This window comes from Salmo salar, chromosome 15, assembly GCF_965601325.2.
Source record: "Salmo salar chromosome 15, fSalSal1, whole genome shotgun sequence".
Classification (NCBI taxonomy): domain Eukaryota; kingdom Metazoa; phylum Chordata; class Actinopteri; order Salmoniformes; family Salmonidae; genus Salmo; species Salmo salar.
This window is the reverse complement of record NC_138305.1, coordinates 95564955-95637043: the sequence shown is the minus strand read 5'-3', so window position 1 is coordinate 95637043 and position 72089 is coordinate 95564955. Positions and strand designations below refer to the sequence as shown.

General features: G+C 41.0%; 3 protein-coding genes across 3 annotated transcripts; 1 reads left to right on the top strand and 2 right to left on the bottom strand.

The window, feature by feature from the left end:
• Positions 1 to 11411: 11411 nt before the first annotated feature.
• LOC106572638 (uncharacterized) lies at positions 11412 to 55070 on the bottom strand. Its single transcript, XM_082962183.1, has 17 exons — positions 54772 to 55070; positions 53262 to 53387; positions 52732 to 52806; positions 51653 to 51826; positions 51063 to 51226; positions 50543 to 50734; positions 49628 to 50171; positions 49158 to 49323; positions 34104 to 34215; positions 32494 to 32584; positions 30645 to 30731; positions 24160 to 24312; positions 18582 to 18711; positions 18442 to 18474; positions 17941 to 18038; positions 17506 to 17589; positions 11412 to 14198 (listed from the first exon to the last, which is right to left on the bottom strand). Exons 1-17 carry the CDS (start codon positions 54844 to 54846, stop codon positions 14097 to 14099), a joined length of 2406 nt encoding a protein of 801 aa, XP_082818309.1. The 5' UTR covers positions 54847 to 55070; the 3' UTR covers positions 11412 to 14096.
• A 3015-nt stretch (positions 55071 to 58085) lies between these two features.
• On the top strand, positions 58086 to 64494 carry tnr5 (Tumor necrosis factor receptor superfamily member 5). The gene is given in 9 exon segments (NM_001141236.1): positions 58086 to 58227; positions 58758 to 58836; positions 59003 to 59128; positions 59228 to 59374; positions 59581 to 59674; positions 62961 to 63019; positions 63422 to 63520; positions 63605 to 63636; positions 63745 to 64494. Coding segments are annotated over 9 exon segments (1065 nt in total). The 5' UTR covers positions 58086 to 58167; the 3' UTR covers positions 64114 to 64494.
• Positions 64495 to 68447: 3953 nt separating this feature from the next.
• LOC106572647 (iroquois-class homeodomain protein irx-1-B) lies at positions 68448 to 69981 on the bottom strand. The gene is made up of 2 exons (XM_014147013.3): positions 69758 to 69981; positions 68448 to 69524 (listed from the first exon to the last, which is right to left on the bottom strand). The coding sequence occupies exons 1-2, from the start codon at positions 69962 to 69964 to the stop codon at positions 68751 to 68753; spliced, it is 981 nt and encodes a 326-aa protein (XP_014002488.1). The 5' UTR covers positions 69965 to 69981; the 3' UTR covers positions 68448 to 68750.
• Positions 69982 to 72089: the final 2108 nt, after the last annotated feature.

The window sequence follows — 72089 nt, the reverse complement described above, 5'->3', positions numbered from 1 at the left end:
CAACCTTGCAGTGCCCTACACAGTAACTGTATGCTATCGTTTTGAAGGAATCTCCAATTGCAAGGTATCTGTAGTAATATGGAAGATAATGTTATTATTAGTCTTTTACATCACCAGGTCATTGTGGATTACTAAAGTATAATATCTCATAACAAATCATGATAACATTAGATAGATGCATGTGCACACATACAGTATGTGCATGTGTAGCATGTGAGAACAGCAGGATCATATCTAGGATTTACATTTACATTTAAGTCATTTAGCAGACGCTCTTATCCAGAGCGACTTACAAATTGGTGCATTCACCTTATGATATCCAGTGGAACAACCACTTTACAATAGTGCATCTAAATCTTTTAAGGGGGGGGGGGGGGGGGGTTAGAAGGATTACTTTATCCTATCCTAGGTATTCCTTAAAGAGGTGGGGTTTCAGGTGTCTCCGGAAGGTGGTGATTGACTGCGCTGTCCTGGCGTCGTGAGGGAGCTTGTTCCACCATTGGGGTGCCAGAGCAGCGAACAGTTTTCACTGGGCTGAGCGGGAACTGTGCTTCCTCAGAGGTAGGGGGGCCAGCAGGCCAGAGGTGGATGAACGCAGTGCCCTTGTTTGGGTGTAGGGCCTGATCAGAGCCTGAAGATATGGAGGTGCCGTTCCCTTCACAGCTCCGTAGGCAATCACCATGGTCTTGTAGCGGATGCGAGCTTCAACTGGAAGCCAGTGGAGAGAGCGGAGGAGCGGGGTGACGTGAGAGAACTTGGGAAGGTTGAACACCAGACGGGCTGCGGCGTTCTGGATGAGTTGTAGGGGTTTAATGGCACAGGCAGGGAGCCCAGCCAACAGCGAGTTGCAGTAATCCAGACGGGAGATGACAAGTGCCTGGATTAGGACCTGCGCCGCTTCCTGTGTGAGGCAGGGTCGTACTCTGCGAATGTTGTAGAGCATGAACCTACAGGATCGGGTCACCGCCTTGATGTTAGTGGAGAACGACAGGGTCTTGTCCAGGATCACGCCAAGGTTCTTAGCACTCTGGGAGGAGGACACAAGGGAGTTGTCAACCGTGATGGCGAGATCATGGAACGGGCAGTCCTTCCCCGGAAGGAAGAGCAGCTCCGTCTTGCCGAGGTTCAGCTTGAGGTGGTGATCCGTCATCCACACTGATATGTCTGACAGACATGCAGAGATGCGATTCGCCGCCTGGTTATCAGAAGGGGGAAAGGAGAAGATTAATTGTGTGTCGTCTGCATAGCAATGATAGGAGAGACCATGTGAGGATATGACAGAGCCAAGTGACTTGGTGTATAGCGAGAATAGGAGAGGGCCTAGAACAGAGCCCTGGGGGACACCAGTGGTGAGAGCGCATGGTGCGGAGACAGATTCTCGCCACGCCACCTGGTAGGAGCGACCTGTCAGGTAGGAGCTAGAAACATAAGCATTTTGCTGTACCTGTAATGACATCTGCAAAATATGTGTACACAACCAATAAAATTTGATTTGATTTACAGTGTATGTAAAGATATGGGTTGGGATTGTGGTTCATGAACTTTAGTTAGCTATATGTCTAATCAAAACTGAACGCTTTTTTCGCTAGCATTACATAGCTGATTCAAATAATCAAAGCTTGATGATGAGTTGGTTATTTGAACCAGTTGTGTGGTGCTAAGGCAAAAACTAAAAAGTGGACCCTGGAGGGCCCCAGGGCCGAGTTTGGGAAAACTTGCACTATCCTTCTGACCCTCTGCAGCCAGATACCGTCTACAATTTAACTCCACACTAGGGTGGCTTGTTTGGCGTCTGCTGTGAAGGAATACCACAACAAGTCAACTACTTGATAGATGAAGGCATGTCAGCCAGCAAAGGCAGCAGCGCAGTCATCAACTACGTGCACCATTTCTTCACCAACTACGGAGTTTGGGAAACATGGGTGGACCTGAATTGTGATAACTGCAGTGGCCAAAACAACAAAAAGTTTGCGATGTGGTATTGTGCCTGGCAGACCATGCACAAGCTCCACCACAGTCTGGACCTCCACTTTCTGATTGCTGGCCATACCAAGTTTGCCCCGGACTGGTGCTTCGGACTCATCAAGTAATGCTTCAGAAAGACCAGAGTGAACACTTTGTCAGAAATTGCTGGCGTGGGGTCAACATCCCACAGCTGGTTGGACTGGTGGACGGTACAGTGCTGGTGGAAAGTTGTGACTGGCAACAACACCTGACTCGGTACTTCAGGCTGCTAGCACAGATCAATCAGTACCAGCACTTCAGGTAATTATCATTGCATTGTCTGAGCTTATTCTTATTATTTGAACTTGGCGGTATCATATTGTTGTCACCAAGGAATGTTCGGACTCAGTCGGGACCAAGTTTCAGCTGCTGCCTAACTCTGACGTCCTTCCTCCCAGAGATGGTCTGCCTGTACAAATACCACCTGGACTGGACACAGCTCGACAAACATATATTTTTGTGAAGATCAGGGAGTTTTGCAATGAAGAGGCCATGGACATCACATGCCCTGCACCAAAGTCGGGGGCATGACAGAAACAGGCTTTCAGAATATACATCCCCTTATTGATGCATGATGCAGACGACCTAGTCCATCACTATAGTAAGACTGCTGAACAGCTAATCAACGGCTGTCTACCTTCACCCTTGGACTATCTGCACTGATAATGCACACTCACATGACTCTCCTAACACTCTCTCTCTCACACACACGCACATGCACACACACAGACACATCATATTGCTGCTACTATTTATTATATTCATCCTGCTGCTCAGCTACTTTACCCCTGATCAGTGGTAACCTGTCATTCAGGGCAGGTGGAGCAGAGCCCGATCTGTTTTGAGCCCCACCTGTTTAAATTAAAAAAATACAATTAAAAAAGTATATATTTTTGCATGTTATTTTGGCATTAATACGCGTCACATATCAGTTTGCAAACAATGTCAAAATATATATATTTTAGTTAATAAAGCCGCATACAAACGTGGTCTCTTTCTTGCTTTCTTGAGTAAGGCAGCTCCAAAATGCAGGTGCTTTCTGTAGGAGTGGGGCAGCCAGCGGAAAAAACGGAGCTTAGGGGTTGGTAATGTTCTCTAGCTACGCCATGATTGGCTTAGTGTTCTGTCACTCTTGGGGACACTACGTCACCGCGAAATCTACGGGGAGATCTCGAAAATTCAAGCCCCTTGGGTGCTGCCATAGATTTACATTAGAAGTGCCCCTCCAAGAAGGCCACAGATAAGGTCATTGGCCACAGATAAAATTACATCAAATCACATTATATCTACCGTAACTTTGATTGGACTGATCATGTCAACATCATACTTTCAAAATGTTAGTAGCAAGCTAGCAGTCATCATCATGAATCAAGTCGACAATCTACTGGCAAATCCTTTTCAAATGAAGAGAAATTATAGATAAAAACGTATCGGTGCTCATCGGCCATTGGACATAAACATTACACAACAAGTTGGAAATCGCAAATTCAACAATTAGTGTTTTGGAAGGAATCAGTGGCTAACTGCAAGCATTGAAAGGCAATCACTAGCCTGCTATTGAGGGGAGTGGGTGTGTGGTCCAAGTCTGGGTTTAAGGGTCTATTTTCTAAGCTTAAAAGGATAAACATTCACATGCAACACCATGGGCCAGAAAAGGTTGAATAAATTGGCCATGCTGTCAAGCCAGCATGACTTCAGCCTCGTTCAAAACAACTAGAAACTCGGAACTGGGAAATGTCAGACTTCAGTGAGTTCAAGACAACTGGGAACTCAGATTGGGAAAATATTTTTTGAACAGTCATCCAACTCGTAATTCCAAGTCGGGAACTCTGGGCTCTTTCTAGAGCTCCGACCTGAAGCTCACTGATGTCATGATTCAACCTTGTTTTTTTCTGAGTCCCTGTTGTCTTGAAGGCACCATAGATCCTGAGAATGCAAGACTTTGATGACAAAGTTTGATGACAAAATTTGCCGACAAGAAGGACCACCACTCCATCTTCCTGTTCAAGTGAGCACAGCACAGTCCAAAAATGCATTGTATGCTGCTGCATAAATGATGTAATATGCAGGAGATATGTATACTGTAGCTAAGAAAGTAATCCTAAGTATGTTGTGTAGTAAGCTGTTAGTAGCCCATGTGCCTAACCCTGATAATTTGGTCGTTAGCCTACTGTTCTGACTTGGTGTTTTAGAGAAATGTAATGATTGAATATTGTAAGAGCTTTCATTGTCTGCCTCCTTTATTTATCCTACGGTTCTGACTTGGTGTACAGGGAGAATACTGTAAGAACAGCCCATGTTCTTGATTCAGTCGATGTACATTTCAAAAGTGCTGAACAAATAGTTATATTCACTACGTCCATCCTATCGCGCTCATTAATATCTTAATCAAAATTACGGATCTGCTCGTCATCCCCTTATGCCATAGTTTGTACATCTCAATTGTCAGTAGAAATCATATTTGTGTAAGCAAGTCGGCCACGTCAACAATGTTTTTTTTAAAAGGCAGTAAATGAGGCTGAATGAAATGTTTTGCTGCCAGACAACACTCTGCTGATAGGCAGGTGTAGCGGTGGTAAGGATTAACTCTATGGTGCTGAAAAGAAAGCTCTGTTGGGACAGCTTTATGTAGGCTCTAACAGTTTGTGGGCAGCGTTTGTCGCCATTATAGTGCAATTAACGTATTTTTTTGTGTTCTGTTGTGGCTTTGCTATACAGTAGTTTACCCTGTACATGTAGTATAAATGTTTAGAACAAGTGAAACTTCTTTTGTTGCTAGCAAACCTTTTGTGATTAAATATTATTGTGGTAAAATCGTTTTCTACCGAGTGGTGCAATGTTAGGCTAGCTAGCTACAGTACATGCTAGCAGGCTGTCTGTAACGTAGCTTCCCTCGTGCTGGCACTTGCTCACTTTACCTTTCCTCACGTTAGGTGTGCACTGTGTGCAGCATTAAGAAGCTCACCATTCATTGTATTACATTTATTTCATCCAATCCAGTTATGTAGGTCTACAGTTGTATGGCTATGTCTATTGCATACATATGTGGCTAGTTTGTCATTGTTTATAGTATTGCCGGTGATCTTTTGTAATGCGAATTGTTCGACACAAAAACATATATTTTTATAATTTAGAGCTTTTATAGCATCTAGAACATAATTACTTTGGAGTAATCGTATTATTTCTAAGAAATATGTGGATCCCTTGAATGTACAGTATCTGAGTCTGTTTTGATTCTACTGAGAAGAGGTGTGCACTGTGTGCATCATTGAGAAGCTCACCATTCATTGTATTGTATTGCATTTATTTCATCCAATCCAGATAAATGAAATACCAGAAACCAGCAACAAGTGTCCAGAGTCCTGTTCGTTACCAATATACCAGAACACAACACAGAAAAGTAGCCAGACAGGCTACATAAGCTGCATGTAAGCATTTCACTGTACCGTTTACACCTGCTGTATCCTTTGCATGTGACAAATAAGCTTATCTTTGATTTGATTTGGTTTGATATAGTGTGTGTTTACCAGAGACAATAATGTGAAGACCAACATGCCCTCCACCAAAGTCAGGTTAAGATATAGGCCTAAGATTAGATAAGATTTATTTTAACCTGGAGTTATTCCTTATTGTTGGCAACTACTTTCACCACTTTCAATCTCACTCAGTTTAGCACAAGGCCATAGACAGACTGTCACGTCCTGACCATAGTAAGTTGTTATTTTCTATGGTAGAGTAGGTCAGGGCATGACAGGGGGTGTTTGTCTATGTTTTGTATTTCTATGTTCAGTTTCTAGTTTTGTATTTCTATGTTGGTTTTGTTTGGTATGATCTCCAATTAGAGGCAGCCGGTTGTCGTTGTCTCTAATTGGAGGTCATATTTAAATTGATGTTTGTCCCACCTGTTTTTGTGGGTGATTAATTTTTGAGTAGTGTGTTTTCCTCTCTGCATCACGGTTTGTTGTTTTTGTGTATTCAAGTATTTAGTGTATTGCATTTAGTTTCACTGTAAATAAAATATGTGGAACTACGAACACGCTGCATTTTGGTCCGATCCTTTGAACAGCCGTGACACAGACAGGTGTCCCCATGTGAATCCTTAAAGAGATGGGTGGGGCTAAGACTTAAGAGGGTGTGAATGATATTGTATGGGTGTAGACAAAGAAGTTAAAACTTTGAAAGGCTTTTTCTCAAAATTGGGTATACAAGATTATCAATTTTTAATCCAGCATTGCTTTCCCATATATTTCTCCAACTGTAGTGTATGATATACCATTACGCAGCTATGAGTCAATACTTTTATACAATGTAAAAAAAACAAAATCACTTAAATTTGACATAGGCCCCCAAATAGAAATTGCGAAATTTTGGTTGGACCTTGTGTGCAAGTGACCAATAAAGTGATCTTAATTTTAAGTGCCTTTCATAACATGCATCTATTTCACAGAGGTCTATATAATCAAACTTTAGCTCATACTTCCTTCCATGTGTGTTGTTAACAAAACATTTAAAGTAGTCTACAGTACATGCACTCAAGAACTCTACAGTGAAACTACTACATGCACTATTTGGACAGTGAAGCTAAAATGTTAAATTTGTCTCTATACTCCAGCATTTTGGATTTGAGATCAAATGTTTTATATGAGGCAAAGGTATTGAATGTCACCTTTTATTTAAGGTTGTTTTCATACATATCTGTTTTACCATTTATAAATATAAGCACTTTATGGTTTTAGTCCTTAATATGTGAACAAGTCATAAGTATTTGGACAAATTCACTTAGTGTCTTCGGAAAGTATTCAAACCCCTGGAATTTTTCCACATTTTGTTACATTACAGCCTTATTCTAAAATTGATTAAATGTTTTTTTCATCAGCAACCTACACACAATACCCCATAATGACAAAGCGAAAATAGGTTTTTAGAAATAACTTATTTACAAAAGAATTAAAATGCTTTGCTATGAGACTCGAAATTGAGCTCAGGTGCATCCTGTTTCCATTGATCATCCTTGAGATGTTTCTACAACTTAATTGGAGTCCACCTATGGTAAATTCAATTGATTGGACATCATTTGAAAAGGCACACACATGCATAAGGTCCCACAGTTGACAGTGCATGTCAGAGCAAAAACCAAGCCATGAGGTCGAAGGAATTGTCCGTAGAGCTCCAAGACAGGATTATGTCGAGGCACAGAGCTCGGGAAGGGTACCAAAACATTTCTGCACCATTGAAGGTTCCCAAGAACACAATGGCCTCCATCATTCTTAAATGAAAGAAGTTAGAAACCACTAAGACTCCTTCTAGAGCTGGCCGCCTGGCCAAACTGAGCAATCGGGGGAGAAGGGCCTTGGTCAGGGAGGTGACCAAGAACAGTCACTCTGACAGAGCTCTTGAGTTCCTCTGTGGAGATGGGAGAACCTTCCAGAAAGACAATCATCTCTCCAGCACTCCAGCAATCAGGCCTGGATTGGTAGAGTGGCTAGGCGGAAACCACTGCTCAGTAAAAGGAACATGACAGCCCGCTTGGAGTTTGCCAAAAGGCACCTAACGACTCTCAGCTCCAGAGCGCTCAGGACCTCAGACTGGGGCGAAGGTTCACCTTCCAACAGGACGACCCTAAGTACACAGCCAAGAAAACACAGGAGTGGCTTCGGGAAAAGTTTCTGAATGGCCCAGCCAGAGCCCGGACTTGAAAATAGCTGTGCAGCGACGCTCCCCATCCAACCTGACAGAGCTTGACAGGATCTCCAAAGAGGAATGGGAGAAACTCCCCAAATACAGGTGTGCCAAGCTTGTAGCGCCATACCCAAAAAGACTAGAGGCTGTAATCGCTGCCAAAGTTGCTTCAACAAAGTACTAAGTAAAGGGTCTAAATACTTATGTAAAAGTAATATTTCAGTTTTTTATGTTTTACAAATTTGCAAAAATGTCTAAATACCTGTTTTTGCTTTGTCATTATGGGGTATTGTGTGTAGATTGATGAGGGAATTTTTTTTTTGTAATCAATTTTAGAATAAGGCTGTAGCGTAACAAAATGTGGACAAGGTCAAGGGGTCTGAATACTTTCCAAATGCATCAAGTATTCCAAAGTTTAGTATTTGGTTCCATCCCTTGTACGCAATGACTACCTCAAGCTTGTGACTCAACAAACTGAAAATGCATCCAATGAGTTTGTATTGGTTGTATTTTGTGTTATGGTTTGCCCATCTTAATGCTCAAATCTGAAGTTCTGGAGCATAGAGCCAAATATTTTTGTTTATCTTCACTGTCCAAATGTAACAACGCCTCTCGAGGAGGGGGGTGTAGGAAATCAGGAGCAGGGGAGCAGGTAGGTTCCAGGGTAATCAATGTTTATTCAGGCGGTCCCGAAAACACAACACAATAGGAAAACCGCACTAACGTCGTTTCCACCCACAGGGAAGGAATTACGCACACGGAGGAGAAACCTCGACTCCGCAAACTACTGAGCAAAATGCCCACGGTAAACACATACCATAATAAACAAACCAAATACCGTGGTGCAGGCACGCACCACTTACAAGCACAATACAGCAATAATCACGCACACAGCCTAACCTGCAGCGGGGAAATATAAACCCACCGAAATCAGCTAAACTTAACACAGGAGTGAAAAACCAGACAGAACTAAACGAAAAGGAAAATGGGATCGGTGGCAGCTAGTAGGCCGGCGACGACGACCGCCGAGCACCGCCCGAACAGGGAGAGGAGCCACCTTCGGTGGAAGTCGTGACACCAAATACATATGGAGGGGAGTGTCGGTAATGAGCAAAAGTTATTATTGTCCTAATTCAAAGGATTCATAGTTTCCATAGGAAACGGAAATACTATTGATTGGGTGTTGCTCACAGGAGTGGAACCAGACTAGTCTGGAATACTAAAGAGTATAATTTCCTTGTCTAAATAAAAGTTATATTACTTTCCCATATTTATCTGAATAGAGTGATTGTTAACAGACTGTGGACTTGGTAGTTAAATCAGAGCACTACAGCTGTTTGTCAGATACACTCAAATCTAACATATACAGTTGAAGTCGAAAATTGACATACACTTAGGTTGGAGTCATTAAACCTCGTTTTTCAACCACTCCACAAATGTCTTATTAACAAACTATAGTTTTGGCAAGTCGGTTAGGACATCTACTTTATGCATGACAAAATACATTTTTCCAACAATTGTTTACAGACAGATTATTTAACTTATAATTCACTGTATCACAATTCCAGTGGGTCAGAAGTTTAAATACACTAAGTTGACTGTGCCTTTAATCAGCTTGGAAAATTTTAGAAAATGTTATGGCTTTAGAAGCTTCTGATAGGCTAATTGACATAATTTGAGTCAATTGGAGGTGTACCTGTGGATGTATTTCAAGGCCTACCTTCAAACTCAGTGCCTCTTTGCTTGATATCATGGGAAAATCAAAAGAAATCAGCCAAGACCTCAGAAAATAAATTGTAGAACTCCACAAGTCTGGTTCATCCTTGGGAGCAATTTCCAAACGCCTGAAGGTACCACGCTCATCTGTACAAACAATAGTACGCAAGTATAAACCACATGGGACGACGCAGCCGTCATACCGCTCAGGAAGGAGACGCATTCCGTCTCCTAGAGATGAACGTACTTTGGTGCGAAAAGTGCTAATCAATCCCAGAACAACAGCAAAGGACCTTGTGAAGATGCTGGAGGAAACAGGTACAAAATTATCTATATCCACAGTAAAACGAGTATATCGACATAACCTGAAAGGCCGCTCAGCAAGGAAGAAGCCACAACTCCAAAACCGCCAAAAAAAAAAGCCAGACAATGGTTTGCAACCGCACATGGGGACAAATATTGTACTTTTTGGAGAAATGTCCTCTGGTCGGATGAAACAAAAATAGAACTGTTTGGCCATAATGACCATCGTTATGTTTGGAGGAAAAAGGGGGATGCTTGCAAGCCAAAGAACACCATCCCAACCATGAAGCACGGGGGTGGCAGCATCATGTTGTGGGGGTGCTTTGCTGCATGAGGGACTGGTGCACTTTACAAAATAGATGGCATCATGAGGTAGGAAAATTATGTGGATATATTGAAGCAACATCTCAAGACATCAGTCAGGAAGTTTTAGCTTGGTCGCAAATGGGTCTTCCAAATGGACAATGACCACAAGCATACTTCCAAAGTTGTGGTGGCAAAATGGCTTAAGGGCAACGAAGTCAAGGTATTGGAGTGGCCATCACAAAACTCTGACCTGAATCCCATAGAAAATTTGTCGGCAGAACTGAAAAAGCATGTGCGAGCAAGGAGGCCTACAAACCTGACTCAGTTACACCAGCTCTGTCAGGAGGAACGGGCCACAATTCACCCAACTTATTGTGGGAAGCTTGTGGAAGGCTACTCAAAACATTTGCTACCAAATACTAATTGAGTGTATGTAAATTTCTGACCCACTGGGAGTGTGATGAAAGAAACAGAAGCTGAAATAAATAATTCTCTCTACTATTATTCTGACATTTCACATTCTTAAAATAAAGTGGTGATCCTAACTGACCTAAAACAGGGAATTTTTACTAGGATTAAATGTCAGGAATTGTGAAAAACTGAGTTTAAATGTATTTGACTAAGGTGGATGTTAACTTCCGACTTCAACTGTAGGTTAAACACATCACCTACTATAGCTGTTTATAACATGGAGTGATAGTGGGAGTCAAGGTGTCATATACATCTTCTATCAGAAGCCCCGTTTATACCTGGTTCTAACTTGCATCCTTTGTCCTGATCAAGTGTAGATGATTAAAAGACAAATTGTGATCTGATTGTGATCAGATCTGTAAGGCGTCTAGGTGTAGCAGGTAAGGCGGAGTCAGGTCTGGACACAGAGAGGAGTAATTCACGTAACTTTACTCAAAACAACAAATATTCCAAGAAGGATAATAATCAAGCTCACAAATACAGACCAACTTACAACGAACAAACACGCACAAAACCATGGGGGAAACAGAACGTTAAATAAGGAACATATAATTAGGGAATGGAAACCCGGTGTGTACAATAAAGACAAAACAAATGGAAAATGAAAAGTGGATTGGTGGCAGCTAGAAAACCAGTGACGTCGACCGTCGACCGCCACCCGAACAAGGAGAGGGACCAACTTCGGCGGAAGTCGTAACAAGATCTTCCTGACCACCTCCGGAGGTAGTCAGGCACGCATTGTGTCTGGATATCTTACAAGATCTGGACTGAGAAACCATCTAAATCATAAATATTTTGCCCTCTAAAATCATTGACTTATTACATCAATATAAGTGTCTTACAATGAATAAACATTATTTTGAAAGAATAGCTGTGAAATAATCTGCATGAAGGAAGGGACCAGGAAATCTGGCCACAATGCGGACACAGTGGACAGATAACAGACACATTTTAATACCATGTGTAGACACATTTCTGGAAATGTGGGCTTAAATCAGAATATAGACAGGATCAGGACAAAGGACCAGGTATAAACGGGGCTTTACATAAAAACAATCTGCTTTGAAGTTTCACACTTGACATGGCTAAGTATTTGAAGTCATGGGTATTAAGTGAAAAGTATATATGCCTCAAGAATCAAGCATGTGACAGGAAAAGTGTAGTCAATTAAATAAAATTGTAGCATAGCAAGCACAGATGGGTAGGAGGAATATAGGGCATCATTTAAGAAAAACTATCACACAATATTTTCATTGACTGTAGGTTTCTAGGTCCTCACACGCTGAAACATGGTCAAGCTTTAGTTGCTGTGCATCAACCTCATTCATACTAAAAACATACTGAACAAAAATATAAAGACAATGTAAAGTGTTGGTCCCATTATTCATGAGCTGAAATAAAAGATCCCAGAAATGTTCCATAAGCATTGAAAGCTTATTTCTTTCAAATTCTGTGCACAACTTTGTTTACATCCCTGTTAGTGAGCATTTGTCCTTTGCCAAGATAATCTATCCACCTGACAGTCCACCAGATCTGTTTCCAGATAATGTTACGTTAATTTCTCTACCATAAACTGCCTCCAATGTCGTTTTAGAGAATTTGGCAGTACGTTCAACCGGTCTCACAACCGCACACCACGTGTTAACACGCCAGTCCATGACCTCCACATCCGGCCTCCTCACCTGTGGGATCATCTGAGACCAGCCACCCGGACAGCTGCTGAAAATTGAGGATATCTGTCTGTATTAAAGCCCTTTTGTGGGGAAAAACTCATTCTGATTGGCTGGGCCTGGCTCCCATGTGGGTGGGCCTATGCCCTCCCAGGTCTACCTATGGCTGCACCCCTGTGAAATCCATAGATTAGGGCCTAATTTATTTATTTCAATTGACTGATTTCCTTATATGAACTGTAACTCAATAAAATCGTTGAAATCGTTGCATTTATAATTTTGTTTAGTATAGTTTGAATGGCCTTTTTTGGTTTATTTTGACACGGAAGAAATCAGAGGGGTTACAGGCAGTTGTTAGAAACAGATTAAAGGGTTGGAGCGGGGATGGAACCCAATCATCCAGTGGGGAGAGGAGTATACATGTGTCTAAGCCGGGAGCGTTACCGCTGGACAACGGCCTCTGCTCTTCTATCTTTTCTCTTAATCAAATCAGATCAAATTTGTTTCAGAAATGAGAAAAAATAACCCAGTCTGCGTAAATATGTAATATCATTGTCACGTCCTGACCATAGTAAGTTGTTATTTTCCATGGTAGAGTAGGTCAGGGCGTGACAGGGGGTGTTTGTCTATGTTTTGTATTTCTATGTTCAGTTTCTAGTTTTGTATTTCTATGTTGGTTTTGTTTGGTATGATCTCCAATTAGAGGCAGCTGGTTGTCGTTGTCTCTAATTGGAGGTCATATTTAAGCTGATGTTTGTCCCACCTGTTTTTGTGGGTGATTATCTTTTGAGTAGTGTTTATTTCTCTGCTTCACGGTTTGTTGTTTTTGTTATTCTAGTTATTTGTGTATTGCAACGTTTCACGGAATAAATAAATGTGTGGAACTACAACCATGCTGCATTTTGGTCCGATCCTTTTGACAGCCGTGACAATCATAAAAGTAATAAGTCATCTTCTGAAGGAAAGCCACATTTAATCAAATATTTTCTGTAAATTTTCAATCAATCTCGCTCTCTCATAAAATCAATGTAAAGTAGGGGAAAAAATATCAATTTCAGATGGCAAAAAGCACCAGATGCTGTCCAGAATCAGAGAAGGGTCCTGGATCCCCGACTGGAGTACTGAAATAGAAAATCTGTGTGTCCCCAACCAAGGCAAGAATGTCTGCACGTTCAGAGAAAAATGGGTAATCTGATGGACCATTTTCAGCTGGCGAGGCCACTGTGTGTGTGTTCTTTGTGATTCGGTTCCCTTGTCATCAGACAGACAGCTGTGGACAGAAAGTAGAGAGCTTGGGACTATAAGTTTCTATCAGAATTTTTGTCCAAATTGAGTTATTGACATAGCCTTGTTCCGTTCAATGTTCTCTACCTACAGTATATAGTACACAAAATATCCCAATTCATGTTGTTAAGTTCAAAATAATACAAGATCAACATTGCTGACACCATTCAAACCAGTAGGCATTCCCCCTACTGTCTGTAACTTCAATTCAATACATTTTTTCAATCGATTTCAGACAATTTGTCACAATGAATCAGTCTACCGTCTTCAAACAATAAACAGTACCTGTTATATATCACATACAGATTCCTTTTAATTATAGCAAAGCATTATACACTCTAATATTTTCCCACTGAAATTGCAATCCCCAAGTCTAGCTGCCTGAACATAGTATTAAACTACAGCTTGTATGGCATCTCAGTGCACACAAATAACAATTATTTATATAGCGCTTTTCAAAGACCCTAATACGCTTAAAGGTTTCAAGGTTGTCATTAATGTATTACTTCACTGATCAGTGCAATTTCTAAGAAGTCTTGGCCTCTTTACAATTTGAAGTAAATAAACTTGTATTTGTATGTGCATAATTACAAAGTATGCAGCACTGAATTGTGTTTGGATTGGCTGAAGATTTATAGATAGTCACGCAAGGACAGCAAATTGTTATCTGATTTCAGCATATGTCTCCTTGAAGTCGTTGACAAACTGGCACACCAAGCCAAACAGCTCCTGAGAATCTTGATCCATCGGCTCTCCGAATTTAACCTTCAAGAAAAAAGACAAATGACCCAAGGTATTATTTTTGACATCTCAAGTCCAAAGCACTTCAGTTGCTTTCATTCTTTCAGAGGTTATAATACATTTGTCTAATTCCTGGGGTTAACCGATGTCCCTGGTTCGATTGGGAAGCATAACGTAAGTCCGTATCATTGCAAACTCCAATTATTATAATGAGCTGATAAACTGCGTGAGCATGGAAGCAATTATTGGACTTAAATATCTTCAATGAGACAGACGGGTGGCCATGGCATGAATCCATGGCTACACTTAACTCACTACAGGGTCAGCTAATACAAAGGGTGTGTCATTAAAACAGTGGCTCAAGAGTAACATCTAATATCAGTCAAACACGGCTCAACTGCTACAGTATATGACCACACCACTAATCAGAAAACCTAAGCCAACAACACTGCAGCACATATGGAACTCTGAATTTAACCTATTAACTTTATAGTATTTTGATGCATTTCACCCTAAATAAACATGCCCATACAGTAACACTGGGAGAGCAATTTAACCATGCAGTATAGGCTACTACCATTGGTTCCGTGTCTGACTGCAGGATTTTTTTCCCCCTGGGGAGCAGAGAGAAGGTTCTGATAATGTCACAGATATAAGCTGTGTCAGGGTCAGTCTTCTCCCTCTCGCTCTCTCTCTCTCTCTCTCGCTTTCTCTGTCTCTCTCCTCTCTATGCTGCTGCTGGCTCAGGTTGTAGCACATCATTATTGGTGTGTGTGCGTGCGTCCGTGTGTGTACGAGAGGGTGGGAAGGATAAAGTTTGGAGTGCGCAGGAATTTAATTGTGGAACCTACTATATCACAATTTCCTGGCAAGGCTCACCCCTCACCCTGGCAAGGCTCACCCGTCACTCTGTCAAGGCTCACAACTCAAACCCAGAACACAACAGAGTCAGATGGACTCTTTGTGATGATGGATTGTCCTTCTGGAAATAGGGGAGGTTGGAAACTGGCCGTTACTTTCTTGAAAAATACATTGTTCTGTAAGAGTTTTACTTTGTTCTGACTGGGCAGAAACAGCACCTAGGCTGATGCCAAACTACACTAAAATAAAGAAGGTGTATTAAGTTGGTAAATATCCCTATGCATCTTCTTATCTGTATCAATAAGTGACACTCCGACATCTTGTCTATGTCTGAATCTGAGAGACAAACCACTTCCGTTAGATATCTACGGAGAAAAAAAATGTATGAAATGTATGCATTCACTACTGTAAGTCGCTCTGGAGAAGAGCGTCTGCTAAATGACTAAAATGTAAATGTAAATGTAATAACCTCCAGTGTATTATAGTATTAATAGGGATAGCCTCTAATACCCTCTTGTGTATTATATTATTAATAGGGACAGACTCTAATACCCTCCTGCTTATTATAGTATTAACAGGGACACTCTAATACCCTCGTGCATATTATGGTATTAATAGGCACAGACTAATATCCTCCTGCGTATTATAGTATTAATAGGGACAGACTCTAATACCCTCCTGTGTATTACAGTATTAATAGGGACAGACTCTAATACCCTCCTGTGTATTAGAGTATTAATAGGGATAGACTCTAATACCCTCCTGTGTATTACAGTATTAATAGGGACAGACTCTAATACCCTCCCATGTATTACAGTATTAATAGGGACAGACTTTTTAACCCTCCCGTGTATTACAGTATTAATAGGGCTTCGTAGTAGCCTAGTGGTTAAGAGGTTGGGCCAGTAACCGAAAGGTTGCTGGTTTGAATCTCCGAGCTGACTAGGTAAAACCTGTTGATGTGCCCTTGAGCAAGGCACTTAAAACTAATTGCTCCTGTAAGTCACTCTGGACAAGAGTGTCTGCTAAATGACTAAAATGTAAAATAGGGACAGACTCTAATACCCTCCTGTGTATTAATAGGGACAGACTCCAATACCCTCCTGTGTATTACAGTATCAATAGGGACAGTCTGTGGTCTATACTAACTATTATATATCAAATTTAAACATCTGCTGCAGAAGTAACCTTGAAGATAAAACATTTTGAAATATACACTACCGTTCAAAGGTTTGGGGTCAGTTAGAAATGTCCTTGTTTTTGTCCATTAAAATAACATCAAATTGATCAGAAATACAGTGTATGTGTACTAAGCAAGAGGGCAAGTACATTAGAGTGTCTAGTTTGAGAAACAGACGCCTCACAAGTCCTCAACTGGCAGCTTAATTAAAAAGTACCGGCAAAGCACGAGTCTCAACGTCAACAGTGAAGAGGCAACTCCGGTATTCTGGCCTTCTAGGTAGAGATCCTCTGTCCATTGTCTGTGTTATTTTGCCCATCTTAATCTTTTATTTTTATTGGCCAGTCTGAGAAATGTCTTTTTGTTTGCAACTCTGCCTAGAAGGCCAGCATCCCGGAGTCACCTCTTCACTGTTGACATTGAGACTGGTGCTTTGCCGGTACTATTTAATGAAGCTGCCAGTTGAGGACTTGTGAAGCGTCTGTTTCTCAAACTAGACACTCTAATGTACTTGTCCTCTTGCTCAGTTGTGCACCGGGGCCTCCCACTCCTCTTTCTATTCTGTTTAGAGCCAGTTTGCGCTGTTCTGTGAAGGGAGTAGTTCACAGCGTTGTACGAGATCTTCAGTTTCTTGGCAATTTCTTGCATGGAATAGCCTTCATTTCTCAGAACACGAATATACTGACGAGTTTCAGAAGAAAGGACTTTGTTTCTGACCATTTTGAACCTGTAATTGAACCCACAAATTCTGATGCTCCAGATACTCAACTAGTCGAAAGAAGGCCAGTTTTATTGCTTCTTTAATCAGAACAGCAGTTTTCAGCTGTGCTAACATAATTGCAAAAGGGGTTTCTAATGATCAATTAGCCTTTTAAAATGATAAACTTGGATTAGCTAATACAACGTGCCATTGGAACACAGGAGTGATGGTTGCTGATAATGAGCCTCTGTATGCCTATGTAGATAATCCATAAAGAAATCTGCCGTTTCCAGCTACAATAGTCATTTACAACATTAACAATGTCTACACTGTATTTCTGATCATTTTGATGTTATTTTAATGGACAAAAAATGAGCTTTTCTTTAAAAAACAAGGACATTTCTAAGTGACCGCAAACATTTGAACGGAAGTGTATATCCTCTTCAATCCCCATTCCACCCTCCACAGTGGAAAGATAGATAAGCTGAAACAATGGAAAAGGGCCATCTCGACATTTCAGGACTAGAGGAACCATTTATCTCTGGAGGGGCAGCACAACAGACATATTAAAATAATAACTCAGGGATTACCAATATGTCAGAGTAGAGTTTCTTCATCTCCTCAGACCTCTTTGTCAGCAGGGAGAGATCGGTGTTGTACTTCTCAATCGCCATCTGGGGTGAGAGGGAGAAAGAAGAACATTATGTGATGTATAATATCAGAATACCTTCTGTTTTTTTGTTGCACCACAAAACTACCACTGCAAACTGACAGCAGACACCATAAGACAAAAATAATGCAATATGAAGCAACACTCAGTATACCAGGCAAATAGAAATTAACTTCCCTATGATGTGCTTATCTTCAGACAAGCACTGTGAATTAGTGATATAGTGTGATGGTGAAATGCAATAGACTGATGCTAATTCGGCATGTCAAAGTGTTTCTTGTGTTTCTCTTAATCTTATATCTGTTTGTCTGAATATGAACTGAAAAGAAAGAACAGGTCTATCAGAATAACTTACCTTCAGGTCTTTGGAAAACTTTGGGTGTTGATCGCCTTGGTTTCTTCTCTTGTACGTTTTCTTGTACTGAATGGTCTTCTGTAACTCATTCTTGAGAACTGGAGGGGATGACACATCATGTCCATCATCCATCATACCTGATCACTGAAGCAAATACTCTCTACTTTAAATCACTATTTTCTCCTTTCTGCTGCTGGATCAAGACAAGTGGCTGATCTGCACTCGTGTCAACTATTCAACACAATTCTTCAGCCAAAAAGTAATCATAAATGTCTATACATGAAGCTGATATTAGGCCTACATGTCTTCACACTTTACATGTAATTGCGCCATCAAACCAGTCATCTCTTTGAACTAGCTAGATCATCCCATCTTAGATAATATCATTCATAGGTATTTAAAAAAATGTATTCACTATAATTAGATCTCAGCACTGTAAAGAGCAACACCTGTTTTTTACAGAGACATTATTGGACAGGATTGGAAACGTGGTAGACTCACCGTCCACTTCAGCAGTGAGGCCTTTAATGGAAGCTGATCAGAAACACAGAGAGAAATACCTAACTGTTTTACCTAAACTGCTCCAATTGAAACATAAAGTACAGGTTATCGGGGCTTTGAACAAAATCTTGATTACTTACCCCCAGGGACAGTTTCGAATTCCGTCAACTCTTGTGGAAAAGTGGCCAAGCCGGGTTCGTGCAACATGATCTGCTCCACAAGGGCATGCAGCAAGGTGAACTTCCTGTCTATCCCACGGAGCTGGGAGAGCTGTGGGGTTGAAGAGGGACATTGAAAGGTGGGGTGCGACACACACTCCATTATAAAAAGAGTTTACGATAAATCCAATATTAATTTTATTGGTCACATACACATAGTTAGCAGATGTTATTGCGAGCGTAGTGAAATGCTTGTGCTTCTAGTTCTGACAGTGCAGTAATATTTAACAAGTAATCTAACATTAACAACTACCTAATACACACAAATCTAAGTAAAGGGATGGAATAAGAATATATACATATAAATATATGGATGAGTGATGACCAAGCGGCAATAGGCAAGATGCAATAGATGGTATAAAAATACAGTATGTATTAGTGATCCATTTATTAAAGTGGCCAATGATTTCAAGTCTGTATGTAGGCAGCAGCCTCTCTGTGTTATTGACGGTTGTTTAACAGTCTGATGGCCTTGAGATAGAAGCTATTTTTCAGTCTCTCGGTCCCAGCTTTGATGCACCTGTACTGACCTCACCTTCTGCATGGTAGCGGGGGGATCAGGCAGTGGCTCGGGAGGTTGTTGTCCTTGATGATCTTTTTGACCTTCCTGTGACATCAGGTGCTGTAGGTGTCCTGGAGGGCAGGTAGTTTGCCCCCGGTGATGCATTGTGCAGACCGCACCACCTTCTGGAGAGCCTTGCGGTTGTGGGTGGTGCAGTTGCCATTCAAGGAGGTAATGCAGCCTGATAGGATGCTCTCAATTGTGCATCTGTAAAAGTTTGTGAGGGTTTTAGGTAACAAGCCACATTTTTTCAGCCTCTTGAGGTTGAAGAGGCATTGTTGCGCCTTCTTCACCACACTGTCTGTGTGGGTGGACATTTTCAGTTTGTCCGTGATGTGTATGCCGAGGAACTTAAAACTTTCCACCTTCTTCACTGCTGTCTTGTCGATGTGGATAGGGGGTACTTACTCTGCTATTTCCTGAAGTCCACGATCATCTCCTTTGTTTTGTTGACTTTGAGTGAGAGGGTGTTTTCCTGACACCACATTCCAAGTGCCCTCACCTCCTCCCTATAGGCTGTCTCGTCATTGTTGGTGATCAAGCCTACTACTGTTGTGTCGTCTGGAAACTTGGGTGATTGAGTTGGAGGCATGCATGACCATGCAGTCATGGGTGAACAGGGAGTACAGGAGGGGGCTGAGCATGCACCCTTGTCGGGCCCCAGTGTTGAGGATCAGTGAAGTGGAGATGTTGTTTCCTAACTTCACCACCTGGGGGTGGCCCGTCAGGAAGTCCAGGACCGAATTGCACAGGGCGGGGTTGAGACCCAGGGCCTCAAGCTTAATGATGAGCTTGGAGGGTACTATGGTGTTGAATGCTGAGCTGTAGTAAATGAACAGCATTTCTACATAGGTATTTCTCTAGTCCAGATGGGATAGGGGAGTATGCAGTGTGATGGCGATTGCATTGTATGTGGACCTATTGGGGCGGTATGCAAATTGAAGTGGGTCTAGGGTGGTAGGTAAGGTGGAGGTGATATGATCCTTGACTAGTCTCTCAAAACACTTCATGATGACAGAAGTGAGTGCTACAGGGCGATAGTCATTTAGTTCAGTTACCTTTGCCTTCTTGGGTACAGGAACAATGGTGGTCATCTTGAAGCATTACATTTACATTTTAGTCATTTAGCAGACGCTCTTATCCAGAGCGACTTACAGTAGTGAATACATACATTTCATACATTTCATTTTCATTTCATGCATTTTTTTTAATTTTAATTTTAATTTTTTTGTACTGGCCCCCCGTGGGAATCGAACCCACAACCCTGGCGTTGCACACACCATGCTGGCACATCTGCGGCGAGGTTGTTTGGGTCGGCCTCTGGAATCAGATCAAATGCCCTGGGTGGTGGTGCGAACAAAGGATCCACTTCGGGAAAGTCGTATTCCTGGTCGTAATGTTGGTAAGTTGACGTCGCTCTGATATCCAATAGTTCTTCCCGGCTGTATGTAATAACACTTAAGATTTTCTGGGCCAACAATGTAAGAAATAATACATACAAAAGCATGTGGGGACAGCAGACTGGGATAGGGAGAGATTGAATATGTCCGTAAACACACCAGCCAGCTGGTCTGCGTATGCTCTGAGGACGTGGCTAGGGATGCCGTCTTGGCCGGCAGCATTGCGATGGTTAACACGTTTAAATGTCTTACTCACGTCGGCCATGGAGAAGTAGAGCTCGCAGTCCTTGGTAGCGGGCCACATCGGTGGCACTGTATTATTCTCAAAGGGGGCAAAGAAGGTTTTTAGTTTGTCTTGGAAGTAAGACATCGGTGTCCATGACGTGGCTGGCTTTCTTTTTGTAGTCCGTGATTGCCTGTAGACCCTGCCACGTACGTCTTATGTCTGAGCCATTGAATTGCGACTCCACTTTGTCCCTTTACCGATATTTTGCTTGTTTGATTGCCTTTCGGAGGGAATAACTACACTGTTTGTATTCAGCCATATTCCCAGTCATCTTTCCATGGTTAAATGTGGTGGTTCGCGCTTTCAGCTTTGCGCGAATGCCGCCATCTATCCACGGTCCCTGGTTAGGGTAGGTTTTAATAGTCACAGTGGGTACAACATCTCCAATGCACTTCCTTATAAACTCACTCATCGATTCAGAGTATAAATTGATATTATTCTTTGAGGCTACCCGGAACATGTGATCAAAACAATCTTGAAGCGTGGATTCCGATTGGTCAGACCAGCGTTAAATAGTTCTTGTCACAGGTACATCCTGTTTGAGTTTCTGCCTATAGGACGGGAGGAGCAAAATGGAGTCGTAGTCAGATTTGCTGAAAGGAGGGCGTGGGAGAGCCTTGTATGCATCGCGGAAGTTAGAGTAGCAGTGATCCAGTGTTTTTCCAGCGCGAGTGCTAAAATCAATATGCTGATAGAATTTAGGTAGCCTTGTTCTCAAATTTGCTTTGTTAAAATCCCCAGCTACAATAAATGCAGCCTCAGGTTATATGGTTTCCAGTTTGCATAGAGTCCAGTGAAGTTCCTTGAGGACCATCATGATATCGGCAAGAGGGGGGATATATACGGCTTTGACATTAACCGATGAGAATTCTCTTGGGAGATAATATGGTCTGCATTGGATTGTGAGGAATTCTAGGTCAGGTGAACAAAAGGACTTGAGTTCCTGTATGTTGTTACGATTATGCCATAAATTCTTAATCATGAAGCATACACCCCCCGCCCTTCTTCTTCCCAGAGAGATGTTTATTTCTGTCGGTGTGACGCATAAAGAATCCCGGTGGCTGTACCGACTCCGACAACATATCCCGAGAAAGCCATGTTTCTGTGAAACAGAGTATATTACAATCCCTGATGTCTCTCTGGAAAGCAACCCTTGCCCTAATTTAATCTACCTTGTTATCTAGAGACTTGACATTGGCGAGTAATATACTCAGAAGCGGTGGGTGGTGTGCACGAATCTGAAGTCTGACCAGAAGGTCAGAAGGTCTTCTGCGGCGAGGTTGTTTGGGTCGGCCTCTGGAATCAGATCAAATGACCTGGTGCGAACAAAGGATCCGCTTCGGGAAAGTCGTATTCCTGGTCTAATGTTGGTAAGTTGACGTCACTCTGATATCCAATAGTTCTTCCCGGCTGTATGTAATAACACTTAAGATTTTCTGGGCCAACAATGTAAGAAATAATACATACAAAAACAAAATACTGCATAGTTTTCTAAGGACTAGAAGTGAGGTGACGCTGTCTGTCGGCACCATCTTGCTACCAAGTCATACTGTGCTGTTTCGGTCTACACAGAGACCTTCACCAGAAAATGAAATAGGAGAGATCAGCCATGCTGGGTCACCTGCAGCAGTCCTATGCCACAGAGTCCTGGATGAGCCACACAACTACTGTTCCTACCAGGCCTTGAGATGCACAGCAGAGCAAAAGAATGCACACATTTCTGTGTGCTGCGTGTACAAATGCAAGTACCTTGCCCCAAGGCTACTCAAACAATAGGATCTCAAAGTACAGTTTCTGTTAACCTAACCACTAAAAATAGAAATTCTCTCTGTGTTAATATTGAGGCATGTTGCTTTGTATTATTGGATGCATGTATCAACAATCCACAAGGTTTTCCTTGACTCTTCCATTTTTGCGTTAACTCGACGAGGTCAACTGATTGTTCAAGGTATTGCAAATGCTTTTGTTACTCAGATATGGCTGTGTTTGTTATCAATTTGATTTGAAAACAAATCAAAACAATAAGCATCACATCGTAAGAAAAACATTACATCATAAAAGCATCCATATAAATTCATAGTCATTATCACCTTTACTAGAGCCGTAATACGTTGTGTCCTTACTTAGACAGTGGGGAGCTTTTTCTGTGAATAAAAAAATACTTGAGGAGTGTTAAGTTTCCTGAAAATGAATGAAAATAAATCAATACAAATGCATCCATATTCAACCTATTTATATAAAATGTTGATGATCTTTCTAAAATGCAAGCCACGGTGGCTTATGCCTTCTGTCTTAATTGAAATGCAAAGGGGACATCTCTCTCTCTCTAATCCTGTGATGGGATTTATTCCATAGTCTTTACTAGGTTACGCTGTTTACCAATTTGAGGTCCAGGGCACTTCCCTGAGGACCAGTCTAGAAGAGATGCACGCAGCATCAACTTGAAGATAAACAACAACAACCTCTATGGCTTTCTCTTACCTCACAGTTACTGTATTAACTTCCAGGTCCAGCCATTTATTTCAAAACACAGAGTCCCCTCACAGTGCAAACAACTTAGCCCTCTCTGTTTCACATTCAAACCTTCTATGTGAGGCTTTGGGAGTAAGAGACTCCAGTCTTATTAGATAGAGAGGAAGCATTTTAAATCTGGGGCAAAGTGCCATTAAATCTTCCCATAAGGGGACCAGTACAGCACAGCAGCGGCTCAGGCGGCAATCTATAGAAACTGCCAAGGAGTCGTCTACTACGCTGAAAGACCTATTCTAATAGTTCAGAGAGATCTAAAATGATCCCAGATAAATGGATAAAAAACCCATGTATCTAATAAACAAGGAGTCTAATCCAAAACAAGACTAGTCTAAGACTACCAACAATGAGATTTAAAGAAAAGGACCAGTAAGGTCAAAGAAGTTGTGACTGCCATTGCCCACTGTGAATTGTAGGGTACCTCACATTCGACTTGTCCAATGTCCACCAGCCCAGAGTCTGCGCCATGGCAAGAAGTTCCATTTGATTTGTGAAGCCAGGCGGTGATACAATTACCTGCGTGTCAGAGTTAGACACACTAGGGGTAATGACCCAACCTGAGTTGGACTCAGCTGACCAGGCAGAGGATGGATAGGAGGAGAAATTGAAAGGAGAGAGAAGGAGGAGGGAGATCCGTCTGTGTATATCAATGAGAAGTTTTATTAGCCTAGTGCTAGACACTCCACCAAAGGTCAGGTGACAGCAGAGGAGAGGAGCACCTACTTTAGTTAAGGAGGAGAGGCGGAATCCCTTGGCCTTTCTCTTCCCTGCGTTCTCGTTGAGGTAATTGCCGATGGCCAGCAGGTACTCCAGCACGGAGACAAACGACCTGGAGCTGTACAACTGCGTGCACATCCTGATCTTCTGGTTAATCAGCTGAAAGACAAAGATGGTGGTTCAGGAGAAGTAATTTCACTCTAATCCAACTGCATACTCACTCTCTCTTTTTGTCTGAATCAGACTCACTTGTTTTGTCTGATTCATGAGCTTATGAGAGTTGAGTAAACCCAGGCGAAATCCTTTTAGGTTTTCAAGTAAATTTGCAGTCAGACTAGAGATGTGACAAAATTTCAATAGCACACATTTATTTTGGATAATAGGCTTGTATTTTGAAGTAAACAAGTAGATTGACTTGTTCTACATTGCAAAAGTAATTATATTTTCAACATATGCATTTCATTGTGGTTTTCAGATTATATTATTTATTATCATTCATACTACACAGTTTTTAACCATCCTATCACAAGCGATTGTGTCTTATATCTAAGAAACATGGTGCACACTGCACGATATTCATAGAATGGCAGCTGTATATTAAAAATGGGACAGGTATTAGATTTTGTTTGCAATCTCTCTCAACAACACAGAATTTCTAGGTCTGCTAGTAAAGTAAGGAGGAAGGTGAGGAGGGGATGTAGTGGGGAGACAGAGCAGCCCTCTGGAAAAACAAATCCACTTAGCAAAGGTGCGTGTCTGATACAACATCCAACCATATGCTCAAGTTTACAAAGTAACTTCCCATAGCACACCAGTGTGACCTCCTCAAGCCTTAACAGAGCAGAATGCAAATACTGTAACGGGCGTCGTATGAAGTGGACTAAGGCGCAGCGGGTTGAGTGCTCATTTTAACTTTTATTTGAACACTAAACAAAACAAAACAAGAACACGAACGAACGCACAGTAATGCAGGCTACACACTGCTATGCAAAAACAACTTCCCACAAAAGACAGGTGAAAAAAGGGCTACCTAAGTATGACTCCCAATCAGCAACAACGATGTACAGCTGTTCCTGATTGAGAGCCATACCAGGCCAACAAAGAAATACACAACATAGAAAAACCATAGAAATACAAACCATAGAACAATACCCCAAAACCCCGGAACACATAAAACAAACACCCCTCTTACATAAGAACATATCCCAACAAACCCCGAACCACATAAAACAAACACCCCCTGCTACGTCCTGACCAAACTACAATAACAAATAACCCCTTTACTGGTCAGCACGTGACAAATACAAAGAATGCAAATCAGGTTTTGAAGGGGGCAACCTCTCACTGCAGCCTGGTCTCATAGACTAGACATAACATAGTAAATGTAAATCTGGGAACTCTAATTAGTATGATATGTTACATTTGGTATGCACGTATTGGCGTTTACAAAACGACAGACGGTTACTTAAAACCTCTACAGGATCGGTGGGTCCCCGACGGGACGGTTGAGCTAACATAGGCTAATGCGATTAGCTTGAGGTTGTAAGTAACAAGAAAAGTTCCCAGGACATAGACATATCTGATATTGGCAGAAAGCTTAAATTCTTGTTAATCTAACTGCACTGTCCAATTGAATTGATTGTGCAAAGAATAGGTTTGACATACAAATACAAACTGCTGGGCTCATGACAGCAACAAGAATATTAATTGTCACCCTATGCTGCAAAATTGACAATAATAGTTTCTTGCATAGCAGAAGATCGGAGTAAGATCTTATCAGATACAAATATCCTATTTGGATTTAGAGGTACAGACCATGTACCATAGTAATAGAAGTCAACCCGACTGTGTGACTAACCAAAACTCCAACAACAAATGAATGCAAGGCACAGGCAGGTGTTACTATCTCACATAATTATCTTTAGGATAATCCTGCAATATACAGTACACACACAGAATGCAGTACACACACCATTCCATAATCATGTGTGACTAACACTGTGCTACTGTCTATGAATTGCAACTACATTTTGGAAAGTATTTTTAGATGGTAGAGGGGTGAATAGGGTTTTCATACAATATTTGTAAACAACATTTGGATTTTACAAATTGCTATTTAATATATTAAGGTGTGAGGTGGAACATTTATTTGTTGAATTAAGGCGATAGAAAATGATTTGCATTTCACAAATGTAGAAGGGCATGTAAAAGTGCATCTCATGCCATTCTTTCATGAGTGGAATTTAACTATCCAGCGACAAATGAATGGAACAAAAATACTTCAGTTTCGCACTTTAACTCTAAGAGCTTAGGTACTTTTAAAGAGGAGAAAGCCTTTGTGTTTCTTACTTACTTTTCCAGATGTCCATTTTATTTATGTTATAAACCATGATGAATTAAGATTACATTTTGCATTAGAGAATTGACTTATGTTCTTCTTTTATATATTTTTGTTAGATTTGTTAGATTATCAGCCTACATTGCAGGAACAAAATTTCATACAAAGCAACTTCTTGATGAAACACAATTCACATTAACAAAGTAAATTATTGCAGAGGATACCGTCTTTGAAAGTTAAACATAATATATTCCATGCAATACATTGTAATGTAAATATCTTGTGCACCCATTCAATTGTTATTAGGTATTTCGCTTATGCTCAAGTCTAGTCTATCCTGTGTATGTGACAATACAACTTTTTTTGTCTACCAGTTGAATGCACTAGCTATCTGCATCTACAGCAGATAGATAATGGTCACAGTGAGTTGTTAATGCAGAGTGGAGAGAATATGAGCCTAGGCAGAACACAACAGGTGTTTCTGGATGCTGAATTCTACAGAGGTTAAAAGTGTCTATGTGAGTTTAAACAGGACAACAGAAAGATGACAGCAATCGGTAAGTCATTGAGAGAGGACATCAGTTCAGTATGTGAATCTATGATAACAACGCAGAAGTCAGATTATCTCAAGGGACAATCAAGGCGGAACAACATCGTTGTTGACGGAATTGCAGAATCTCCACGAGATGACACCTAATTCAGAATAATTCTCTAAATGTACCGCTTTTATTTTTATGTGGTTGTTTCCCCAACTTCTTGTAGAGTCAAATGTCTGAAGGGGAGGACAATGTGAACAGAATGATCACTGAGAAACTGAAGACGGACCACAGGAAGATTGAGGTGGAACGAGCCCACAGTACTGGAAAACTCGCCACCGGCCCAGGTGACAGGCCCAGGCTGATAGTGGTCAAGTTCCTGAGGTTCAAGGACAAGGTGGCTGTTCTAGAAAGAGCCAAGAACTTGAGAGGAACGTACATCTTCCTCAACGAGGACTATCCTTAAACTGTGCGCCAGAAGAGGAAAAGACTTATCCCAGCCATGAAAGCTGCCAGAGCACATGGGGACATTGCTTACATCTGCTATGGCAGGCTCATTGTCTACCCTCCCTCCCAAAAGCTTGGACAGGATGAGAGAGCCAAGCCACTTGACGGACTTCTGAATTATGCTGTTGTTTTTTTCTCTTGTTTGTTCTTTTCCATATTTTGTCTATCTGATCAGCTACATAGGAAAGGGCTAAAATAGCCCATATTATTATATGTAGTCTTAAAAATTAGGTTAATGAAACCAATAACTTGCTAACATCAGTTAATGTTCATATATTAGCCATCTTTGAGACTCACTTAGATCATTCCTTTGATGATGCAGCAGTAGCAATACAAGAAGGATATAACATCTACAGAAGAGACAGGAATGCCCATGGGGGTGGTGTTGTTGTATATTTTTAGAGCCATATCCCTGTAATGCTTAGAGAAGATCTTATGTCAAGTGTTATTGAAGTGTTGTTTTTGCAGGTTCACCTGCCTCATCTAATGCCTATTGTTTTAGGGTGTTGCTATAGGCCACCAAGTGCTAACAGTCAATATTTAGATTATGTGTGTGAAGAACTTGATAGTGTTTGTGATGTTAACAGAGAGGTATATTTTCTGGGTGACCTGAACTGGTTAGCAAATAGCTGTCCTCTTAAGAGGAAGCATCTAAATGTGACTTATGCCTGTAATATGACTCAGGTCATACCAATAGTGTTGGATCTGTGACATTCACTGGTATTGATCATATCTTCACTAATGCTGCAGAGCTTTGCTCCAAAGCAATATCAGTACCCATTGGCTGTAGTGACCCTAACATTGTGGCAATAACAAGGAAAGCCAAAGTGCCAAAGGTTAGGCCTAAAGAAAGTTATAAGAGATCATACAAAATTATTTCTCATGACTCTTTTGTTGAAGATATAGCACATTTATGTTGCTCTGATGTGTATGAGTAAGTGAAGTATTTGTAAAAGGATTCATGTCAATTGTTGACAAGCATGCACCTGTTTAAGAAAGCAACTGTGATAACTGTTAGAGCCCTCTGGATTGATGATGAATTGAAAAATGTTATGGTTCAAATAAATTATGCAAAAGAGGTGGCAAACAATTCAGGCTGCTCAGTTGATTGGATGACATACTGTAAATTGAGACATTTTGTGACTTAACTTAACAAAAATAATAAGAATGTACATTACCAAACCAAGATAAATGACACAAAACACAATAAAAAAATAATTTGGAGTACCTCAAATGATATCATGGGCAGAAAACCCAGTTCAGCTCCATCGTTCATTGAAGTTGATGGGTCATTTATAACAAAACCATTTGATATTTTAATAACTATTTCACTGGTAAAGTGGGAAAACTCAGAAGTGAAATGACAACATTGAACAATGAACCATTGATGTATGAAATATCTAATAATGAAAGAGAAGGATTGCTATTTTGAATTTGGTCAAAATCATGTGGGGGAGGTGGAAAAATTATTATTATCCATCAATAATGATAAGCCACCAGGTATAGACAATCTTGATGGAAAACTATTGAGAATGGTAGCAGTCTGTATTGCCACCTCTATTTTCGAAATCCTTAGCCAAAGCTTAAAGGAGTGTGTGTGTACACAAGAGTGGAAGGAAGCTAAAGCAATCCACTTCCTAAAAATAGTAAAGCTCCTTTTGCTGGCTCTAACAACCACGCAATCAGTTTGCCGCCTGTTATTAGTAAACTGATGGAGAGAATTGTTTGACCAAATACAATGCTATTTTTCAGAGAACAAGTTAACAACTGACTTTCAGCATGCATATAGAGAAGGGCACTCAACTTGTACTGCACTGACTCAGATGACAGATGATTGGTTAAACTAAATACATAATAAGATGATAGTTGGAGGTGTATGGTTACATTTCAGTGTAGCCTTTGATGTTATTGATCAGAAATTGTTATTGACGAAACTCACTTGCTATGGCTTTACATCACATGGTTGGATAGTTATTTATCCAATTTATTTATCCAATAGAACCCAGAGTGTTCTTCAATGGAAGCTTCTATAACACTAGATATTTACCGTGCGGTGTCCCTCAGGGCAGTTCCCTTGGGCCGTTACTCTTCTCAATTTCTACAAATGATTTGCCACTGGACTTACACAAGGCTAGAATGACTTTGACACAAACATCAACTGTACTAGTTGTTCAGGCTCTGTTCTTGTCCCATCTTGATTACTGTCCGGTAATATGGTCAAGTGCAGCAAAGAAAGACGTAGCAAAGCTGCAGCTGGCTCAAAACAGAGCAGCACACCATGAAGCCCTTAACTGCAAAATAGAGAACTAACATCAACAACATGCCTGCCAGTCTTTCCTGATTGAGGGTTGAGTAGAGATTAAGTACTTCTCTTCTAGTTTTTATGAGAAGTATTACTGTAATGAAAATTCCAGATAGTCTGCATAATCGAATAACATTCAGCTCAGACACCCATACATACCCCACAAGACATGCCACAAGGGGTCTCATCAAAGTCTCCAAGTCCAAAATGAATTCACGGCAACGCACAGTATTATACAGAGCCATGATCACATGAAACTCCAAAGCAAACAGCAAAATTACCTTTAAAAAAGGGGACACACACAGACACATTCTAACACACATTTTTTTGTATTGTTTGTATATTTTTTTGCATTGTTTGTTTATTGTTTTATTTTACATTTGTGTGACTGTCCTTGACTATCAGTGTATCAGTGTTTTGTTACTTGTCATGTTTTGTATTTTTTGTGGACTCCAGGAAAAGTAGCTGCTGCTTCAGAAAAAGCTAATGAGGATCAGAATAAACCAATAAACATTCCATATGTCCTACCACTCAGAATGCATGTCCAAAACATTGCTTCATACTAAGTTCAGACATAGGATCTTAATTTGATTACTCTGTTACAGGGGAACTTTCCTGCAATGAAGGACATTTTACATTTGTAGTGTATTTGAAGTTTAAAAGGGCTTCTGAAGTGTGTAATTTCCACTTTGAAATTTCAGACTTGATTTTGCTGCTGTAAAAAACTGGCTCAAATTAAGATCCTACAGCTGTAGTATGCTAGTGTTGATATTAAGCTAATGTTCATATCAGGCCAAAGTGAACTCACCGGCTGCAGATCCTCCATGCTTATGGGCAGCTCTCTTAGAGTCAGCAGCAGGTCCAGTCTGGAGTTCAGGTAAGGAATGTTGCACATCTGTAATGGGGAGGCAGTTACATGAGTAATACACAGTCACAGAATGTAGACACAGAACCCACACACACATACCACATGCACACCACACACAAACACGCACACAAACACACACAATATCACACATTCTACTTATATGTGATTATTCAGATTGATTTAAAAAACACTCCGTCTACTGGGATCCGCTTAAGAGACACTATGGGGTGGCTACTAATTACTTCTTCCTAAAGACTCTCCTCAACCCTTCTTCTCTAACAGGAGCAGCTACATCTAAGAGCTAAGATTCCCTGGTGGGTATGTTGTGGGCTGTCTTGTCTTCAGTCTGATTTAGCAGAGAAGCTGAAGGCTTGACATCTTGAAACGATTGGCTGAGCTGCCTAGTCGACCTTTGGGTTGGTTGCTAACCTCTAATAAATCACTCTGGGTTGTCACGCAACAGTGTGTCATTCATGCACAGGTGCATTAGGCCCCAGAAGCCAAAGGGCCTTGGTCTGATGGGGATTAGTGAAAGATGTTAGGTTTGGGGTTATTTCTTGATCTTAGTAATTATTCAGCTACTACAGGCAGCGGGTAGCTGAATATTTTGTAATATACATTTTACAAGACCCGTTTATTAACATACTGATACATATGACCTACCTAAATAAAAACTTTACTTTGAAAATCGTTACAAGGGACATCCCTTTTTAGTTTATCTCAAAGGTTAAATATGGGACTCACTAAAACCCCTCTTACCCAGAAAACCTTGGAAACACTACAGGATGCATGTGAACTGAGGACACAAACTGTGATGCTAAGCCCTTCCACCATGAGAGGTGTTACTGCCACAATGTCTCCCAACATATCCCTATGCATGGTGTCAGATCATGGTGTGAAGAACATGGCCGGCTGATCTTGCTTCTTGGCGCATCTGCCATCCCTTCTGCCCATCATCAACCACATGGGGTACTTTTACAGTGTATCTAGAGGTGAGAAGCCTCATCATCCAGTATGTGGGAAGGATAATAAAGGTGACTAAGGATACAGCAGGACTCCATAAGGAGAAGAGGAGTCATAGAGGAAGAAATGCATATTATTACCATGCAAATCATTGATGCAGAAATTACATAACATCAGCATCCTGGAAAAAACTTTAAAGGTACACCTCAACAAAATTACATATTGGTTTCCTTACTAACGATTTGGCATTTGTGGCACAATTCCCATTCTAGTCATGGGTCCGATATTAGCATTTTTCGCACATCATGTTCAAATAATCTCTAAGTGACTTAGTTTCACAATAAATGTAATATACTTTTGGATGATTTGAATGTGATGCATGAAAAATACTAATATCAGTCCCATGACATGAATGGGATTTGTGCAACAAATGCTAAAACATTAGCATGTGGAAACAGTGCCAGGGTAACTAGACCAAAGCATGGATTGCTGTCATAACTTGTCCATAGACTGCTTGCAGGGTAAGTAAATCAATGTGTCATTATGTAATTTGGGTGAACTAAACCTTTTCAGGAATTGAAAAATGTGGTTTATTTTGTAGATCCATCACATCCGCTCATTAAAATTCACAAGGTGTTTTTAATTACTTTAATTGGTCATCCATTTATGAAGCATGCACAGCACATGGACGGTAAGAGCTTCTTTTAATTTATGTAAACAAAATCAAAATTGGCAAACATTAAGGTTTATCTAGGACATGTGTGATAAGTAGGTATGGTAAGGCATTACCCTAGTCTTGGAAAGCTTGGCATGCTTAGATACTTACCTCCATCATGTACTGGTCCACAACATGTAGCTCTGACACAGACCCCTTGTAAGATTTATACATTTCCACATCGTCTGAGGTAGGTACATATCTATAAAGGAAACATATTTAACATATTTAAATGTATGTCTTTGTTATGTTATTTTTTATGTCTTTGTTAAACATAAATCACAACATAAATCCCAGTTTGACATTTTTCATGTCATAAGAGAGTTCCCTCTTGATTGTGTCATAAGAGTCAATAAGCAATGTTAGGGTTGAGTGGATCCGCTCTGCTTTGCTGCAGATTCAAACAGTAGCTGACATCTTATCGATACGGTGTGACATTTCATTCCTCCTCAATGTCTAATAATAAGTCAGGCTAAATATAATGCCTCCCTCAGTCAGTCAGTATAGCACTGATCAGTTGTCTACATAGTCTGAATGGCACTGAGGCTTTGGTAATTGAAAAAAAGGAGTCACCTTTTCAGTTACAATGCATAAATTAAGTGAAATACAACAAACACTTTTTCACAAGACACACAATCCGGGCTTCATCCAAAATGGCACCAAGTAGTGGTAGCCAGGTAGTGCTCTATAAAGGAAATAGGTCAGGGTCCCATTTAGGATCATGCAATGCCATACCCCCTTTCTCTGATAGAGCCATAATGCTAGGCTGATTTCCAGTGACCCAGAGAAAGGGGAGTGATTAAAAGCCAAGTAGCTCTGATGGCCTCCGTCAGCTCCTATGAAGCAGCAGGACCGTTGATGCCAGCCACGGCCATCCATTCATTCACTTGCACTGAGTTTGAACCTAAATGGAATCTCTTTTTCTCCCGTCCTCTGTCATCTGAGTGTATTTCAACTCCAAACCAGACATTCACTTTTTCATGAGCCCTGGGATGTGGCGCTGGATTGGAGCTATAGAGCTATAGCCGCATGTCATTAATATTGGAGGCCCTGTGGGGAGTGGTATCTATCAGAGATTGTATTCCTGATGCCCACGCGATGCCACATTAAAATATATATTACGTTTTCATAGAATAAATATAATCCTCTATGAGGTACATTAGATCACTGTTCTTTGATCAGGTCAGCACCTCACCGAAAGAAAGCACTGAGTAAACTGTAGAGACGGAGGTAAGCATTTTACTCGGCTTTCAGTGTTATACCCCTGAGTGTAACTCAATAGTGTCTATCTCCTCAAATACCTCACCAATGAAAGTTTTATTAGTAGTCTGCTCTGGTAAAAGGTTCTGGCATCTGCTCTTTAGTATTAGAGCAAACGCTATAGAGACTACTGCTTGTGCCTCTCTTACTCACATGAACTGGCAGTGACTTCACTTGCCATGTCTCATAGGCTTCATTGGGTTTATTCCTGTATGTATGATCCCTGTATGTACCCTGCACTCGTAACACTTGTCTTACACAACCTAATGTTTTACCAACATGCAATCTTACTGGTCTTGTGTATGTACCATGTAAAATCTTACAAGTTATACTGCTGCCCTGCATCGGACTTGATACAATCCTGCATCAAGTCTGAATCTGTTTTCTTCTCAATGCAGGCAACTGCAGTTGTATCCAAATTCGAGATTAATCTGCAACATGAATGTGTAATCCCTTCTTACCTCCTCAGGGAAGTGATCTGTTCATCAGAGAAGCCTCCCTCACCCTCATTAACCAAGAACAGTTTGTCCTTTAGTTCTCCTGGCTGCACATGGAAACTTTTGAGGAAAATATCTGGGGGAATAATCAGGAAAACAAAATCAACACACTCACTCAACAACGACACATGAATGGTTTTACTCTTGACAGGGAGATACTCTTTTTCCTGTACCTGCAACTTGAAATGAAATAACTGAAGACAAAAGGTGCTTGGATTAATTATCTCTCTCGAGTGCCTTTGGGGTGCACTCATTTGTATTCTATCAAATCCAAACTGATGGGAATTTTTGTTTTACCTAACAACCTCTGTGTATGCTGCAGGAGCTGGGAGAAAAACAATTAATTAGTAGTACACTATCACTCTAAAACACTTTAAAATGAAATATGGTAAGGAATTATTGTGATATGCAGTCAGGGATGGATTCATGCACTGATTGAGTAACACCCAGTTCAAGGTTAAGGTTTTAGAAGTAATATGCAGCTAGATTCTATGCTATTCTCCTCGTCTTAATTTAACAGGTCGACCGTCAGTTAATTAAAAAGCCCCAATCTGACAGGGGTGTGCGGGGTGCTCACTGCACTCTGCTTCTTTATGTATTGATCATTCTACTCCGCTCTGGGCCAAAGCAAGAGGTCTCATCTAGAAGAAGAAATAATGTTTAAGTATTTCCTACATTACAAGGTCATTTTAAACACCACGCCACAAATATATCAAATCCCCCCCGTCCTTTTTACTTTCCTTTCCTCCATGTTAATTATGTTACCTTGGACCACGATTTTCTTATATTATGTTTAATAGGAAAATGGTGGTCCTCTGTAGCTCAGCTGGTAGAGCATGGTGCTTACAACAGCAGGATAGTGGGTTAAATTCCAAGGACCACCTATACGTTAAAATGTTATGCACGCATGACTGTAAGTCACTTTGAGTCTGCTAAATGAAATAAATGATATACACTGCTCAAAAAAATAAAGGGAACACCTAAACAACACAATGTAACGCCAAGTCAATCACACTTCTGTGAAATCAAACTGTCCACTTAGGAAGCAACACTGATTGACAAAAAATTTCACATGCTGTTGTGCAAATGGAATAGACAACAGTTGGAAATTATAGGCAATTAGCAAGACACCCCCAATAAAGGAGTGGTTCTGCAGGTGGGGACCACAGACCACTTCTCAGTTCCTATGCTTCCTGGCTGATGTTTTGGTCACTTTTGAATGCTGGCGGTGCTTTCACTCTAGTGGTAGCATGAGACGGAGTCTACAACCCACACAAGTGGCTCAGGTAGTGCAGCTCATCCAGGATGGCACATCAATGCGAGCTGTGGCAAGAAGGTTTGCTGTGTCTGTCAGCGTAGTGTCCAGAGTATGGAGGCGCTACCAGGAGACAGGCCAGTACATCAGGAGACGTGGAGGAGGCCGTAGGAGGGCAACAACCCAGCAGCAGGACCCCTACCTCCGCCTTTGTGCAAGGAGGAGCAGGAGGAGCACTGCCAGAGCCCTGCAAAATGACCTCCAGCAGGCCACAAATGTGCATGTGTCTGCTCAAACGGTCAGAAACAGACTCCATGAGGGTGGTATGAGGGCCCGACGTCCACAGGTGGGGGTTGTGCTTACAGCCCAACACCGTGCAGGACGTTTGGCATTTGCCAGAGAACACCAAGATTGGCAAATTCGCCACTGGCGCCCTGTGCTCTTCACAGATGAAAGCAGGTTCACACTGAGCACATGTGACAGACGTGACAGAGTCTGGAGACACCGTGGAGAACGTTCTGCTGCCTGCAACATCCTCCAGCATGACCGGTTTGGCGGTGGGTCAGTCATGGTGTGGGGTGGCATTTCTTTGGGGGGCCGCACAGCCCTCCATGTGCTCCCCAGAGGTAGCCTGACTTCCATTAGGTACCGAGATGAGATCCTCAGACCCCTTGTGAGACCAAATGCTGGTGCAGTTGGCCCTGGGTTCCTCCTAATGCAAGACAATGCTAGACCTCATGTGGCTGGAGTGTGTCAGCAGTTCCTGCAAGAGAAAGGCATTGATGCTATGGACTGGCCCGCCCGTTCCCCAGACCTGAATCCAATTGAGCACATCTGGGACATCATGTCTCGCTCCATCCACCAACGTCACGTTGCACCACAGACTGTCCAGGAGTTGGCGGATGCTTTAGTCCAGGTCTGGGAGGAGATCCCTCAGGAGACCATCCGCCACCTCATCAGGAGCATGCCCAGGCGTTGTAGGGAGGTCATACAGGCACGTGGAGGCCACACACACTACTGAGCTTCATTTTGACTTGTTTTAAGGACATTACATCAAAGTTGGATCAGCCTGTAGTGTGGTTTTCCTCTTTAATTTTGAGTGTGACTCCAAATCCAGACCTCCATGGGTTGATACAGTGGATTTCCATTGATTATTTTTGTGTGATTTTGTTGTCAGCACATTCAACTATGTAAAGAAAAAATAATTTAATAAGATTATTTCTTTCATTCAGATCTAGGATGTGTTGTTTAAGTGTTCCCTTTATTTTTTTGAGCAGTATATTATAGAACATTTGTGTTGAGTGAGTGTTGAGAAGTCCAGGTATAGTGGGTAGTCAGTCACAACCCTTGATGTTTTCATTTACCTTGGATGTAATGTGACAAGACTGATATTTCTAATCTTGCCACATCAAGACTAAAGTTATTTTCTATTCAAATGTCAGTGTCTGTGTAACAATTAACATGACAAAATGTGTCAAAATCATCCTGATATACGACATCCAGTGATGACAGGGTAACGGTAAATGTCCCACGGGGGACCAGTACAAAAAAAAGTATGAAAATGTATGCATTTGGAAGACCCATTTGCGACAAAGCTTTAACTTCCTGACTGATGTCTTGAGATGTTGCTTTAATATATCTACATAATTTTCCTGCCTCATGATGCCATCTATTTTGTGAAGTGCACCAGTCCCTCCTGCAGCAAAGCACCGCCACAACATGATGCTGCCACCCCCATGCTTCACGGTTGGGATGGTGTTCTTCGGCTTGCAAGCATCCCCCTTTTTCCTCCAAACATTACGGTCATTATGGCCAAACTGTTCTATTTTTGTTTCATCAGACTAGAGGACATTTCTACAAAAAGTACGATCTTTGTCCCCATGTGCAGTTGCAAACCGTAGTCTGGCTTTTTTATGGCAGTTTTGGAGCAGTGGCTTCTTCCTTGCTGAGCGGGCTATCAAGTTATATCGATATAGGACTCGTTTTACTGTGGATATAGATACTTTTGTGCCTGTTTCCTCCAGCATCTTCACAAGGTCCTTTGCTGTTGTTCTGGGATTGATTTGCACTTTTTGCACCAAAGTACGTTCATCTCTATGAGACAGAACGCGTCTCCTTCCTGAGCGGTATGACGGCTGCGTGGTCCCATGGTGTTTATACTTGCGTACTATTGTTTGTACAGATGAACGTAGTACCTTCAGGCATTTGGAAATTGCTCCCAAGGATGAACCAGACTTGTGGAGGTCTACAATTTTTTTCTGAGGTCTTGGCTGATTTCTTTTGATTTTCCCATGATGTCAAGCAAAGAGGCACTGAGTTTGAAGGTAATTCTTGAAATACATCCACAGGTACACCTCCAATTGACTCAAATGATGTCAATTAGCCTATCAGAAGCTTCTAAAGCCATGACATCATTTTCTGGAATTTTACAAGCTGTTTAAAGGCACAGTCAACTTAGTGTATGTAAACTTCTGAACCACTGGAATTGTGATACAGTGAATTATAAGTGAAGTAATTTGTCTGTAAACAATTGTTGGATAAATTACTTGTGTCATGCACAAAGTACAGTGGGGCAAAAAAGTATTTAGTCAGCCACCAATTGTGCAAGTTCTCCCACTTAAAAAGATGAGAGAGGCCTGTAAGTTTCATCATAGGTTCACTTCAACTATGACAGACAAAATGAGAAGAAAAAAAATCCAGAAAATCACATTGTAGGATTTTTAATGAATTTATTTGCAAATTATGGTGGAAAATAAGTATTTGGTCAATAACAAAAGTTTATCTCAATACTTTGTTATACACCCTTTGTTGGCAATGACACAGGTCAAATGTTTTCTGTAAGTCTTCACAAGGTTTTCACACACTGTCGCTGGTATTTTGGCCCATTCCTCCATGCAGATCTCCTCTAGAGCAGTGATGTTTTGGGGCTGTCGCTGGGCAACACGGACTTTGAACTCCCTCCAAAGATTTTCTATGGGGTTGAGATCTGGAGACTGGCTAGGCCACTCCAGGACCTTGAAATGCTTCTTACGAAGCCACTCCTTCGTTGCCCGGGCGTTGTGTTTGGGATCATTGTCATGCTGAAAGACCCAGCCACGTTTCATCTTCAATGCCCTTGCTGATGGAAGGAGGTTTTCACTCAAAATCTCACGATACATGGCCCCATTCATTCTTTCCTTTACACGGATCAGTCGTCCTGGTCCCTTTGCAGAAAAACAGCCCCAAAGCATGATGTTTCCACCCCCATGCTTCACAGTAGGTATGGTGAACTTTGGATGCAACTCAGCATTCTTTGTCCTCCAAACACGACAAGTTGAGTTTTTACCAAAAAGTTCTATTTTGGTTTCATCTGACCATATGACATTCTCCCAATCCTCTTCTGGATCATCAAAATGCTCTCTAGCAAACTTCAGACGGGCCTGGACATGTACTGGCTTAAGCAGGGGGACACGTCTGGCACTGCAGGATTTGAGTCCCTGGCGGCGTAGTGTGTTACTGATGGTAGGCTTTGTTACTTTGGTCCCAGATCTCTGCAGGTCATTCACTAGGTCCCCCCGTGTGCTTCTGGGATTTTTGCTCAACGTTCTTGTGATCATTTTGACCCCACGGGGTGAGATCTTGCGTGGAGCCCCAGATCGAGGGAGATTATCAGTGGTCTTGTATGTCTTCCATTTCCTAATAATTGCTCCCACAGTTGATTTCTTCAAACCAAGCTGCTTACCTATTGCAGATTCAGTCTTCCCAGCCTGGTGCAGGTCTACAATTTTGTTTCTGGTGTCCTTTGACAGCTCTTTGGTCTTGGCCATAGTGGAGTTTGGAGTGTGACTGTTTGAGGTTGTGGACAGGTGTCTTTTATACTGATAACAAGTTCAAACAGGTGCCATTAATACAGTTAACGAGTGGAGGACAGAGGAGCCTCTTAAAGAAGAAGTTACAGGTCTGTGAGAGCCAGAAATCTTGCTTGTTTGTAGGTGACCAAATACTTATTTTCCACCATAATTTGCAAATAAATTCATAAAAAATCCTACAATGTGATTTTCTGGATTTATTTTCTAATTTTGTCTGTCATAGTTGACGTGTACCTATGATGAAAAATACAGGCCTCTCTCATCTTTTTAAGTGGGAGAACTTGCACAATTGGTGGCTGACTAAATACTTTTTTGCCCCACTGTAGATGTCCTAACCGACTTGCCAAAACTATAGTTTGTTAACAAGAAATTTGTGGAGTGGTTGAAAAACGAGTTTTAATGTTTCCAACCTAAGCGTATGTAAACTTCCGACTTCAACTGTATTTGGCTAAGGTGTATGTAAACTCACAATACTCCATATTCAAGTAATTTACAATACTATGAAGGGGCAGACATGGAGATAGACAGGGCATGGGTGCTGAAAGTAGGCTAATTAATGTAAACTGTCTTCATTTTAATTTGACTTTAGGCTGCTAACAACAAGAGGGCTTTGCGTTGGAGCCTATTTTTTCCTATTAAAAAAATAAGAGGTAAGCCTACCTGTTTAACAGATGAAATGATAGTTTACTATCCATTTACTTTGTCAGTCAATTCCTTCAGTCATCATACACTAGTTAAATATCTCTGTGTCAGTGAAGGGCTTGTGTGTTAAAACCAGGGCTCGAATTGAGAGCGTATGTGAGGGAATTGTGGCTTTTGTTAAAGAAAATGGCTAAAAGCATAGGCCTACCTCTTGTTACCATAAAAATGATGGACCTGATTATATAAAGTGATCTATAACGAGGCTTTAGTCCGCAATGCTTTATACAAGAAACAAGCTGTTAAATGCAGGGGAAAGACGTGACTCTGATGCATATGGGATATCTTTGGTTTCTCTACATGACATTCAGAGGCTGTGCTACAACCCTCTATAGCCAAGGAGACAAAAATGTACTTTGCTTGGGAAGTAATGTGTGATTCTGTCACTATCAATTGATGTTCATTTAAACAGGCTATTAAAAAACATACTAACACTAAATCAGTCAGGAGCAAGCTAGCTAAGGAACAAAAAAGTATTATTTAGGCTATATTATTATTATTTCAAGCCTATAGCTTGCCATTTAAGGAATAAATTGTGAAGCATTTGTGACACATTACAGGCTGGCAGGATCACTCATGATTTCAACAACACATCAACAACATCACTTCAACAATATGCCTATACATTTCGCATTTAGGCTGTATATAATGACATTTTCAAAAATAATCACTTAGAATTATATAATAATGAAATGAAAAATGCCATATTAGGCTGTACAGTCATTCTACACTGCCTTTGAATTCACTCTTAGAAACTCGAGTTTGGCCAGTCTGTAACACTCGTCGTTGAAGGGGGACCAAAACGCAGCGGGTAAAGTGCTCATCCTCTTATTTATTAAAGAAAACCCTTAATCAATACAAAACAAACGACGAAAACAGTCCAGTAAGGTGCATAGACTATACTAGAAACAACCACCCACAAAACCCAGTGAAAACAAACACAACTAAATATGGCCTCCAATTAGAGACAACAACAACCAGCTGACTCTAATTGGAGGTCATTGACAAAACTCACATAGAACTAGAAAAGCTAGATAAACATAGAAATAAGAAAACTAGAACCTAAACCCACAATACCCAACCACACAAAACAAACACCCCCTGCCACGCCCTGACCAACTACAATGACAAATAGCCCCTTTTACTGGCCAGGACGTGACACAGTCTTTGGTTTGAGGATCATGCGGTGAGCTATGCATACCTACATTTTTACATTTGAGTCATTTAGCAGACGGTCTTATCCAGAGCGACTTAGTTAGTACATTCAGTTAGTACCTAGTTTGTTAATTTAGCCTAGCAGATGCTCTTGTACTCCCATGCCCTAATCCAGGCTGTATCACATCCGGTCGTGATTGGGAGTCCCATAGGGCGGCGCACAATTTGGCCGGGATAGGCCATCATTATAAATAAGAATTTGTTCTTAACTGACTTGCCTAGTTAAATAAAGGTTAAATAAAAAATGAAATACATTAAAAAAATTACAGTCAACACAAATCAATTTTTTAACAACAATATCATGGAATCAAACATTAGTGTTGCATGGGTTAAAAAAAGCCATATTACAACCTATGTGTTGTGATATTTGCGTTGTTTGCTCTATAACCTGTTAGTCCATATGCCTTGCGACCATGATATATAGGCCTAAAGGCCGAGACAATAAGAAGACACAGTAGCAGAATAAATTAAACCAGAGAGCAACCTCTGTCAGGTGATGTCCACAAAGTATATTGCATGTAACAAACAGTTAACCTACAGAATGGTCAAGTAAGTTAATGTTTCTGACATTTTCGGACCACTAAACAACTATTGATATAGAACCACGGAGAGTTCCCGCAAGTCGCAAAGAAAACAAGAGCTGCCTCCACTATTCCAAAACCATTTCAACTTCAACATTTAAACATCACCGATGCTTAGTCTAATACAATCACAACTAAAAGATGCCAAAAACGATTTAGTCCAATCAACATGAGCTAAATATGATGGTGTGTTTGCGTGCATGTTTGTGTAAGTAGAAAAAACATGTTGACTCACCCTACTTGTAAAGAAACACCAATGCCATCCTCCTCTCTTTCATGTTGACGAAACGGTCTATCACTTTGTCTGACAGTACACACTTTTATTTTTTGTTGTCCTAGGCTACCTGGCTAAATGGTTGTTCGCTAGCCTAACTTCCTTTCATGGGCAACTTTAGCTAGTTAACATTAGCCGTCTACATCTAGCCACATATTGAACTTCCATCGTCTCAGGCCAGGGGCACAATGTATGAATTGGCCAGTACGGAAAATTAAGTAAAACCACAAGACCAAATACCTATCTCCATCCATGGCTAATTTAGGAAAAGGCCAATTTTAGCTACCTAGCCACCGGAAGACAACAACACAATAAGATGCAAGAATTCAAATTGCTTCTGTCAATGACGTATGCTCTCAATACAATTTTCATAGAAGTGACACCATATCCAAACTGGCTTCCCTTGACACTTTTTCTTGGTGCGCCAGGACCATTCACAGTTGAGCTCACTCAGTTTAGCTCAATGCTGATTGGCTATTATTTTGTACTTTTTTATCAAGGGAGGCCAAATGCTCACTGGCTTCCTTGCATTCAATACTATGGGCGGCAACAATGTCATGCTCTATTGGACCAGACAGCATCAGATAGATGGCCTACACATACAGACAGAAGGGCGCTGTTTCACTCACTCAGAAGCTTTCTCCAGTGAAATACATTCAGCCTCTTGTGAATTGAAGGAAAATGATGAAACACAGAAGAGACAAAAGATAAATTATTGTTTCCCAAATGAAAAGAAGTTGATCATTGATGATCAGATACTTCAATTGTAACTGGTTCTGTTGCACAACATTTTTACAATTGATAAACAACTTTAGCACTGTTCTAAACTTAGACTATCCTGTTTTTTTACCCATACCCTGTATAGAAATCACAAGCACTCCGGTGGAGGAGCATGCGCTCATTTGTTGTCATGCCCTACTGTGGTATTACAAAATATTCTAGTTGTCTCCAGTCAGGTGAAATGATGTAGAATTGCATGAAATGCGTTTATAAAAGGCAATTTTTTTCTTGAACTGCAAATAAGATTATAGATTAATGCAGTGCTTTTATTAAAATAGAGATATTTTCACCCCTACCCTTGTCTGCAGTGGTCTGTGACTCTACAACCTTCTGGCTACTTTGCCATGTAATGCTTACAAAACCAAGAACAGTTTCTAAAACTGCATATCTAAGGCACTGGTCTGTTCTAGGAGTGAGGGTAAATGGTAGGCATGTTCTCTGCTATACACTTTATGTTTTCATTATTATTTGGGGTTCAGGAGAGGGTCACTTGTTTTTGTTTTTTTCAAACGTTCAGGGAGGGTCAGGTAAAAAATATATTTTACTGAAGGTAGGGCCATTTATTTTCATTTCAGAGAGGTCCGATGTTCTCCAGGTATCACTTATTATAAATAATATATAGTTCCTTAGAAAATAGCCATTTCGGATGTCACCAAGCAGGCCAAAACGCCATCCCACCAAAAAAAGGCGGTCTTTTAAAACGGTTCTTAAACTAAGGGCATTATCATCATTTTCACAATTTCACAGTATTATTGCAACATCATAGTGTATAAATATATATATTTCTTTTTAACAATAAAATCACATCTTTGACTGCACTAAGCCTTTAAGAGCGGTGATGTTCTATTAAAGATTAAGTGTTCAAGAAATTACCTGATGTTGCTATGCTGCTGCCTAGCCTTAGCTTTGGCAGAAAGTTATAGAAACAGACAGTTTTGCTTGTTAATTTGCTCTTGGCCAAACTTTTTTTTTTATCCTAACAAATTAGGATACAGAAATGTAGAGTGTATCCCACTGGGGGCAGAGTGAACCACAGGTGTACTTTTAATTGCTAATCCAGTCATTTCTGACTGTGCATCCCAAATGGCACCCTATTCCCTACATAGTGCATTACTTTTGACCAGGGTTCATAGGGCTGTCGGGAATAAGGTGCCATTTGGGGAACACCCTCAGTCCTCAATGAGACACTGGATAATGCTCTCAACACCACCTTGATTAGACACGCTAACATAAGAGCATACTAGGGAGCTCTCGTGTCGAATCAATCACCATATTAATTAAGCACATTTTTAAAAGTACAAGAAGGGCAAGCTCTGGGATGGCACTACACAGTGCACAATAAAATGTTTCCTCTTAAAACTGAGTGGGGTATTTGAACGTGAGGCCTTGCTGATGTTTTCCTCTCTGTGTGAAACAACTAATGTATTAATACTATGAGGTTAACTAGTCTTTTTTGCTCGTCTTAGAAAACTGACCATTGCAGTCTTCTAAGCTATCAAACAGATAAAAGTATTGAGCAAATCCAACTGGCGTAATCTTCTTCTGCTACAGATGTAGGATCTTAATTTGAGCCAGTTTGATACAGCAGGAAAATAATCCAGCAGCAACATGACATGTGATTTATTATGTGTATTATAATAAATTGAACATTTTCATAAGGAAAAATCAAGTCTGAAATTTCAAAGTGGTATTTACAAACTCCAGAAGCCTTTTTAAAACTGAAATACACTACAAGTATAAAATGTCCTGCATTGCAGGGAAGTTCTCCTGCAACAGGGTGATCAAATTAAGATCCTACATTTGTAACTAGCTATATAGAATGTTCTTCACTCTTTGATATTCAATATTTTTCTAATCAATTTAGTCCAACACAGTGTATTTCGTCGGTAATACCTGGAAAAAGAGTGAGTCATGACCTGAGCAGTGGTTATTGACTACATAGTATTAGACCCACAATAAGTTATTCTGTTCTGTTTATCTCCTCTCAGGGTTCAGATATTTTCTTGAAGGAATGAAGACAAACACAACACCATAACCACCTGTCCATGACCATCCTGCATGCCTCCCCTGCTCCCCTGCACTTATCTACGTGTTGTCATGCACCCTGCCTGTGGCATAGAGACAGGCTATAGCCCACAGAGACCACATATAAGCTCACTGCTAGAAGGGAAAATACTCTTAATCTCATCATAATACCGCCACCTGGATATAGATAGTTCATATCCATCTGTTTGAATGTAAAACTGTAAGCTATATGCATAGCACTTTGTCATTAAGGATAAGAGTGTTATGATTGCAAACGCAGAACATAACCGTTATACTGTAATAACTACGTATAATAATAACCATTAATTATTTATCTAAATGATTTATTGTAATTTACAATACACTAATAGAAGTCATACTGTATGTATCTAGCGACAGTATTAGCTATAGCTCCTTGGATAAATAGAGAAAATACTGTCACTGTCCATGTGAAACAGGAAAATAATAGATAACAGCTAGTTAGCAGAGATCCTGCTGATGAGCATGCAGAGCTCATCTAAAGCAAGCATAATCTGTGTGTGTGTGTGTGTGTGTGTGTGTGTGTGTGTGTGTGTGTGTGTGTGTGTGTGTGTGTGTGTGTGTGTGTGTGTGTGTGTGTGTGTGTGTGTGTGTGTGTGTGTGTGTAGCACACTTTTCCCTCTCTCATGCTGGCAGCAGAGAGACGCATCACCTGGAGTTCCCCACAGGCGGTAGTCACCAAGCACAGTGCTTTACATTTACACCATTTTAGCAGACACTCTTATCCAGAGCGACTTACAGTAGTTAATGCGTACATTCTCGTACTGCTCCCCAGTGGACATCAAACCCACAGCCCTGGCATGGCACGCACCATGCTCTACCAACTGAACCACATGGGACTGCCTAGTCAGAGCACAACTTTCCAGGGCACAGAAAGGAGAGGAGCACACTTGGAGTGTATCCTATCCTGTTCTATCCTATGACAGACGCACATAGCAACAGTCGCACAGGACTCCATCCATAATTCATGGCCATGCATACTCTAATTGTGTTGCCAGCCTGCACACTTGTACTGATGCCATTTAACAACCCTCTCTGCTGCACCACACGTGTATCACTTCACTCTTTCTTCGAAGACCTGCGAGAAGAGAACTCTCTAAAATCTTTCTTCCTCATTCTCACACGCCACATGCACACACTTTATCCATTGGTCTTAGGTTGCCTTGAGCTACGCCAAGTCATAGACTTGGTCCCGAGTGGTGCAGCGAGACACTGCATCTCAGTGCTGGAGGCATCATTACAGACCCTGGTTCGATTCCAGGCTGTATCACAACTGGCCGTGATTGGGAGTCCCATAGGGCGGCGCACAATTAGCCCAGAGTTTTCCGGGTTAGGGTTTGGCCGGGGTAGGCCGTCATTGTAAATAAGAATTTGTTCTTAACTGACTTGCCTAGTTAAATAAAGGTTAAATAAATAAAATTGATTCTCCACTGAACAGCAGTCAAAGCCATCAAGTGAAGAAGAAAAAAGATGGAAGCTTTACCCATAGAAATAGAATGTATAGAATGAGCATCCCCATTTAATAGCCAGGGTTAGCGGGTCCAAGCTCGTTCTATTAATTCTATTTTTATGGCTTTACCAAGGTTCTGATAGACTCAGACTGCCCCCTGTAGACATGCAGTGCAGTTCACAAGGGAGGACAACCCATATCTGTATCTACACTGAAACTAGCAGCATTATTCTTCAAGGATGGTTATCCGAAAATGTATGCAGTCACTACTGTAAATCGTTCTAGATAAGAGCTTTTGCTAAATTAATAAAATGCTAAAAAAAAAAAATCTCTTAATGTCTGAAAGCATTAATTCTATTCCAATGCTTCAATGTTCAACCTAATCCTTCAATGTTGGTTATTTCTTGCGTCTTGTTATGTAGCTGCTGTACAACATTTTTTGCATCTTTCCTCAAGCAAATACATGTGGTATGGAGATTAGATGGAGAATGAGTCAATACACCGAAGTAAAGCTCATAGAGTTTCCTATTAAGTACTACCATCTGGTGGTTGCAAAAAGGTGTTACTTATTTTTTACAACTCAACTACAGTAATCAAGCACTGCGTGTAGTTTCAAACAAATCTGTTATCAGCAAGAAAATAATGTTGATGGGTCTGATAAGAGGAATACCTATGTGAGAATGCTGTTCATAGACTACAGCTCAGCGTTCAAAACCGTAGTCCCCTCCAAGCTCAGCATCAAGCTTGGGACCCTGGGACTGAACACCTGCCTCTGCAAGTGGATTCTGGACTTCCTGACGGGCCGACCCCAGGTGGTGAGGATAGGTAACATCACCTCAACCATGCTGACACGCAACACGGGGGGCCCCACAGGGGTGTGTGCATAGTCCTGTCCTGTACACCCTATTCACCCACGGCTGCGTGACCACGCAGGACTCCAACACCATCATCCAGTGTGATGATGACACGACGGTGGTAGGCTTGATCACGGGCACAATGAGACAGCCTGCAGGGAGGAGGTCAGTGACCTGGCAGTGTGGTGCCAGGAAAACAACCTCTCCCACAACATCATTAAGACCAAGGAGCTGATCGTGGACTACAGGAAACGGTGGGTCAAGTACGCACCATCCACATCGACAGGGCTGTAGGGGAGTGGGTCCAATGCTTCAAGTTACTTGGTGTCAAATTCACTAAAGAATTAAAATGTTCCACACACACACACGCACACAGTCGTGAATAAGGCATGACAGCGCCTCGTCTGCCTCATGAGATTGAAAAGATTTGGTATGGGCCCTCAAATCCGAAAGTTCTACAGCTGCACCATTGAGAGCATCTTGACTGGCTGCATCACTGCTTGGTATGGCAACTGCACCGCCCTCGAACGCATAACCCTACAGAGGGTGGTGCGGACAGCCCAGTACCGTAATTTCCGGACTATTAAGCGCACCTGAATATAAGCCGCACCCACTGAATTAAAAAATATATATATATTTTGAACATAAATACTGCTGTTTCCAACGTCTTATTATCGACTCATTAAGACCAAGCTCCCGTGCAGCAGCTCTATTTCCTTTTCCAACAGCCAGATCAATCGCCTTCAACTTGAAAGCTGCATCATATGCATTTCTCCGTGTCTTTGCCATGATGAGGGTGACAAAATGACTACCATAATCAGAATGATGGGAAGTTTGAGAGCGCTCGATTTAATCTAAACAGTAAACAAAAAAGTTGTTTGACCTTAACCCGTTCGGCAATTTCATTGGTCTAATGAAAGCTTCATGCCGCCAAAAAACTGAGCACGTCACAGAATGTGTTTTTTTGGAGAAAACTAAATTGAAAGCGGGAAAAATCCATATATTAGCCGCGTCATTGTTTAAGCCGCAAGGCTCAAAGCCTGGGAAAAAAGTTGCGGCTTATAGTCCGGAATTTACGGTACATCGCTGGGGCCAAGCTCCCTGCCATCCAAGACCTCTATATCAGGCGGTGTGAAAAGACCCCACCCAACCGAGCCACACTGTACTCTCTGCTTCTGTTTGGCAAGCGGTACCGGAGCAACAAGTCTGACACCAACTGGCTCCTAAACAGCTTCAATCCCCAGGCCATAAGACTGCTAAATAGCTAACAAAATGTCTACATGGACTATCAGAATTGACCATTATATTTTATTTTTGCACTGTCTCTATGCACACTCACAGGACTCTACACACTCACACTTTTTTTACATTTACATTAGTCATTTTAGCAGACGCTCTTATCCAGAGCGACTTACAGTAGTGAATGCATACATTACATAACATTTTTTGTTTTTTGTTTTGTTTTCCGTACTGGTCCCCCCGTGGGAATCGAACCCACAACCCTGGTGTTGCAAACACCATGCTCTACCAACTGAGCCACACGGGACCACACTCACATACAATCATCAGATACGCTGCAGCTACTCTGTTTATCATACAGTATATCCTGATGCCTAGTCACCTTACCCCTATACATATTTACCCCTGCCACTCCACTTCAATATCCCTGCACATTGTAAATATGGTATTGGAACTGACCCTGTATATAGCTTACAGTACTTACGTTCTCGTGTTTTTCTCATTTCCATTTCTCATGTGTTTTTGTTCTACTTTACTTTATTTTATAGTATTACTGATATTGATTGCTGCATTTTTGGGAAAGAGCTCCTAAGAAAGGCAATTCACTGTACTTGTGCACATGACAATAAAATGTTAAACTTGATAAATAAGTTGTGCACAACCAGGGGAAAAACTGCCCAGAAAATAGAGCATATAGTTGTGAAAGCATATAGGCCTATCACCTCAAACTGCCATACAAGTAATTGTAAAGCTACTTACTAAAGTTGTGAGCAACCTTCGTATTGAGCATGATGTGAAGGTTAGTGCTGGGCTCGGTGATCCCACCAAATGTTCCCAAATCTTGAACTGCAAATTGCTCATACAAGCGTGAAGTGTCAATTTCAATGTTCCCAGCGTTTCCCCGTGTCCAGCATGATTTCTCTATCTGCCGAGAGACCAATCACAATCACCACAAAGACAAACTGGATTCTCTATGAAATGCAATGATCAAGGAAGCTACAGAGACACTGTAGAGAATAATTCCCTACAGTCCTCAAGGAAATGAGAAAGTGGAATATAGGTAATTCCTTATCATTGCAAAATATCAGACAAAACCTTCTCACGGATTGGACTCTAGTGTAGCGTCATATAAGGCAATATACCATAATATAACATAATTGACAATGTGCACGACTATATTACATGGTTACAAATGTAATAAAGAGGGATAAATAAAAGCATAGTAGTACCTTATCTGAACCAACCTCATCCCAGTGGAAGGCCCTGGTCCGCTCTGTTAGGGGTTTTCTACTGGGCTTAAAGGGCAATGGAGGAGGCATAGGAATGAAGAGGGGAGCTGGCACCATTGAGGGAATGGGTACAGGGACAGTGGCAGGGACAGGATCAAGGACTGGTGCCCGGACAGGGATAGGGACAGGGGAAAGGACAGGACCAGGAAAGGGGACATTCACTAGTAACTTCACAGGGCTGCAGGGTTTTGGGAGAGGCGAGGTTGGAGGTTTACTCTCAATCTTTTCTCCAGCCGATAGATTATCTGCACTGGAGACAAGATCTGTTCCTCGGAGGCCTTGTCCGTCAGTGGACTTGTTCTCCTCCAGAATGTCTTTGACATTGTCATAGATTCTTAAAGCCCTGGTTTCCTCATGGAAGTGCTCAGACTGAGATGTGCGTTTCCAGTCCAGGCATAGTTTATCTATGGCCTGGACCCAGGCATCCCTCTCCTTCTGGATGGCTTCTGTGCTTTTGGAAAGTTCTGTCACAGGTACCTGGAACCTGCAATACATCAACATCCACATAACTCATCTTAACTTCCTCTATTGGCAGTAAACAAACAATGGCAATCACTGGGCAAACAATTGAAATCTAAATGTATGGTATTAGATGTTGTCAAATAGGATGAGAACGGTGTGTTGGTAGCAGCAATCCTCAACTGTTCAGATATACATTATTCTGAAACATGATTCTGTTAAAAAGTTACAACATTGTTGCTGTATTTAGATGTGTAGATTAACTAACATTTGAAAATGTTTCATTGACAAAACAAATGGCTGCAAGAACACATAACCTAAATTCCTTATACTCGCTTCTCTCATCCTAAACACATACCACCCTAGTCTCAGAACGGGTTTTACATGGTCACTCACTGGTACTCATTCTTGTGAGTCAAAAGAGTGAAGGTGTCACAGCTGCGCCGTTTCTCTACACTCGCGTCCCCGTCTGAGAAATGAATGACAACTGGCAAGGATGACGAGGTGACCATGTCCCCATCTGCACCTACCCCGCGCCAGCTGATGGGGAGCAGGGTCAGCTGGCCAGGGTGAAGGCGAGCCTCGTACCTAACAACACAAGTGTAGATCACATCATGATGTAGATAGTAAACAACTTATAGTCAATGCAGGACTCTTCCAAACTTTGTAAAAACACTGTGCAGTAGTAGTAGTTGTAATAGTAGTAGTAATAGTAGTAGTAATTGTAGTAGTAGTAGTAGTAGTAGTAGTAGTAGTAATTGTTGTTGTTGTTGTTGTAATAGTGGTAGTAGTAATAGTAGTAGTGGTAGTAGTAGTTGATGTTCTTGTTGTTGTAGTAGTAGTAGTTGTTGTTGTAATAGTAGTAGTAGTAGTAGTTGTAGAAGTAGTAATAGTCTAGTATAGAACACAAACATACTTCACCCATTTAAACGATGCCAATCCACCTCTGTGCAGGAACAGCAGGCCCTCCCTGAGGCTCTTTGGTGCTGGAAGCAGAGGATGCACACACGTGTCTTCACTGCCCTCTACTGGATGGCTGTAGATGTTTCTGTAGATTATCTTGTTTACAAGCTGCATTATCTACACAACCAAACACAACATCGGTGTGAAAAAGTCTCAAACAAAAATCGTACATTTCAATTGAAAATATAAAGTCCTCAAAATGTCTTCAAACATTATTTAAAGAATTAATGGCCCGCTGTTAACCAATTAGGAGAAGTGATTGAAATCTCTCACATCTCCTATGCCTATACACAAACCAGACTGTTGTCAACCTCTATTACAGGTTAGGGATGACTCTTTTACCTTGTGTTTGTCCTCCAGCGAGGCTGCCTCCAGCTCACAGGGTTAGGGTTAGGGACGACTCTCTTACCTTGTTTTTGTCCTCCAGTGAGGTGGCCTCCAGCTCATAGGGTTAGGGGCAGGGACGACTCTCTTACCTTGTGTTTGTCCTCCAGTGAGGTGGCCTCCAGCTCACAGGGTTAGGGTTAGGGACGACTCTCTTACCTTGTGTTTGTCCTCCAGTGAGGTGGCATCCAGCTCATAGTCATGTCTTCCTCTGAAAGATATAGAGAACTTGGCCCCAACTCCGTCGTCGCAGCTCTTAACACACAGGAATGGCAGCTGCCGCTTTACGATGCCTTTCTCTATGCTGCACACCATTTTAGTGTTGAAGTCAATCTAAACACAGTAAAGAGATACACATTATTCTGAGATTATCACTGCTTTTACGCAATGAGGCATGACATGGACAGTATGTACCAGCACACTACAGGCTTGCATTGTACAGTATTGTCATCACAACTCAGGAGTTGCTGTTTACTTACAGTAATGGAAGTTGTAATACCTGTTTACAGTTTTTCCCAATTGTTTACACACTAAAACTGGCCCATGAGACACAATGACCCAAACCTGTAACTCATTTACCAGAAGCAACACCAAATCTGCAATACTACTTGCACATGTTTTGCTTTACACTCAGATTGCAATTCTATAACAAACATTTGGCAATTCTCTACCTTTGGCACAACCTTCACAGCTAAAATCCCTTGTGTGCAAATTAAAAGCAACACGGTTCAACAAGCTAAGCACAAACTTAGCAGAGAGAGGTGGAGGGTGAAGACTGCGGGAAATCCAACAGATTATTGAAAACCCTGCCATCTTCCACAACATCAGAGTGAGTTTATCAACCATAGCCCGCATCTTGCATTTGTGTTCCTTTCTTGTTTGAGTACACACAAACAATTTAACAAAATCTTACTGAAATAGGTTCTGAAAGTAGTGTTTTGAATATGTCACGTTAGTGTGATCTCGTTTGTCACTAAGTTAGATTCATTTGATGTGTGTTTGTCTCATTTGTATTTAGAGTTTCATTTTGAGCAGGGAGTACATGATTTTGATTGCTGTGTTTCATTTTGCAAGATGTCAGTGGGGTTTGGGGAAATTGGCTAACTGTTTTGTGTTCAGAGTTTTGAGTACCTGAGATGTAGTTTCAGCAAACGTGTGTTATCATTTGGGAAAAACTGTAAATACGAGTTGTGATAACAACTAACCCAAAGTCAAAAGGGTACCCATATCTGACTCGCCTGAAGAATGCGCTTCTGCCACCTGTAGCGGTTGTACTTGTAAACACTGAAGTTGTACTGGGAGGCTTGCTGTTCCTGCGATGAAGATCAATGCACCAATGACAATGATGCAGGACAAAATGTTATGAACACATCAAAGAGGGATCAGAAACATCCAGTTCTAAGTTGGTGGACAGGACAGTGGAACCGCAAAACTTAAAAATGTATAGTGAATGACAGAATAACATGCATGACAAGTACTGTGTCGTGCGTAGATAAAGTCCATTATGCGTGTGCACAGACCATCCAAAGTAACAGTCAGGCCTTGTTGTTGCCATGGTTTTCTGTGCTGAATTCAAGGCCCAGCAGTATAATACCTATAGCCTGGTCCCAGATCTCTTTGTGCTGTCTTGCCAACTCTTGAGGTCAATGCGTGACAATGACCATAGGAGTTGGCAAGACGACACAAACACATTGTTGTGGAGGTATTGTAACACTGGGCCTTGGCAAAATAACACAAATATATCTGGGGCCAGGCTACATAACAATACCTCTGTGGCCAGGCTTTGCTTTAGCTGCTCCTGGTTGCTCCTCCTGGCCTGGTTCAGGGCGTCATCGATGGTCAGCTCCCCACTCTTCACCTTCATCATGATGCTCAGCTGCATCTCATTGCTCAGCTGGACCAGGAGGACAATGATCACAGATGAGCAATGCATATAAATGATAGCTAGTGTTCAGAATGCACATAAATGATAGCTAGTGTTCTGAAGGCACATAAAGGATAGCTATTGTTCAGAATGCACATAAATGATAGCTAGTGTTCCGAAGGCACACAAATGATAGCTAGTGTTCAGAATGCACATAAATGATAGCTAGTGTTCAGAATGCACATAAATGATAGCTAGTGTTCCGAAGGCACAGAAATGATAGCTAGTGTTCCAAAGGCACATAAATGATAGCTAGTGTTCCGAATGCACATAAATGATAGCTAGTGTTCAGAATGCACATAAATGATAGCTAGTGTTCCGAAGTCATATAAATGGCATCTAGTGTTCCGAATGCACATAAATGATAGCTCGTGTTCCGAAGGCACATAAATGATAGCTAGTGTTCCGAAGGCAGATAAAATATATCTAGTGTTCCGAAGGCACATAAATTATATCTAGCGTTCCAAATGCACATAAATGATAGATAATGTTCCGAATGCCCATAAATTATATCTAGTGTTCTGAATTCCCATAAATGATAGCTAGTGTTCTGAATGCACAGAAAGCTTCACTTTGCATAGAACAACCACTGGCGTAGAACACACGTCACAGCCCCCACAAGGCAGGAGGGCCCACAAGCTTTGTGGGCCCTCATTTCTTTCAATCGTGAATAATGATTAGTGAGAAAGTTACAGACGCACAAATATTATACCCCCGAGACATGTTAACCGCAAAACTGAGCTACGCAACTGAGAACAACTAACACAAGCACCTGTCAAACGAATGTGTCACAACAGGAAAAAAACATCTTGATTTGTCTTTTGTATCAAACATTTTATATTTACATTTGTGAGAATCTTAGTTCCTCTTTAGTGACAGAATAGAAGATCTGCATGTCTGGAATTAAGGAAGTAGAATCCCCAGAGGAAAGTACCCACACAACTTCCTCACAGCTTGTTTCAGTGTTAGTATAGAAGCTTACTGACTATGCTATTACAGTCATACAGATGCCTATTGAATAACAACTATTTCTATGGTCCATTTCTATGGTCCTCTGTTGCTCAGTTGTTAGAGCATGGCACTTGTAACGCCAGGATAGTGGGTTTGATTGACCCAACCACCCCAACGTATAAAATGTATGTACGCAAGACTAAGTCGCTTTGGATAAAAGGGTGTGCTAAATGGCATTAAACAGATATACAGTTCTACAAATCATGACAGTCAACAGTTCAAGTGAGAGAATGGAATACCAGAGAATGTGCCTTTTCATTGAAACGAACAGCATTAATCATAATGTCATTGCATGGAATGAGGATGTTGTTCAGTTACAGAGGCTGAAATGTCATAATCTTACCTGTGGCACGGCTACTGAACCTTTTCTGTCCATCAAAGAGGGGTTTTCGTTCCTGGGCCCTGCCCGTGGCAACATAATGTACGGTGTTTAAAAAGAAAATCTCAGCAAAACTTTCCTGTCTAGAATGCATGGAGTTTTTCACCTAATTTACAGTAACACTTCCTTTAAAAGCCATCTAAGAGGAAAGGAGAAGAAAAGGTATATACCGGGCTCTATACTCCACCCACCTATCAGATTTCGCATTTCTCTGGTCTCTATAGTTTCTACAACGCTCAACAAACGGTGTGTCAGTTCCTGAGTCAGTTCATGTTGTGACTTGCTCCTGCAATTACTTTTTGCCCGGTAGTCTTTATTTCATGATGTTGTGGTTTTGTCTAAAAGACTAGGCCTATTAAGGAGATAAATATGTATAAATTGTTGCATATTGTGTTTATATTTTTGTTCAGTATATATATATATATATATATATATAACAAAAATATAAACGCAACATGCAACAATTTATAACGATTTTACTGACTTACAGTTTATATAAGGAAATCAGGCAATTTAAATAAATTCATTAGGCCCAAATCTATGGATTTCACATGACTGGGCAGGAGCGCAGGCAATCAGAATGAGTTTTTTTCACAAAAAGGGAAATATTACAGACTGAAATACTCCTCAGTTTCATCCGCTGTCCGGGTGGCTGGTCTCAGACGATCCTGTAGGTGAAGAAGCTGGATGTGGAGGTCCTGGACTGGTGTGGTTACACATGGTCTGCGGTTGTGAGGCTGGTTGGGTGTACTGCCAAGTTCTCCAAAATGACATTGGAGGTGGCTTACGGTAGAGAAATTAAGATAAAATTCTCTGGCAACAACTCTGGTGGACATTCCTGCAGTCAGCATGCCAATTGTACACTCCCTCAAAACTTGAGACATGTGTGGCATTGTGTTGTGGGACAAAACTGCATATGTTATTGTCCCCAGCACAAGGTGCACCTGTGTAATGATCATGCTGTTTAATCATCTTCTTGATATGCCACACCTGTCAGGTGGATTGATTTTCTAGACAAAGGAGAAATGCTCACTAACAGGGATGTTGAACATTTGTGCACAGAATCTGAGAGAAATAAGCTTTTTGTGTGTATGGAACATTTCTGGGATCTTTAATTTCATGAAATATGGGACCAACACTTTACATGCTGCGTTTAATAAACTGTAAGTAAAATCTTTGAAGTTGTTGTATGTTGCATTTATATTTTTGAACAAAAGACTCGGGAAGGAAGTACATTTTCTTAGAATTATAACTTTGCTCTGTGCTTCTCTGAGCATGCACTTTGTATAGCCTATATATAGCCTATAGGCTACTGATTTGATTGAGACAACACTAAATCGCCTATAGGTGCAGTTGATATTGCACGCCCAGCGGAGAATCAGAGATGAGTGGCGGCATCGGGCACACATCAATATATAGCCTAATAAGCAACTTTTTGGGGGGAGAGTGAACAGTTGTTTTTATTGGGTTACAATAGCAATACAATCATCAAAAACAATATACTTTCCCCTCTTTTTTTAACAAACACACCATCCCCACCTACCCATCCAAAACATACCCTTGGCGGTCCCACCCTATCCCCAAACTAATATTGAAATGTCATAAACTACAAATTACATAGCATTCCCCTGGACTAGTTTTAAAAAAAAATACTAAACCCTCCCCCTGACTGAAATTGAAAAAGCATGATCCTCCCCCATTTTCCTCCAGATTCCCATTCTGTACATTTTTAACAATCCCTTATAAAAAACTACAGATTTAAAACTTCTTCAGGATTGGTGAGTCCCCTGTGGGACGGTTGAGCTAAAGTAGGCTAATGCGATTAACATGAGGTTGTAAGTAACAAGAACATTTCCCAGGACATAGACATGTCTGATATTGGCAGAAAGCTTGAATTCTTGTTAATCTAACTGCACTGTCCAATTTACAGTAGCTATTACAGTGAAAGAATACCATGCTATTGTTTGAAGAGAGTGCACAATTTGAACATGAAAAATTATTAATGAACAAATTTGTCACATTTGGGCAGTCTTGATACAACATTTTGAACAGAAATGCAATGGTTTATTGGATCAGACTAACACTTTGCACATACACTGCTGTCATCTAGTGGCCAATATCCAAATTGCACCTGGGCTGGAATAATACATTATGGCCTTTCTCTTGCATTTCAAAGATGGTACAAAAAAATACAAAAAAACGTATTATCCTTTACCAGATCTAATGTGTTATATTCTCCTACATTCCTATCACATTTCCACAAACTTGTTAGTGTTTCCTTTCAAATGGTACCAAGAAAATGCATATCCTTGTTTCAGGGCCTGAGCTACAGGCAGTTAGATTTGGGTATGTTATTTTTGGCGAAAATTGGGGGTAAAAAGGGGCCAATCCTTAAGAGGTTTTAAGCAAACAAATAAAGGCAAGCAATTACATAGGACAAACATAGGTACAAGTGAAGAGTTTAAGAATTGAAATGTTCACAACTATTGAGATGGAGTTGAGTTTAACTCAACTTGATTGAGGACTGGTTATTTTGAGAGCTGTGTTTCCGTTCTTAGTTATCATCCTGTTTGTTGTTTTGCTTTACAGTTTGTCAACTACTCTCAAGTAAACGCCTCATCCTGATTCCTGGGGATTGTACCGCTACAATATTGTCTGCTACTCACTGAAACCTCCATGGAAAGCGGCTCCCTCACTCCGACACACTAGCGGGGGATTTCCTGCACAAGAGGGGGAACTCCCCCATCTAGTGGAGTGGACGCAACTCAGAGCGCACTAACACGCACGATCTCGCGCCTCTGGCAGTCAGCAGTGGTAGGCCTACCTCCTGTCCATTATAGAAGAGTTCAATGTTGGAAATCACCAATAATCCAGATTCCACGAAATGTTAAATCTACTCAACTGGGCGGTGGTGTCCTAACTGCACCTACGATGGCCTGGCCTCACGGTCTCCTGCATCCCACTGCTGACACCAGTGTAGCAAATGTGGGGAGCGAATGACACTTCCAAACGTGTGTTCTAAATGCAAGCACAAATGACACTCAAATAAAGAAGCTGCTGCTTACTAAACCTACATATAAATTGTTTGTAGACCGGTATGATAAGTAATCCAAGATAACGATGGCATTGTTCACAAAAATCTTCGTAGGCCTACTTGATGGTTTGGGAATAATCGTGCATTCCACATAATCTTGAGTTCCAACATTTTTGTCATTTTTAGGAAATGGTCACATGTGTTTTGGGAATTTCCCTCTCTCAGTTATTTATGCTCAGAGCCCAGCCCACCGCTCAGCTGTTATCGACTGACTTGCTTGTACAGTAGCTGCGGAGTGAATACCTAGAATCTGAGAAGTTGCAAATATGTTGGGTTGTTTCAAGACGAAAAGGATCGAAATGGTTACGCTTTTATTTATGCTGGCGGTAAGTAGGTTTTAGTCTATTATTATGTGTAAATTAAGACATGCCTTCTGCATGCCCACCATTTTCTGTAAGCATACAATAGGCTACACTTTAAATGTATTTAATGACCCTATATTGAGGATGAGTGTTAGGTTTCTTTTGTAACACAAAGTGAGTGTAACACAAAGTGATTGACTAAATGTGTACATTTTGATGCGTTTCTAACCAAGATTCCTAAATGCACAGAAAGCTCATTCAACACACTTTTACTTTCGATTAAGAACACCATTGTCATAGTTAAAGCTGTAATACCTACATTTCATGTTATTTTACTAGCTCGCATCTCATTTGAAACGTTCATGCTGCTATGCTCAGTACTAGAAAAGTAAAGTGAATGGTGGTCTTGTCTAGTCCAGACTCTAGCGCGTGAATCTAGGTACTTTCCACCGCTCCTGAGGTTGAGACAGTTGAGCGGTTGTGACTTGCGACAGTTGACCTGAGGTTTCTAAGAGATCATAATAGGGATTTTTGTACATATATTTTGTTTACAGGTTTTCCCCGTAGTTTACTCCTGTGATCCAGAAACACAGTATGAGAATCATGGGGAGTGTTGTAACAAGTGTGGGCCAGGTAAGGAAGATAACATTCATTATAGCCTATATATACTCCCACTACCTCTTACATTTTTTTTTTGTCAAACAGAGTCTGGAGTGAACCCTTGTAGGATGTACACTTAATTAGGCTATAAGAGGTATGTAGAGTATTTATTATGATAAAAAATACATTATTTTAATAGGCACAAGGATGTCATCCGACCATAGTGGTTGTTTTGATCCACACTGCATGCCCTGCCAAGAGGATGAATACCAGGAAGCATTCACAGAGAAGATCATCTGCAAAGTGCAACCATACTGTGACCAAAGTGAGACTTGTTATAACGTTTACATATTCAAGGGCATTACTGTTGATCTGCCACATCTGCTTGTAATAACACTACACTTGTATCTCCTTCCTGCCACAGATAAAAACTTTGAGGGCAGTACCAATAGGAGCAAAACAAGCCTCAGCCAATGCATATGTAAGGCAGGACACCACTGTTCCAGTAAAGAGTGCCTGACATGTGTACCACACACTAAATGCGGACCAGGACAAGAGATACTTTCCACCGGTAGAAAACACGTCTTTATCACACTATCAGCAACGATTGAATTCTAGACTAGTGAGCCTGCTATGTATTCAGACATGGACTTTATTGTTCCGTTTCTGTTTCTATTCTATTCTATTACGTGGTTTGAGCTGCTAGAGTTAGGCTACCTGAATTGTGTCATTTGTGAGCGTGTGGTCACTATAGCCGTATGCTGTATATTTTCTCAGGTGACCACATCCGGGACACGGTGTGTCAGGCCTGTCCTGCAAACACCTTCTCCAGTGACAGCTCAGCAGAGAGCAAGTGCAAGCAATGGACAGTGTAAGTACTGAGTTCATTCCTTTTACTAACAACTGTGATGTGTTAAATAATAACAATAGATCTGTTAGTAATACAGTACCAGTCAAAAGTTTGGACACACCTACTCATTCAAGGGTTTTTCTTTATTTTTTACAATTTTCTACAGTGTAGAATAATAGTGAAGACATCAAGACTATGGAATAACACATATGGAATCATGTAATAACCAAAAAAGTGTTAAACAAATTAAAATATTTTATTATGGAGATTCTTCAAAGTAGCCACCATTTGCCTTGATGACAGCTTTGCACACTCTTGGCATTCTTCATGAGGTAGTCACCTGGAATGCATTTCAATTAACAGGTGTGCCTTGTTAAAAGTTAATTTGTGGAATTTCTTTCCTTCTTAATGCATTTGATCCAATCAGTTGTGTTGTGACAAGGTAGGGTTGGTATACCGAAGATAGCCCTATTTGGTAAAAGACCAAGTCCAAATTATGGCAAAAACAGCTCAAATAAGCAAAGAGAAACAACAGTCCATCATTACTTTAAGACATGAAAGTCAGTCAATCCGGAACATTTCAAGAACTTTGAAAGTGTCTTCAAGTGCAGTCACAAAAACCATCAAGCGCTATGATGAAACTGTCTCTCATGAGGACCGCCACAAGAAAGGAAGACCCAGAGTTACCTCTGCTGCAGAGGATTAGTTCATTAGAGTTAACTGCACCTCAGATTGCAGCCCAAATAAATGCTTCACACAGTTCAAGTAACAGACATATCAACTTCAATTGTTCAGAGGAGACTGCGTGAATCAGGCCTTCATGGTCAAATTGCTGCAAAGAAACCACTACTAAAGGACACCAATAAGAAGAAAAGACTTGCTTGGGCCAAGAAACACGAGCAATGGACATTAGACCGGTGGAAATCTGTCCTTTGGTCTGATGAGTCCAAATTTGAGACTTTTGGTTCCAATCGCCGTGTCTTTATGAGACACAGAGTAGGTGAATGGATGATCTCCGCATGTGTGGTTCCCACCGTGAAGCATGGAGGAGGAGGTGTGATGCTGTGGGGGTGCTTTTCTGGTGTGATTTATTTAGAATTCAAGGCACACTTAACCAGCATGGCTACCACAGCATTCTGAAGCGATACGCCATCCCATCTGGTTTGCGCTTAGTGGGACTATCATTTGTTTATCAACAGGACAATGACCCAAAACACACCTCCAGGCTGTGTAAGGGCTATTTGACCAAGAAGGAGAGTGATGGGGTGCTCCAACAGATGACCTGGCCTCCACAATCACCCGACTTCAACCCAAATTAGATGGTTGGACCGTAGAGTGAAGGAAAAGCAGCAAATAAGTGCTCAGAATATGTGGGAACTCCTTTAAGACTGTTGGAAAAGCATTCCTCATAAAGCTGGTTGAGAGAATGCCAAGAGTGCAAAGCTGTCATCAAGGCAAAGGGTGGCTACTTTGAAGAATCACCAATCTAAAAAACATTTTTTTTGGTTACTACCTGATTCCATATGTGTTATTTCAAAGTTTTGATGTCTTCACTATTATTCTACAATGTAGAAAATAGTAAAAATTAAGAAAAACCCATGAATGAGTAGGTATGTCCAAACCTTTGACTGGTACTGTATGTAACATGTAAACTCAGCAAGAAAAAGAAACATCCCTTTTTCAGGACCCGGTCTTTCAAAGATAATTCGTAAAAATCCAAATAACTCCACAGATCTTCATTGTAAAAGGGTTTAAACACTGTTTCCCATGCTTGTTCAATGAACCATAAACAATTAATGAACATGCACATGTGGAACGGTCGTTAAGACACTAACAGTTTACAGGCAATTAAGGTCACAGTTATGAAAACTTAGGACATTAAAGAGGCCTTTCTACTGACTCTGAAGAACACCAAAAGAAAGATGCCCAGGGACCCTGCTCATCTGCATGAGCGTGCCTTAGGCATGCTGCAAGGAGGCATGAGGACTGCAGATGTGGCCAGGGCAATAAATTGCAATGTCCGTACTGTGAGACACCTAAGACAGCGCTACCAGGAGACAGGACGGATAGCTGTCTGTCCTCGTAGTGGCAGACCACATGCAACAACACCTACACAGGTTCGGTACATCCGAACATCCCACCTGCGGGACTGGTACAGAATGGCAACAACAACTGCTCAAGTTACACCAGGAATGCACAATCCCTCCATCAGTGCTCAGACTGTTCGCAATAGGCTGAGAGAGGCTGGACTGAGGGCTTGTAGGCCTGTTGTAAGGCAGGTCCTCACCAGACATCACCGGCAACAACGTTGCCTATGCGCACAAACCCACCGTCGCTGGACCAGACAGAACTGGCAAAAAGTGCTCTTCACTGACGAGTCGCGGTTTTGTCTCACCAGGGGTGATGGTCGGATTTGCGTTTATCGTTGAAGGAATGAGCGCTACACCGAGGCCTGTAATGAGCGGGATCGATTTGGAGGTGGAGGGTCCGTCATGGTATGGGGCGGTGTGTCACAGCATCATCGAACTGAGCTAGTTGTCATTTCAGGCAATCTCAACTCTGTGCATTACAGGGAAGACATCCTCCTCCCTCATGTGGTACCCTTCCTGCAGGCTCATTCTGACATGGCCCTCCAGCATGACAATGCCACCAGCCATACTGCTCGTTCTGTGCGTGATTTCCTGCAAGACAGGAATGTCAGTGTTCTGCCATGGCCAGCGAAGAGCCCGGATCTCAATCCCATTGAGCACGTCTGGGACCTGTTGGATCGGAGGGTGAGGGCTAGGGCCATTCCCCCCAGAAATGTCCAGGAACTTGCAAGTGCCTTGGTGGAAGAGGGGGGTAGCATCTCACAGAAAGAACAGGCAAATCTGGTGCAATCCATGAGGAGGAGATGCACTGCAGTGCTTAATGCAGCTGGTGGCTGCTGGTGGCTGAACCCCCTTTGTTCAGGGACACATTATTCCATTTCTGTTAGCCACATGTCTGTGAAACTTGTTCAGTTTATGTCTCAGTTGTTGAATCTTGTTATGTTCATACAAATATTTACACATGATAATTTTGCTGAAAATAAACGCAGTTGACAGTGAGAGGACGTTTCTTTCTTTGCTGAGTTTATGTAACATGTATTTTAGCATACTGCAGTTGTAACTGTTAGTCACAATCAATGTAATTATATTTGATTAGTTGGTTGAACAACTTAACAATTTCTTGATTTATTGCTTGATTATTTTTCCACATATTTGACCAATGTTGTTCATAAACTGCACAGTATTCTCAAATACATTCTCCCCATAAAAAAATTCAGTTGTGACAAAGGATCCAAAGCAGAAGCCAATGGGACATCCACCTCTGACATTGTCTGTGGTAAGTACAGGGTCCACACGATGAACGCAACACAATTTACACAAACATTACAACATTTTCCTTCAACCATAATAAATTGGTGACCAATGAAATGTATTCGGTTATTGTCAGTTGACCATCACTTTTTCACAGTAACTCATTCTCCTGAACTGTGCAACATGGTTGTAGGGGACTGTTTATCTGGGTGTTTAAATCACATCACTAAAACCAAAACTTGTGGTGGGGCTGTGTGGAGGAATTTTCTCAGTATTACAGTATTCTGTAGTAGGGCTGGTTACTGTAATAGCCTGTCCTATATACATCTGTCAAAACTAGTGTAAGTAACACATAGGCCGTAGGCATATTGTTGATTGACAATAGTTGGTTGTATTGTTTGTGATGTTCTTTTGATTTATTTTACAGTGTCAGTACCCACATTCTCTGGAAGAATAGCAGGATATTCCTTTGTGGTTGTTGCATTGGTCACGGGTGTTGTGGGTATTATCCTGTGGAAATATAAAGGTATATAACACTCCTTTTATGATGTTATTTGAGTGAAAACTTTACATAGGATTTTTTTAATAATCATATTTTATTGTGTACTAGGTAAACATGGAGAGTCCTACAAGAAAGGAAAGGTATGTTATTTTTCTGAAGTTTCGATCAGCCATGACGGTAATACTGCTATACTTTAGTATTTAGACAAACTAATGCACATAATGCTGACATTGTGTCTTTCGCCATAGGAACCCTGTGTGGAGTGTCTAGGGTGTGAGAGGAGACCTACAGAAGACAGAAACAATGAAGGGAGAAACTCAGAAGGACCTGAAGAGGAAAGGGAACAACTCAAACCTTTGATCCAAAATGGAAAGCCACTATCACCACCATCACCAATATCACAACCATCACCAGGTACTCAAACACCAGTGGAGAATGATGTTAACGACTCTCAAGCCGAGTCTTCTGCTAAAGCTGAAGAGATGACAGAAAATGGACATGTGGTGGCGCAGGAGCAGGGTAAACAACACGATACTTCACAAATGGTATCACATAACCACTCGGCTTCACCCAGTGCCGAACACAATATACAACTGTCAGGTTGTGCATTACCATGAAATATTCATTAAATATTGCTGAGTATTCTGAACATTGTAAACTGTTGTAAAAAGTATTGGTTGTTACTGTATTATGTTATAGAAAGTTTTCATAAGCATACTAGAGTATGCCTTTATTATGTTTTTCTGTTGTAATTACTCTCCTTTGCACTAAACTATCGAAAATAAATGCCACTGCCCACTGGGCGCACACTGGTTAAATCAACGTTGTTTCCACATCATTTCAATTAAATTACATTGAACCAACATGGAATAGATGTTCAATTGATGTCTGTGCCCAGTGGGTGTGTTGGTGAAATGACCAAATCACCCTCTAGTGGCCTCATGGGTGGAATGTTATTAATATTTTTCATAATTAACATTAAAAAAGAAATTTCTGACGAAAATCCAGTGTTTCTATGTTAAATGGTTTTGTTATATTTCAGTCTTCTGTGAATACATTTGAACTCTATTTCTAACCTGATCTCATAGTTTCAAGTCGGGATTTGATGTAATGTGGATGAACGTCTAATTTTGACCCATTAATTCCACAGTTAATTACAGAGTTTAATCCACATGGTTACAGGGTTTAAACAAAAACAACTAAAAGGGTTATGCTTAGGCATTAATTACGAGTGGTTAAGGATAGGGCTATGGTTTGGGGAAATGCGCTGTTTACGTTTGGTATGTACAGTGGCTTGCGAAAGTATTCACCCCCTTGGCATTTTTCTTATTTTGTTGCCTTACAACCAAAAATAGATTTTTGGGGGGTTTGTATCATTTGATTTACACAACATGCCTACCACTTTGAAGATGCAAAATATTTTTTATTGTGAAACAAACAAGAAATAAGACAAAAATATTGAAAACTTGAGCGTGCATAACTATCCCCTCCCCCCCAAAAAAGTCAATACTTTGTAGAGCCACCTTTTGCAGCACTAACAGCTGCAAGTCTCTTGGGGTATGTCTCTATAAGCTTGGCACATCTAGCCACTGGGATTTTTGCCCATTCTTCATGGCAAAACTGCTCCAGCTCCTTCAAGTTGGATGGGTTCCACTGGTGTACAGCAATCTTTAAGTCATACCACAGATTCTCAATTGGATTGAGGTCTGGGCTTTGACTATGCCAAGACATTTAAATGTTTCCCCTTAAACCACTTGAGTGTTACTTTAGCAGTATGCTTAGGGTCACTGTCCTGCTGGAAGGTGAACCTCTGTCCCAGTCTCAAATCTCTGGAAGACTGAAACAGGTTTCCCTCAAGAATTTCCCTGTATTTTGCTCCATCCATCATTCCTTCAATTCTGACCAGTTTCACAGTCCCTGCCGGTGAAAAACATGGGGATGGTATTCTCGGGGTGATGAGAGGTGTTGGGTTTGTGCCAGACATAGCGTTTTCCTTAATGGCCAAAAAGCTCAATTTTAGTCTCATCTGACCAGAGTAACTTCTTCCATATGTTTGGGGAGTCTCCAACATGCCTTTTGGCGAACACCAAATGTGTTTGCTTATTTTTTTCTTTAAGCAATGGCTTTTTTCTGGACAGTCTTCCGTAAAGCCCAGCTCTGTGGAGTGTACGGCTTAAAGTGGTCCTATGGACAGATATTCCAATCTCCACTGTGGAGCTTTGCAACTCCTTCAGGGTTATCTTTGGTCTCTTTGTTGCCTCTCTGTTGAATGCCCCCCTTGCCTGGTCCATGAGTTTTGGTGGGCAGCCCTCTCTTGGCAGGTCTCCTATGGCTTCCATATTCTTTCCATTTTTTAATAATGGATTTAATGGTGCTCCGTGGGAAGTTCAACGTTTCTGATATTTTTTTATTAACCCAACCCTGATCTGTACTTCTCCAGAACTTTGTCCCTGACCTGTTTGGAGAGCTCCTTCGTCTTCATGGTGTCGCTTGCTTGGTGGTTCCCCTTGCTTAGTGGTGTTGCAGACTCTGGGGCCTTTCAGAACAGGTGTATATATACTGAGATTATGTGACAGATCATGTGACACTTAGATTGCACACAGGTGGACTTTATTTAACTAATTGTGACTTCGAAGGTATTTCGTTGCACCAGATCTTTTTTAGGGACTTCATAGCAAAGGGGGTGAATACATATGCACGCACAACTTTTCTGTTTTTTATTTTTAATACTTTTTTTAAGCAAGTTATTTATTTATTTTTCACTTCACCAATTTGGACTATTTTGTGTATGTCCATTACATGAAATCCAAATAAAAATCAATTTAAATAGCAGGCTGTAAGGCAACAAAATAGGAAAAACGCCAAGGGGGGTGAATACTTTTGCAAGGCACTGTACATGGGACAATATGAACAAATTCTAATAGCTCCAAATTTCAAGGAATTAAAAACCTCAATCCAACTATACATTTTGAAGTTCATATACAAATATTGAAAGCATTTATTGAGATCAAAAAAATGTGCAACATGAAAATATTGTCTCATTTCCATTGTGTAATTTATTGACAGTCCCTCACTAGCCCCAGAGATAGGCTATCCAAAGTCAAACCAATTTTGTCAAGGTGGCACACCAGTCAGCTGAAGGTAATTGGCAAAATAATTTGGCTATCTCTTCCCATCTGCAATCACATCAAACCACATCACAAAATAAACTCAGGTTTGAATTCAGGCATGGCCGCTAGCATTTCTTAATGAACCAAATCTAAAGTGAGGCCAAATCAGAAAGTGTAGTCACCCTTTAAAGACGATGCAAACTGACATTTATTTTATTTATTTAACTAGGCAAGTCAGTTAAGAACAAACTCTTATTTACAATGACTGCCTCCCCAGCCAAACCCTCCGCTAACCCAGACGATGCTGGGCCAATTGTGCGCCGCCCAATGGGACTCTCGATCACAGCCGGTTATGATACTGCACGGGATTGAACCAGGGTCTGTAGGTATGCCTCTAGCACTGAGATGCAGTGCCTTAGACCATTTGCGCCACTCGGGAGCCAAATGCAAACTGCCTGCTTTGTTTTTGCATTAAACATTTTATCATTCAAAAATCAAGAAACATTTTGGGGGTCAATTTTCAAGTTAAATTTATAAAGTACAGATCTAATATTGTAGGAGCATACAGTACCCAACCGTTTATCTTACAGTTTTATATTTTGGTGTCAGAGGCATATACTCAGATTTTCCACAAGGAGGAGGTAGTACTTCACTAGAACAGAGCCCTATAAATGTATCTGACTAGAACCTTGAGGTTTCAGCATCAGTCAGGGGGTGGACTTCAGCCTCTGTCATACTTTTGTGAGAATGTCATGATCTTGGGAGGTCATAATGGTAGGCTACTCAAAGACATTAGCTTGACCTTTTAGATGCTGTAAAAAGTATATTCATGTCACAATTAAAACTAGAAATGAAAATGTCCCATGATTTTGAAGTGTGTGCTTGGATAGAGCATGCTTGGACTAAGGTAATGAGATCAAATTAAATATGTCCACTAGTTTGTGGCAGATTGGGTCCTGTTCTGTCTGGGATTACACCTCATTTGGGCCACTTGTGAAAAGGGCACTACTCAACCCTCTGTGTGTGTCTGGATGTGTGTGTCTCGGGGTGGTGTGAAGGGGCTTCTTTCCTCTCAGGGGTTTTCTCATTATCCCTGGATTAGTGGAGATACAGCCCTTTGAATTGGCATGGAAAACTGGGTGATTCTATGTGATTAGCAAGGGACAGGATCTCCAGTCTTTCACCTTCAACTCATCTGAATCTCCTTTACCCATCAGACACTGTAGATACTGTATGCTCTCCTGTTGTCTGTGTATGTTAGTTCCTCTCCCACACATAAACACACCACACACACAATCTCTCTCTGCCGGTGGAGGTTTGGAGATGCAGAACACTTAACCGGTTTCCATTTATACTCCCAATAAAGATATAGATTTGTATTACATTATGAATATTTTATACTCATTTAAAGTTCTGCTGTATTATTTTGAACAGACATGCAGTTTATTTTTTTGGTCAATGTGGTCAGTTGCCTAAGGTAGGCCATTGGTGTAGGCCATTATCCCCCTGCATGGACCAACAATGAGTTGACCTAATACATTAATTTTAACAGATCTAGGTTTGATATCTAAATTCTATAATGTTTTATCAATTAAATTATAACCCACTTTTTGTAGATGGTTGTTATTCAACAACAGTCAGCTTGCTTAAACTTCCTAACATTAGATATATTGGCAATATGCATGTTACATGAGTCTGAAACTATAATAAGCTACACGAGAATGTAAAATAATGTAACATTTCATAAGTCGAAATCAGACTGTGGCTTTACCAGACCTTTCCCAACCCAAATAGCCTGCTGTAAGAACTGATCCTTGAAAATAGTGGAACACACACGAAAATTGTATTTTATATTTTGAGGGATTTTATTTTACCAAAATATTTTTGGGTGATAAGACAAATGAAATACGAATTTACAGATTGTTCATCGAAAATATATATACACATATGTACACATAACATAACATGTTCTGTAAGAGTCTTTGGTCTTACAAGTAGCCTAACAGACATATACCCAGCATTTTCCTAGCAAATTAGTCCACGTTTAAACGTCAAAAAGTAGACCCACACCATGGAATTTGGTATTTTAAAGTGCATAAGATGTAAAAATGTGTCCTTGACTGTTTTAAATAGTAAATGCTCTGTTAGAGAATGTGGTGAGCAGGGTATACGGGAATGTACAGTCCGTTCCTTGATGCCCATTCTGCCCAGAATTTGCCAACTTGTGTGCCAGGATGACAAGCACTGTACTGTGGCTTTTTCCCCGTTTCCGATGTCGCTGTTTCTGCCAAAGACCATATTTTGGGTTTTTGACACTCAACGTTATGTTTACTTTCCAGATTAGCTGGAAATGATTTGCGTTCTGTGTCATTCTTTACCACATTTTCAGCATGCGCCGCGAGCCTACTAGCTCTATTGTCGTCGTTTGACTGTTTCACAAGGCGCGCATCCACCGGCTCTGTCGTTGAGTTGGATACTCTATGTCCAATATGCTCATTGTCATCTACGGTTGGAGGATCAATCTCATCTTCGTCGTCCAAACGGCTTTTCTGCAGAGAGCCCTCGCCCTCCTCGTCGTCGCTCTCGCCCTCCTCGTCAGATTTCCCCTTGGACGCCCAGTTTACCCTATTATCCTTCTTCAGTCGTCGCCTGGCGTTGGCAAACCAAGTGGAAACCTGCGTGAGGCTCATCTTGGTTACAATAGCAAGCATGATTTTCTCACCCTTCGTAGGATACGGGTTCTTAAGATGCTCGTTCAACCAGGCCTTGAGCGCGCTGGTGCTTTCCCGGGTAGCCACCTTGGCGACTCTGATCAGGTCATCGGTTGCGCCTGGTCGGTATTGCGGGTAGAATGGACCTCCTCGGCCGAGAAGCGCTTGATGATATGGAGAGACAGCTTTCAGGTCGAAAGAGTTGTTCTGAAAACACAAGAGAACGTGATTAGATTATATGTTTAAATTAGTGCGTAACTGACCACATTGATTTGTTAAGTGTGTAATTACGCATTACATTTAATTGGTGTTAAAAAGGTCTGTAGAATGCTTTCTTTTCCCGACATTGATATGATAAATGATGAATACATTTAGATTATTAGCTGGAAATGTTATTGATTAGGTATACAATAGAGAAAACATATTGTCAAATAACTTACCATGTTCGCAATGTATCTGTGGTGTGGATAGGGGATGAAGTTGTATCCCTGTAGTCTGGAATATGCCAAAGGTACCCCAGCCATCGCAGCAAGATAAGGGGCTTGTTGCTGTTGTACCCCAGCTGGACCTCCCAAAAACGGTATCTGATATCCAGCGGGCATGTTGATATTTCTCTCAAAGAAGTTGCCTGTTTGTGACGCAGGCATCCTTAGGTCCTGGCTATTAGAGCTTGAATGAAAGTAATGTGCACCCTCACCACCTCTAAATATACCCCTATCCAGTCATGGGCGGTTCTTAACCGCGGTGATTGACAGTTACGTTCAAAATACCTCGCTTTCACTCGCACCAAATCCCATCAAAGGAGAACTCCGCTGTTTCTTTTAACGGTTTCTTATAGGCCTGTGTAAAACGTATCTCAAACCAATAATTTCTATGGTGAGAGACGAATAATGAAATTTCATTTGAATTTCACAGTTTTGTTCTAATGCGGAGGATACTAGAAACGGGAATCTCTCATAATTCACTTAGCCTACTATTTGTTGTCACAATACCATCTATAATGTTAGGTTCTTTATAGATCCTTAACTATTAATTTATTGTAGGCCACCAGTTTTATCAATGTCATCACCCGTCCTCATACATATTTTTTCAGTTACAAATATGCCAAAAAGTAAATTACTTTATTTAAAAAATCTAATTGAATTAAGTGCATTTCAGGCAAAAAATAAACAACTGCATTTACAAAATAAACAATAATAATGGAAAGTTGAGAGAAACTGTTGTAAACGTACATTCATTGTTACTATAGCCTAATAGCATCGAATTTGACATTATGTTTGTGCAACACTCACTGTAGGATAATAAAATGACTTGAATAGGATTAACACCAGGCAGACCCTAGGTCTCTTGTCTGACGATCAGACTTCTGTTTGAAATTGAAGTCTGAACATGTAGCTGTGAATTGAATTAGCCAACTGAATTAGCCTAATGACGTTAACACATTTCCAGGCTTCTTTCCATGACCATTGACGGAAACTGTGATGTCTTCAATATAGTTTTATTTAGATTTGTCCGAGGTTTCATCTAATGTTTTTCGATTGAATTAGGCTATTGGTTTCTGTATCCTACATTTCCCTCAACGGAAACAAAAACATGTAGGCGTTATGCTGATATTTATTAATTTAACATCGAAAAAAATCGAACATATTTTGTAAGATACCAATTTACTATTCCTATTTAACAACTGTGGGGTGGTTATGTTTTGGGTGTCATTGGGGCAATGGCTTACCTGCCTTAGCCTGGCGATACCCCAGAACTATTTTGTTAATTTATTGTGATTGAACAATAACAGACTTCCCTTTACATGTCGGATGGTTTTGTTGTGGCTTCAGCATATCGTTTCAATGGGGCTAATTAAAAGCTGTTAAGTAAAACAGGTGTTACTAATGTATATGATAATTACGAGATAACAAATGGTAATGTAGGGAGCTTGAAGGATTGTTAAAGATACGAGAAAAATATTACAATTCTTATTCCACTGCCCTTTCATCTTCTCCAAAGGGACATTGGTTGAAGAAGAAGTTTTTACTTGACGATGGTCGTATTATGTGGTGGTTTGGTTTCAACCTTTTGAGCGTAGCTCCTGCTAAGTAGGTCTCTCTAGGTCATTTCTAAAAGGGTGAATTGTTAAAGTATAAAACAATCAGAGGAAAAGTGTAGCCATGCATAAAAGTCTCAAATAAATTAACAATCCATAGACTAACTACATACCCTATGACTTCTTTATTTATCGAAATAATTTTATTAACGTAAGATCAATTTGAAACAGAAGACTTGACCGGCATCTGCTATTAGCAGAATGCACTTCACTCATCTTGATTTACATTTTCACATTATGCTGAACGTTGTGGATATCCAATATTTCACAGATTTTGTTATAAAAATATGTTTTTTATTTGTGTGTGTGGGTGGTGGTGGGGGGGGGGGGTGAGAAGATATGTATAACTGGTACAATGGGTTGACTGGAGAACAAAGAGTCAGAGGCTTAGCTAATGTCATCGGTACATCTCAGGAGACAAACAGCTCAGGGCAGTGGCTTTTGTCTGACTTGTAGACGCTTTCAAATATTTTCCTCTTTTGCAGCTACAACGCAGGTTTTGGTCTCCTTCTGACAGGTTGGATAGGTATTGTTTGCTCTTAGGATGTCCCTCGATTGCGCAGAAAAGTGTCCAAATGGAGGATTGTCCTCAGTTCCCTGTGAGATACAGTATACAAGATAAGATTAATGATAGTCTATTGTGAGTGTTAAATGACCAGCACATGCAACTTTTG

Excerpts from the sequence above, each read along its gene's own strand:
- LOC106572647 (XM_014147013.3), bottom strand. The coding sequence starts at position 69,964 with ATGCCTGCGTCACAAACAGGCAACTTCTTTGAGAGAAATATCAACATG. Across the intron at positions 69,525-69,757 it reads ACAGATACATTGCGAACATG|AACAACTCTTTCGACCTGAA; the intron begins GTAAGTTATTTG and ends TTGTGTTTTCAG.
- LOC106572638 (XM_082962183.1), bottom strand. The coding sequence starts at position 54,846 with ATGTTGCCACGGGCAGGGCCCAGGAACGAAAACCCCTCTTTGATGGAC. Across the intron at positions 51,227-51,652 it reads CACTGGAGGACAAACACAAG|ATAATGCAGCTTGTAAACAA; the intron begins GTAAGAGAGTCG and ends TTGGTTGTGTAG. Across the intron at positions 18,712-24,159 it reads GCCTCTCCTCCTTAACTAAA|CTCTCCCAGCTCCGTGGGAT; the intron begins GTAGGTGCTCCT and ends TCAACCCCACAG.